Source organism: Bubalus bubalis, chromosome 12 (assembly GCF_019923935.1).
Source record: "Bubalus bubalis isolate 160015118507 breed Murrah chromosome 12, NDDB_SH_1, whole genome shotgun sequence".
In the NCBI taxonomy this organism is placed as follows: Eukaryota; Metazoa; Chordata; class Mammalia; order Artiodactyla; family Bovidae; genus Bubalus; species Bubalus bubalis.
The window spans coordinates 64,570,102-64,642,190 of record NC_059168.1 but is presented as its reverse complement, the minus strand read 5'-3'; the positions used below and the strand labels follow the sequence as shown (position 1 = coordinate 64,642,190).

The window sequence follows — 72,089 nt, the reverse complement described above, 5'->3', positions numbered from 1 at the left end:
TAACGTTTTTGTTTCAAGCACTAAATAGAACAGCTCTAAGCCAATATTAATGTGCCTGATAGATTCAAAAAGCATTTATCAAACCAAGGCTTTGCAGATGACTACTCTGTAAGATTTTCATATTTATGCCATTAAAAAGGTATTCCAAGGGAGTCTGAAAATACGGCAATTGTGGAAGAATAATTGTTAGACCTTTTAGAATCCTTACTTAAAAATTGGCAGACTGATTAGATAGCAAAATCAGAAACATGAACAATATTTAGAGAAAAACATTCCCACAAGTGTCATATAGAGCCCCATACTGAGGAGAAAGTACTAGGAATGGAATCAAATTTGAACTTGTCAGGCATGATAGGGATGAAGAAAAGAAGGTCCAGATAAAAGTGGGAAGGGAGGCCAAGTCAGGAATCTCTGAAAACAAGCCAGAGTACTTTAACAGCCCACAAAAACAACAGAAGATAGAAGATCTATGAAGTTAGAAAGCTGTCTAGATCAAGCCTCTTTATAAAAGTTCAAGAAAACTAATTTCACATCAGAAGGATTCACAGAAATGGACTCTATGCAAAGTTAGCATAGGAGAAAAAGAGAATGAGTAGAATATGATTACTGCAGAATATAAAATCATGCCAGAGAGGCATATTCAAAAAAATAGATCAGAACTGTAGCATTCTACTTCAAAATGAGCTAAAAGACTTTAAGAAAATGATACATGACATGAAAGAATGCACTATCAAAGTAAAAACTCAGAAATGAGGTAATAGATCTCAAGAAAAAAAAGAATTTTTTAATCATGAAAACTAAACTATTTTTAAGATGGCTGATTTCAGAAATGGAGCAGGAAATATAAGATTGAGATCAGAAATTCTTGATATACCAGAAAGCAAAAAAGCTCTCAAAAATTTGCAGACATGTTAAAAGGACTCAGGACACAACTGGAAGAGGCTGTCAGAGCCAAATATGCAACAAGCTGAAGTTCAATATTATCACTATTAAAATCATAATGAATTGAAATCTAGCAAATATATTTTTATGCCTGAGTTCATAAAGATATTTATCTAATAAAAGCATTTCAAGTTACAAAATAGGGGAAAAGCTAAATTAAACAGATTTCTGTGGGACTTTGAGCTAATAACATGTACTGTCAAACTTTAAAGGAGAAGATAAACTAAGTATTATCAAGCCTAAGACTCACTTTTGTTTTTTATTCTTTAATATCTGTGAAATCGGGCTGCATCTTCCCATCAACAGCATCACATAATTTATATTGTAGTGCTTTCTCTTACTTAGTAGAACATAAAATAATGATGCATCTTACACTCAAAGGTCTCTGAGATTTGGTGAAACACAATGGAGTCCTTCTTTTTCATTCATTCTGCCACCAAGACATTTTCCACAGTGCCCAAATATTAACAGTTCTCAAAAATATACTTTGAAGAACACCAACTCAGGAAATGCTGTATTTGAATAAACCACACATTTACCTTCAAAATCTCCCCAAACTCTTCTAACATACACACATTTGTGTATGTTAGAAAAATACACTTTCTCTTTTGGTCATTTATCTCTTGACCGCTCTTCCTACATCACTGGCCCCATTGTGGGCAGTGACCACATCCTATGTATCTTTCATAACTCAACCCAAGCCTAAGCAGTCTTTTAAAAGTGGTCAATTTTGGTTTTGGTTTTGTTTAGGGGTTTTTTTCTTCTTTTGTTTTTTGGCTGTGCCACACAGCTTGTGGGAACTTAGTTCCATGACCATGGATTGAACCTGGACCATGACAGTGAAACCACAGAATCTTAACTGGACTGCCACGGAATTCCCAAAAGTGGTCAGTTTTGAATGGCTGATTGTTATAATTCATTTGCTGTTGAAATTTCCCTTAAAATGGATATGTTGAAAATATGGACTTTATCTCCATTCTTTTCAAAATTTCTTTTATTATGCTATTCTAGGGTCTAAGAGGTCTGGACTCATGAATTCTTGAATGGTACCTGGGTCATCTGATCCAAAATATGTCCCCTATCACAAGGCACCTTGACAATGCTGGAGAAAGCCCATCCTTACAGAGAGGCCACTAAATTCAGATTTTGTGGATGACAAAAGAAAAAGACATTTTCAGTGAGAGACCCAATAAAAACAAAAAATAGAGTACCAAAAACCAAAACAGTAGCTTCTGCACACAGCCCATACTCCTAAAGACACACAAATAGAACACCAAGGAAGCTGACCTCCACCACCTCCCCACCTGCTCACCACACTCGTTAGCTGCTGGCAGTGGCATGGGCACAGGTGCCAGCAACAGGGCCACTGTGGAAACAATTGAAGCTTTTTCTTTCTGAAAGTCACATCTAGAAAGTCATTGAAGAAGAAGGGTTTTTTTCCAAACCACAAGAGCAAGTCAGACAACATGTACCCGGCCTGAAGTATGGCCTCCTGCCACCGGTTTCTGCTCCAGGCACTGGATTAAGAAGGAGGTTATCTTAATTCTAGGTCAGCTCTGGAGGTTATAGGAAGAAAGGATGAAGAAATAGATAGATGATAGATGGGTAGATTAGATAGATAGATAGATAGACAGCCCTCATATCTACATGGATATATGATAGACATAAGAGCGTATTTCTGCCGTTTCTTTTTGTTGTTGTTGTTAAATATTTATTTATTTGGTTGGGCCAGCGTTAGTGCAGTCGCACAAGGTCTTTGTTGAGGCATGCAGGATCCGCAGTTGTGGCATGCAAACTCTTAGTTGTTGCACGTGGGCTCTAGTTCTCTGATCAGGCATCAAACCTGGGCCCTGTGCATTGGGAGCATGGAGTCTTAGCCACTGGACCACCAGGGAATTCCTTCTTTCTGCCTTTTCTGCTCCATCAAACAATTCTACTTCTGTTCCTTGGGGCAGGTACAACCAGCCCCAAAGGAAAGTGTTCTGTCTGCCTGTCTTACTCCTCTTCCCTTGCCCTCTTCTCTTCTCGCCTCTCTGATTCTCTCTAAACTAAAAAAGGAGAAGAAATGGTGTTAAGGGTTTGACAGGAACAGCTGGAGCTGGTGGAAAAACAATTACTTATTTTTCCTACTTCAGTGCCTATTTCAAGAAAAACCTAAAAATTGAATATGGGGAAGTGACCATATCCAGTGAGGAAAGTATAAACAGGGAAAAGGCACTGGGCTGAGGGTCCCAAGTTTGAGTTCTGATTCCAATATTCCATCAGAACTTTGAAGCAGGTTGATATTAAAAAAAAAAAAAAAAAAAAAAAAAGCCCTAAATATGCCCCGGGCAACTCAATACCTTGTTTTATCATGAGTACAGAGTGTGCCTCCATGTGGCCACACAGCACTCATCCAAAAGCATCTTGGGAGCACTGAGCCTAAGGTGGCTTTCTGGACTCATGAGTGTTTGCCCTGCAGATGGAGGACAGTGAGGGGGCCTAAGTGTGCATGGCAGCAGTGAGGTATCCACGCCCAGTCCTGGAGGCCAGGCCAGGGTCATTGACATGGACAATTTCAGATTCCCAAGTACCCAGGTCTAGAAAAGAAGATGTGGGATCTATGTGGCATATCCACTTGGCCCCACATATCCTTGCCCCATGGTCAGGGCATAACAGAGGACAGCCAAGGTGAGGCCCTCTAAAGCCTGGGCCCCAGGGCAGAGCCTGTCCTGTCCTGACTTAAGCAGAACAATTCAACTCTCTAATCTCCCATCTCTTAAACACGTATTCTCTAAAAGTCTCCTGGGCATCACAGACAAAAGCGAATTCTCTCTTTCTTCCCATTCCACTTTGAGATGAATACTGCTGTACAGTGGGAATATGTATGTGTATACCCACCAGGGCTTGCTTGTAGTTTCCCGAATGTAGGAACAATGCCTCGTACCTTTTTATAGCCTTTGCACTACCTAATACAGTCCCAAGCATATTAGCAGGCATAAAAATGCATGTCAATAAATGTTGATTTTAGAACTCCGTTTCAAAATTGTCTAATATACTTTTGCCTACAATATGTAAAAAGTGTGCTGCTGATGCTAAGTCACTTCAGTCATGTCCGACTCTGTGCGACCCCATAGACGGCAGCCCACCAGGCTCCCCCGTCCCTGGGATTCTCCAGGCAAGAACACTGGCGTGGGTTGCCATTTCCTTCTCCAATGCATGAAAGTGAAAAGTGAAAGTGAAGTCGTTCAGTCATGTCCAACCTTCAGCGACCCCATGGACTGCAGCCTACCAGGCTCCTCCGTCCATGGGGTTTTCCAGGCAAGAGTACTGGAGTGGGGTGCCATTGCCTTCTCCACAAAAAGTGTGCTATGTACATGCATATATAGAGACTACAGATATTTTCCATCCCAATTGCACTAGCAGGTTACTAGGCTCACTCTTACTTTCTGGAATCATCTCCTTGCTAGACCCATGCCTAATACACAGTGTAACTCGTTGTCTATTTTTTCTGATCGAATTTCACAGAGTGGTCTGGTCCTTTAAGAGCTTTTGAAATGGAACGATTTCAGTTGTGCAATAGTCCCAAATATCTGAGTTTATGTACCGATAAGAGGAGCTTATGGTTTCTATATCTTCTGGTTTCACAACATAGTATACCTATTTCAATGAGTAATTTTTGGCTTTTACCAAACTGGTCTTTTATTTAAAGCTTCTTTTTATCTAAAACTCTAGAGCACTATATTGTGGGACATGACATGTGCCAGAAAACTCAACCATATAAGTGAAAAAAAAAAATCATGCTAACAGAAAAAGCACATATTTCTAGGTTGAATATCTGACCAGAAAGCAGAAATAAGGTAAAATTGTTCATGGTTAATATCTGCATGTTAGACCCTACCAAGCCAGTTCCCCATCACCAACATTTATTTTTTCTTTTTTTCCTAATAGGTACAGAATATCAAGGCACCAAGTCAATTTTCCCTTTACAAAAGTAGAATTAGCTTTCCACCCTCCTCCTCCTCCATCCCCACATTAACCATCTCCCCAGCGGCTACACACAAGAACCATTTATATTTACATTAAAAATGATTTGGCCTATGTACACTGCATTGTTTGACAGGAAAGATGGATGTTCACTTATAATTAAGTTTCAGCATAAATGACATCATTTTGGAAGATAAGAGTTCCCTTATTCCCTCTCTGCTGGTTTTCTCATAGGATACCAAGGGGTTGGTGGTGGGGGGCATGTACACAGATTTTAATGATTTTTCTAGGCCTTCTCAGCAGCAGACAGTTCTGCAGCATTTCAGTTACCTCTGAAACTCTGAAGGAAATTTTTCCTATCTAATTCAGCAGATATCCATTGGTTCTCTGCTTTTGCACCAAGAAGACAGAGGAGTGTACAGCCTCGCCATTCAGAAGTATGGTCTGTGAAACAGCAACGTAGGCATTACCTGGAAGTTTACTAGAATCGAGGATTTTGTGGTCCCTTGGATCTGTGGAATCAAAATCTGTATTTAAGGAAAAAAAATAAAGATCTCCAGATGATTCTTCTGCAGTGACAGCTTGAGAAATGCTACTGTAAGAGACATGCCTATGTGCAATGCGGAGCTTTACCAATCAGGTGCGTTGTTTGGATTTTTCTCTGCCTTTGCACATCAGAGTTTGAGAGCTAAGTTTTCAGACTTTTGTATATTCATTTCCCTTACAGTAGTAGAACTATAAAATTATTTTTTGCCTTGTCTGGTGGGCTACAGTCCATGGGGTCACAAAAGAGTCAGACACAGGTTAGCGACTAAACAATTCTCACATTACTCTGTGTGGATACCCTAATCTTCCCAATCAAGTTATAAAGCAGAAACCGTACCAAAATAAATTATTTCACCTTTATTATGTGCTGAATACATTTAAAATATTATACCAGATACTAGGAAGATGGTGTTACAGAGATATATAAGGTGTCATTGAAAGTGAAAGTGTATATGTACCACAGCTTTCTTATCCATTCATCTGCTGATGGGCATCTATATACACAATGGAGTATTACTCAGCCATTAAAAAGAATACATTTGAATCAGTTCTAATGAGGTGGATGAAACTGGAGCCTATTATACAGAGTGAAATAAGCCAGAAAGAAAAACACCAATGCCAGTATACTAATGCATATATATGGAATTTAGAAAGATGGTAACAATAGCCCTGTGTACGAGACAGCAAAAGAGACACTGATGTATAGAACAGTCTTATGGACTCTGTTGGAGAGGGAGAGGGTGGGGAGATTTGGGAGAATGGCATTGAAACATGTAAAATATCAGGTATGAAACGAGTTGCCAGTCCAGGTTCAATGCATGATACTGGATGCTTGGGGCTGGTGCACTGGGACAACCCAGAGGGAGGGTATGGGGAGGGAGGAGGGAAGAGGGTTCAGGATGGGGAACACAGGTATACCTGCGGCGGATTCATTTCGATATTTGGCAAAACTAATACAATATTGTAAAGTTTAAAAATAAAATAAAAAAAAAAAAAAGAAAGTGAAAGTGGAAGTCGCTCAGTCGTGTCCAACTCCTTGCCACACTATGGACTGTATAGTCCATGGAATTCTCCAGGCCAGAGTATTGGAGTGGCTAGCTTTTCCCTTCTCCAGGGGATCTTCCCAACCCAGGGATAGAACTCAAGTCTCCTGCATTGCAGGTGGACTCTTTATCAGCTGAACCACAAGGGAAAGGTATCGTTACTGCCAACAATAAGTATTTCTTTGGTTTTTACTTACTTGTTTCTTGTACTTCATCATCACTGGACTGTAAACTCCAACAAGACTGGGATTGTGTTGTTCACTGTTGTTCTTGCAACTCCTTTCACAATGCCTAGCACATATTAAGCCTGGTAGGCTGCAGTCCATGGGGTCGCACAGAGTCGGACACAACTGAAGCGACTTAGCAGCAGCAGCACATATTAAATGCTCAATAAATACGTGTTCAACAGATGGATGATTTTACAACTTGATAGAAAACATACGATGCATATACAAATACCTAAAAGCCTAGCATAGAGAATAAGTGCCATACAACCATATTGTTCAAACTTCTATCCACATCTGTAAAACTGATCTGCCTAAAAAACAGCTGGATCAATCATTCACAAACTCTTAAAAAACAGAAGAGGAGGGAATACTTTATACCTCATTCTATGAAGCCAGTGTTCCTCTGATACCACAACCAGGCAAAGATATCCCAAAAGAGGAAAACTAAAGAGCAATATGCCTTCTAAATATATACACAAAAATCCTCAACATAGTGCAAGCAAACCAAAGCCATCAACATATAGAAAGGATTATAAGGCATGACCAAACCGGATTTAGGGATTCCCTGGTAGCTCAGCGATAAAGAATCCACCTGCAATGCAGGAGACCTGGGTTCGACCCCTGGGTTGGGAAGATCCCCTGGAGAAGGGAATGGCTACCTGCTCCAGTATTCTGGCCTGGAGAATTCCATGGACTGTATAGTCCAAGGAGTTGCAAAGAGTTGGATGCGACTGAGCAACTTTCACTTCACTTCAAACAGGATTTATTCCAAGAATACAAGATTGGTTCAACATATGAAAACTAATTAATGTAATATGCCATAATATTAAATAAAGGGGAAAAAAACACATGATCAACTCAATGTAGTAAAACTAATTGACAAAATACAACATTCTTTTGTGATAAAAAAAAAACATTCAACAAGCTAAGAATAGACGGGAACTTCCTCAACCTAATAAAGGGCATCTACAAAAAACATTCAGCTAATGTCATATTTAATTATAAAAGACAGAAATATTTTCCCCTGAGATCAGGCACAAGCAGTCTTATCATTTCTATTTGTCATTGTAGTAGAAATTCAAGACAGACAATTAAGAGAAAGGAAAGGAAAGGAAGAATGAAAAGGAAAAAGAAAACATCCAGGTTGGAAAGAAAGAAGATTGTATTTATAAATAACATGATCTTATCTATTGAAAATCCTGAGGAATTCACAAAACAACTTATAGGAACCGAAGAACAAGTTCATCAAGATTGCATGGTACAAGATCAATTTATAAAAATAAACTGTGTATCTGTACATGCACAATGAGTAATCTGAAAAAGGAATTAAGAAAACTATTCCATTTAACATAACATCAAAAATAACATACTTAAGGATAAATTCAATAATAAAAATGCAACATTTACACTGAAAACTACAAACATGATGAAAGAAATTAAACAAGACCTAAATAAATGGAAAGACATCCTTTGTTCATGAATTGGAAGACTTAATATTGTTACGATTAAGATGCTTTCCAAATTCACCTAGAGATTCCAACAGTCTTTATCAGATCTCAGCTACTTTTTTTTTTTACAGAAATTGATAAGCTGAAAAATATTCATATATTACTAGAAACACAAGAGAACCGGAGTAATCAAAACAATTGTTAAAAAGGACAAAATTGGGTTTCTTCCCAATTTCAAAACTTCCTATAATGCTACCATAATCAAAATTGTGTGGTAGTGCAATAAGGTTAGACATACATCTAGATCAATGGAACAAAATTGGGTGTGTAGAAATAAACCTATACATTTATAGTCAACTGATTCTTGCTGAGACAATGATGAGGGTGGATCCAAAGCACATATGGTAGGCATAAACTAAAAGAAACAGAAAGGTGTAATGAACATCAATATGCCCAGCATCCACTACTGACAATTATCTTGTTTTACCTGTACTTCCTACCATACACTTTTTGTTGTTCAGTGAATAAAGCTTGTCCAATTCTTTGCGACCCCATAGACTATAGCACAACAGGCTTTCCCGTCCTCCACTGTCTCCTGGAGTTTGCTCAAATTCATGTCCATTGCATCACTGGTGCTATCTAACCATGTCATGCTCTGCTGCCTTCCTCTCTTTTTGCCTTCAAATTTTCCCAGAATCAGAGTCTTTTCCAATGAGTCGGCTCTTCACATCAAGTGGACAAAAGTATTGGAGGTTAAGCTTCAACATCAGTCTTTCCAATGAATGTTCAGAGTTGATTTCCTTTAGGGTTGATTAGTTTCATCTCCTTGTAGTCCAAGGGACTCTCAAGAGTCTTCTTCAGTACCACAGTTTGAAAGCATCAGTTCTTCCGTGCTTAGCCTTCTTTACAGTCCAACTCTCATATCCATACATGACTACTGGAAAAACCACACCTTTGACTACATAGACCTATGTCGGCAAAGTGATGTCTCTGCTTTTAAATATGCTGTCTACATTTGTCATACCTTTTCTTAAAAGGAGAAAGCATCTTTTAATTTCATGGCTGCAATCACCATCCACAGTGATTTTGGAGCCCAAGAAAATAAAATCTGTCACTATTTCCACTGTTACCTCATCTATTTGCCATGAAGTGATGGGACAGGATGCCATGATCTTCGTTTTTTGAATGTTGAGTTTTAACCCAGCTTTTTCACTCTCCTTTCACTTTCATCAAGAGGCTCTTTAGTTCCTCTTCCCTTACTGCCATTAGAGTAGTATCATCTGCATATCTGAGATTGTTGATATTTCTCCCAGCAATACTGATTCTAGCTTGTGATTCAGTCTGGCATTTCACATCATGTACTCTGAATGTAAGTTAAATAAGCAGGATGACAAGATACAGCCTTGTCATACTCCTTTCCCAATTTTGAACCAGCCTGTTGTCCTGTGTTCAGTTCTAACTGTTGCTTCTTTTTTTTTTTTTAATTTTATTTTATTTTTAAACTTTACAAATTGTATTAGTTTTGCCAAATATCAAAACAAATCCGCCACAGGTATACAACTGTTGCTTCTTGTTCTACCTACCGGTTTCTCAGGAGATAGGGAAGGAGGTCTGGTATTCCCATGTCTTGAAGAATTTTCCACATATATCATATGCTTAACTCATTTTTGGTCTTCCCTGGTGGCTCAGACACTAAAGCATCTGCCTACAATGTGGGAGACCCGGGTTCAATCCCTGGGTTGGGAGGATCTCCTGGAGAAGGAAATGGCAACCCACTCTAGTATTCTTGCCTGGAAAATCCCATGGATGAAGAAGCCTGGTAGGCTAAGTCCATGGGGTCACAGAGTCGGACACGACTGAGCGACTTCACTTTCACTTAACTCATTTTTAATGTATTATTTAAATTTTTTAATTGAGTAAGAGACTGTTCCATAGTGCTTTACAAGTTTCAAAAGTTTCACTCACATGATTTCATAATATTCCATAATAACCCTTTTTAATCACCTACCCCTGTGGTACCCCTAAGGTACTCTCCCTTCCCTCTATTCATTCAGTTCAGTTCAGTCACTCAGTCATGTCCGACTCTTTGCGACCCCATGAATCGCAGCACGCCAGGCCTCACTGTCCATCACAAACTCCCAGAGTTCACTCAGACTCAAGTCCATCCAGTCAGTGATGCCATCCAGACATCTCATCCTCTGACGTCCCCTTCTCCTCCTGCCCCCAATCCCTCCCAGCATCAGAGTCTTTTCCAATGAGTCAACTCTTCGCATGAGGTAGCCAAAGTACTGGAGTTTCACTGGAGTTTCAGCTTTAGCATCATTCCTTCCAAAGAAATCCCAGGGCTGATCTCCTTCAGAATGGACTGGTTGGATCTCCTTGCAGTCCAAGGGACTCTCAAGAGTCTTCTCCAACACCACAGTTCAAAAGCATCAATTCTTCGGTGCTCAGCCTTCTTCACAGTCCAACTCTCACATCCATACATGACCACAGGAAAAACCATAGCCTTGACTAGATGGACCTTTGTTGGCAAAGTAGTCTCTGCTTTTGAATATGCTATCTAGGTTGGTCATAACTTTCCTTCCAAGGAGTAAGCGTCTTTTAATTTCATGGCTGCAATCACCATGTGCAGGGATTTTGGAGCTCCAAAAAATAAAGTCTGACACTGTTTCCACTGTTTCCCCATCTATTTCCCATGAAGTGATGGGACCGGATGCCATGATCTTCGTTTTCTGAATGTTGAGCTTTAAGCCAACTTTTTCACTCTCCTCTTTCACTTTCCTCAAGAGGCTTTTTAGTTCCTCTTCACTTTCTGCCATATGGGTGGTGTCATCTGCATATCTGAGGTTATTGGTATTTCTCCCAGCAATCTTGATTCCAGCTTGTGCTTCTTCCAGTCCAGCGTTTCTCATGATGTACTCTGCATATAAGTTAAATAAGCAGGGTGACAATATACAGCCTTGACATACTCCTTTTCCTGTTTGGGACCAGTCTGTTGTTCCATGTCCAGCTCTAACTGTTCTTCCTGAACTGCATACAGATTTCTCAAGAGGCAGGTCAGGTGGTCTGGTATTCCCATCTCTTTCAGAATTTTCCACAGTTTATTGTGATCCACACAGCCAAAGGCTTTGGCATAGTCAATAAAGCAGAAATAGATGTTTTTCTGGAACTCTCTTGCTTTTTCTATGATCCAGCAGATGTTGGCAATTGATCTCTGGTTCCTCTGCCTTTTCTAAAACCAGCTTGAACATCAGGAAGTTCACCCTCTATTCATTGGTAACCACTAATTTGTTCTCCACATCTGTGAGTCTGCTATTTTGTTTATTCATTAATTTGTTGTATATTTTTAGATTCCCCATATAAATGGTATACTGTATTTGTCTTTCTCTGTCTGATATTTCACTTAGCACAATGCCTTCTAAGTCCATCTCTGTTGCGACCAGTGGAAAATTTTCATTCTTTTTTTGTAGTTAAGTAGTATTCCCTTGTAAGTATATACCACATCTTCTTTTTTTATTCATTCATTTTAATTTCCATTGAATTTTGAAGTAAACCCCAGAGATCATGTCACATTATCTACACATATTTCAGTAGGGAATCTCTAAAAGATAAGGGCTCTTTTTAACAAAACCCCAATTATGACAAACTTAAAAGATTTTATTTTTTCTGATCTCTTGAAAAAAGAGATTTTATTTAAAAATCATCTTTCAATTATGTCTTCCTCTGGAATTTCTGAGACTAGCAATGCAATTTAATCAAAGACAGATGCCTTAAAATCTAATCTATATTTACTTATGACCTTCATTTGATTGGGTCTGTTGGTTCTAGGAGGAGAAAAAGACAAAAGACTCAAAAACCCACAACAACAAAATACCAAAAAGCAAAATCCCTCACTTCTTAGACTTCTTGAAAAAGAAGAGATAGATAAAATAAGTCATTGGTCACATTCCCATTTTTCACTGTTAATACTATTTCATGTTTCCCATAGTAGTTTTTTAACAAGTCCCAATATTTTAAAATTATGATCCAAATACTAGGATTTCACATTTTAGACAATAGCAAATTTTTTTGTTAACTACTTGGAATGATTCTTAACCTTCCAACTCAAAATCTATGGAACATGTCTGCATATTTGCGCTCAAAAAATATAATCAAAGTAATCTTTTAATGAATTGTGATGCGTTCTGGGATTATCTGGTGCCTTTGTTGACATACATCTGATTTTTGCTTTCTATACCAAGCCTGAAGCTTCCCTCTGGAGGTACATTCAACTACCTATTAGAGATGAGGGGGTGTGTTTAATCCAAGTTTAGAAACCACTAATGCTCCATAGGTATAGGGTTACAAACCAACTTGAATCTTTCGGTGCTCAACTTTGTTTGTTCTTGGCAAAGCTCGAAAAACTTAACAGCGCTTGAAAGATTTCTTGGACATGGACTTTAAGAAAGAGTATTTTGATGAGTAAAGCATAAATGAACCAGAACCCATATGGATCAAATTTTCCTCAAAATGCACATGGGTTTAATAATTAATGGAAAAAGTGCTTCTAGCATGCATTTGGGGTTTTATCAAACCCCAAATATTCATAAAAAAAAATAGTCTGATAGGTTCAAAGAATCCAAACTCTGATTTGATGCACCCACATTAATATCTCTTGATGTTGAATAAAAATGAGAGCTATTTAGTGTAATGGAAAACAGAGGCAGAACTTGTTCAAAAATTATGTGAATGAAAGAAAATAGCATCAGTGCCACAAAGTTCATCTTTGTTCATATTTGTTTTCTTAAATCCTTCTTTTGGGAATATCCAAGAATCTTTTAACTATATCTTAGCATATTAAGAGTTCTCAAAGAAATTATTGATTGCAGTTGAAAAAGAAAAAAAATACTGAATGAAATCCTTTGAGATACATAATATGTCATGAAATTTTCTAAGTTATTTGCAAATGTTTCTGCCAGTATCAATAAATCCCTAAAATTACAGGATAACTGCATTAATTAAAGAATGGCACTACGTATTTAGAAGTTCCTGGAAGCTGTGTTTTTGAATTCACAGTGGCACTGCTGTGTATCTTAGCAAAATTGAATCTTATCTCTTTACCACTAAGGCAATTAAGTTCAGCTATAGGGACATTTTTTTCTCAGCAGAACCTCAACATTTAAACTTTATGTGCCCTTTATTATACTTATATCTTAATTAACTCCCTTAACTTTGAAGAACATTTTCTAATTTCTAACTTTACATTTTTTCTAAGTTTTTCTCTTGAGCATATGATCCTTCTACAAATCTTAAATCAATCACAAATAAAAATGGCACTGTTTTCTCTTTTATTATTATTAAATGTATTTAAACTAAGAAACAACATAAATAATTTGTCCATTTCTCTCACCCCACATCCTACACCCGCAATCACCCATATATTCTTTGTATCTACAAACTTAGTGTTTTTAATATACAGATATTTTTAGATTTCACATTTAAGAGAGATCATATGGTATTTTTCTTTTCCAGTGTGACTTATCTCACTTAGGATAATGTCTTTGAGGTCCATCCATGTTGTTTAAAATTGCAAGATTTCATTTGGTTTAAGGCTAAATAATGTGTGTGTGTGTGTGTGTGTGTGTGTGTGTGTGTGTGTGTGTGATTATGCCATGATTTCTTTATTCATTCATCCATTTATGGACCCTTGGATTATTTTCATGTCTTGCCTATTGTAAACAATGTTGCAATGAACACAGCAGAGCAGTGTTTTCATGTTCTTTGGCTAAATACCTGGAAGTGAAATTGCTGGATCATCAGTTCAGTTCAGTTCAGTCGCTCAGTCATGTCCGACTCTTTGCAACCCCATGAATCGCAGTACCCCAGGCCTCCCTGTCCATCACCAACTCCTGGAGTTCACTCAAACTCACGTCCATCGAGTCAGTGATGCCATCCAGCCATCTCATCCTCTATCATCCCCTTCTCCTGCCCCCAATCCCTCCCAGCATCAGAGTGTTTTCCAATGAGTCAACTCTTTGCATGAGGTAGCCAAAGTATTGGAGTTTCAGCTTTAGCATCATTCCTTCCAAAGAACACCCAGGGCTGATCTCCTTTAGAATGGACTGGCTGGATCTCCTTGCGGTCCAAGGGACTCTCAAGAGTCTTCTCCAACACCACAGTTCAAAAGCATCAATTCTTCGGCACTCAGCCTTCTTCACAGTCCAACTCTCACATCCATACATGAACACTGGAAAAACCATAGCCTTGACTAGACAGACCTTTGTTAGCAAAGTAATGTCTCTGCTTTTGAATATGCTATCTAGGTTGGTCATAACTTTCCTTCCAAGGAGTAAGCATCTTTTAATTTCATAGCTGCAATCACCATCTGCAGGGATTTTGGAGCCCAAAAAAATAAAGTCTGACACTGTTTCCCCATCTATTTCCCATGAAGTGATGGGACCGGATGCCATGATCTTCGTTTTCTGAATGTTGAGCTTTAAGCCAACTTTTTCACTCTCCTCTTTCACTTTCCTCAAGAGGCTTTTTAGTTCCTCTTCACTTTCTGCCATATGGGTGGTGTCATCTGCATATCTGAGGTTATTGGTATTTCTCCCAGCAATCTTGATTCCAGCTTGTGCTTCTTCCAGTCCAGCATTTCTCATGATGTACTCTGCATATAAGTTAAATAAACAGGGTGACAATATACAGCCTTGACGTACTCCTTTTCCTATTTGGAACCAGTCTGTTGTTCCATGTTCAGTTCTAACTGTTGCTTCCTGACCTGCATATAGGTTTCTCAAGAGGCAGGTCAGGTGGTCTGGTATTCCCATCTCTTTCAGAATTTTCCACAGTTTATTGTGATCCACACAGCCAAAGGCTTTGGCATAGTCAATAAAGCAGAAATAGATGTTTTTCTGGAACTCTCTTGCTTTTTCCATGACCCAACGGATGTTGGCAATTTGATCTCTGGTTCCTCTGCCTTTTCTAAAACCAGCTTGAACATCTGGAAGTTCAAGGTTCACATATTGCTGAAGCCTGGCTTGGAGAATTTTGAGCATTACTTTACTAGTGTGTAAGATGAGGGCAATTGTGCAGTAGTTTGAGCATTCTTTGGCATTGCCTTTCTTTGGGATTGGAATGAAAACTGACCTTTTCCAGTCCTGTGGCCACTGGTGAGTTTTCCAAATTTGCTGGCATATTGAGTGCAGCACTTTCACAGCATCATCTTTCAAGATTTGAAAGTGCTCAACTGGAATTCCATCACCTCCACTAGCTTTGTTCGTGGTGATGCTTTCTAAGGCCCACTTGACTTCACATTCCAGGATGTCTGGCTCTAGGTAAGTGATCATATCATCATGATTATCTTGGTCGTGAAGATCTTTTTTGTACAGTTCTTCTGTGTATTCTTGCCACCTCTTCTTAATATTTTCTGCTTCTGTTAGGTCCATACCATTTCTGTCCTTAATCGAGTCCATCTTTGCATGAAATGTTCCTTGGTATCTCTAATTTTCTTGAAGTGATCTCTTGTCTTTCCCATTCTGATGTTTTCCTCTATTTCTTTGCATTGATCACTGAGGAAGGCTTTCTTATCTCTTCTTGCTATTCTTTGGAACTCTGCATTCAGATGCTTATATCTTTCTTTTTCTCCTTTGCTTTTCACTTCTCTTCTTTTCACATCTATTTGTAAGGCCTCCCCAGACAGCCATTTTGCTTTTTTGCATTTCTTTTCCATGGGGATGGTCTTGATCCCTGATGTCACGAACCTCAGTCCATAGTTCATCAGGCACTCTATCTATCAAATCTAGTCCCTTAAATCTATTTCTGATTTCCACTGTATAATCATAAGGGATTTGATTTAGGCCATACCTGAATGGTCTAGTGGTTTTCCCCACTTTCTTCAATTTAAGTCTGAATTTGGCAATAAGGAGCTCATGATCTGAGCCACAGTCAGCTCCCAGTCTTGTTTTTGCTGACTGTATAGAGCTTCTCCATCTTTGGCTGCAAAGAATACAATCAATCTGATTTTGGTGTTGACCTTCTGGTGATGTCCATGTGTAGAGTCTTCTCTTGTGTCGTTGGAAGAGGGTGTTTGCTATGACCAGTGCATTCTCTTGGCAAAACTCTATTAGTCTTTGCCCTGCTTCATTTCATATTCCAAGGCCAAATTTGCCTGTTACCCCAGGTGTTTCTTGACTTCCTACTTTTGCATTGCAGTCTCCTATAATGAAAAGGAAATCTTTTTTGGGTGTTAGTTCTAAAAGGTCTTGTAGGTCTTCATAGCACCGTTCAACTTCAGCTTCTTCAGCATTACTGGTTGGGGCATAGACGTGGATTACTGAGATATTGAATGGTTTGCCTTGGAAATGAACGGAGATCATTCTGTCATTTTTGAGATTGCATCCAAGTACTGCATTTCGGACTCTTTTGTTGATCATGATGGCTACTCCATTTCTTCTAAGGGATTCCTGCCCGCAGTAGTAGATATAATGGTCATCTGAGTTAAATTCACCCATTCCAGTCCATTTTAGTTCGCTGATTCCTAGAATGTTGACGTTCACTCTTGCCATCTCCTGTTTGACTACTTCTAATTTGCCTTGATTCATGGACCTGACATTCCAGGTTCCTATGCAATATTGCTCTTTACAGCATCAGATCTTGCTTCTATCACCAGTCACATCCACAACTGGGTATTGTTTTTGCTTTGACTCCATCCCTTCATTCTTTCTGGAGTTATTTTTCTACTGATCTCTAGTGGCATATGGGGCACCTACTGACCTGCGGAGTTCCTCTTTCAGTATCCTATCATTTTGCCTTTGCATACTGTTCATGGGGTTCTCAAGGCAAGAATACTGAAGTGGTTTGCCATTCCCTTCTCCAGTGGACCACATTCTGTCAGATCTGTCCACCATGACCCGCCCGTCTTGGGTGGCCCCACGGGCATGGCTTAGTTTCATTGAGTTAGACAAGGCTGTGGTCCTAGTGTGATCAGATTGACTAGTTTTCTGTGATTATGGCTTCAGTGTGTCTGCCCTCTAATGCCCTCTTGCAACACCTACCGTCTTACTTGGGTTTCTCTTACCTTGGACGTGGGGTATCTCTTCACGGCTGCTCCAGCAAAGCACAGCTGCTGCTCCTTACCTTGGACAAGGGGTATCTCCTCACCACCACCCCTGATGACCTTGAACGTGGAGTAGCTCCTCTAGGCCCTCCTGTGCCCACAGGATCATATGCTGGATCATATGGTAGTTCTATTCTTAATCTTTTAAAGAACCTCCATACAGTTTTCCATAGGACTGCCCAATTTACATCCTCGCCAACAGTGTACACATGTTCCCTTTTCTGCAGTTTCTCATCAGCACTTGTTATTTCTAGTCTTTTTGATATAGCCTTTTTAACAGATGTGAGGTGATATCTCATTTTGATTTGCATCTCTCTGATGATTAATGATGTCCATGTACATGTATTAGTGATCTTTGTGTACTTGTTGGCCATCTGTATGTCTTTGGGAAAATATCTATTCAGATCTTCTGCCCATTTTTTTTTCAGATTGTCTGGATTTTTGCTATTGAATTGTATGAGTTCTTAATAAAATCTGAGTATTAGCCTCTTATCAGAGAAAAGATTTATAAATATTTTCTCCCATTGAGTAGCTTACCTTTTCATTCTGTTGGTTTCTTTTGCTATGCAAAAGCTTTTCAGTATGATGTAGTACTTCTTGCTTATTTTTTGCTCTTGTTTTTGGTGTCAAATTCACATCATTAAGATTTATGTCAAGGAGCTTCCTGCCCAAGTATTTTTAATAGGAGTTTTATGACTTCAGGTCTTGCATTTGTGTATAGTGGAAGTAGTGGTAAGTTTCATACCTTGCATGAGGTTGTCCAATATTTCTAACACCACATTAAAAAGTTGCCTTTTCCTCCCTGTACATTCTTTCTCATACATTAATTGGCCATATATGTGTGGGTTTATTTCTGACCTCCCTTTTCTGTCCCATTGATCTATGTGTCTATTTTTATATCAATAGTACACTATTTTCATTACTATAGCTTTGAAATATTGCTTGCAATTAGAGAGTATAATCGCACTGACTTTATTCTTCTTTCTCAAGATTGCTTTGACTATTGGGGATCTTTTGTGATTCCATACAAATTTTAGAACTGTTTGTACTAGTTCTGTGAAAAATGTTGTTGGACTTTTGTTACAGATTGCATCTGTAATTTGCTTTAGGTAGTGTGAACACTCCAGTACTCTTGCCTGGAAAATCCCATGGGTGGAGGAGCCTGGTAGGCAGCAGTCCATGGCGTTGCTAACAGTCGGACATGACTGAATGACTTTACTTTCACTTTTTACTTTCATGCATTGGAGAAGGAAATGGCAACCCACTCCAGTGTTCTTGCCTGGAGAATCCCAGGGACGGGGCAGCCTGGTGGGCTGCCGTCTATGGGGTCGCACAGAGTCGGACACGACTGAAGCGACTTAGCAGCAGCAGTAGTAGTGTGAACATTTTAACAATATCATTAATATTCCTTCTAATTCATGAGCACAGAAGATCTTTCCATTTATTTGTGTTGTCTTCAATTTATTTTATTAAAATCTTATAGTTTCCAATATAGAGATCTTTCACTTCCTTGGTTAAATTTATTTCTAAGTATTTTATTCTTTTTTGATGCAATTACAAATTGGATGGTTTTCTTAACTTATCTTTCTGAGTATTCATTTTTAGTTTATGGAAACAATAGATAATTTGCATATTTTGTATTTGCAACTTTACTGAATTTATTAGTTCTTATAGAGTATTTAGAGCTTTCTACATATTAATACGGAGAAGGCAATGGCACCGCACTCCAGTACTCTTGCCTGGAAAATCCCATGGACGGAGGAGCCTGTTAGGCTGCAGTCCATGGGGTCGCTAAGAGTCGATCTGCACATAGTGACAGTTTTGCTTCTTTCTTTCCAATTGAGATTCCTTTTGTTTCTTTTTCTTGCCTAATTGCTCTGATTAAGACTTCCAATAATACCTCATATGGTGTGTGCTTACTCTTTGTGACCCCATGGACTGTAGCCTGCCAGGCTCCTCTGTCCATGGAATTTTTTAGTCAGGGATATGGAATGGATTGCCGTTTCCTACTCCAGGGGATCTTCCTGACCCAGGGATCAGACCTATGTCACTTGCATCTCCTGCATTGGCAGACAGATTCTTTACCACTAGCTCAACCTGGAAAGCATAGGATTTCCGATACTGTGAAAGTAGACAGGCATTCTTGTTTTGTTTCTGACATTAGAATAGTTTTTCAGCACTGAGTATAATGTTAAGTTGTATTATTGTAATCATCCGATGGACATGAGTTTGAGTAAACTCTGGGAGTTGGCGATGGACAGGGAAGCCTGGAGTGCTGCTGTCCATGGGGTCACAGAGTCGGACACGACTGAGCGACTGAATTGAACTGACTGATAATGTTAAGCGTTGGCTTGTTATATATGGGCTTTATCATGTTGAGGTACATTCCCACTATACCTCCTTGTTGAGAGTTTTCATTATAAATGGATATTAATTTTCTCAGATGTTTTCTATGCATCTATTGAGATGATTGTTTTATTTTTATCATTCATTTTATTAAAATGGTTTATCACATTGACTGATTTTTGAGTGTTAAACTATCCTTGAATCTCTGGGATTCATAAATTCCACTTGCTCAAGGTATATGATCCCTTTAATACATTGTTGAATTTGGTTTGTTAATATTTGTTGAGGATTTTTGCATCTATATTCATCAGAGATATTGGCCTACAACTCTCTTTTTCATAGTGTCTTTATCTGATTTTGGTATCATGGTAATGTTGGTCTTGTAAAATGAGTTTAGAAGATCACCTTCCTCATCTAATTTTTTGGAAGAGTTTGAGAAGAATTGATATTAATTCTTTGAATGCTTGGTAGAATTCACCAGTGAATCCATCTGGTCCTGGATTTTTATTTATTTTGGAGCTTTTGAGTACTGATTCAATCCTCTTAATAGTAATTAATCAGACTTTCTTTTTCATTATGATTGCATCTTGGTAGGTGGTATGTCTTCAGGAATTTAACCATTTATTCTGGATTATCCGGTTTTTTAGCACATAATTGTTCATAGTAGCCTCTTATGACCTTTTATAGTTCTCTGTTGTCTGCTGTAAGTCACTCTCTTTAATTTCTGATTTTATTTGAGTCCTCTCTCATTTTTTCTTGAGAGTCTAGCTAAAAATTTGTCAATTTTATCTTTTCTAAGAACTAGTTCTTAGTTTCATTGATTTTTTTTTCTATTTTATTTTTAGTCTCTATTTCACTTATTTCCACTCTAATCATTGTTATTCCCTTCTTTCTACTAACTTTAGGCTTCGTTAGTTCTTCTTTCTCTAGTTCACTGAGGTGTAAATTTAGATTATTTTTTCTTTTTAATTTATTTTTTTTTATTGAAGGTTAATTGCTTTAAAGAATTTTGTTGTTTTCTGTCTAACCTCAACATGAATCAGCCATAGGTATACATTTATCCCCTCCCTTTTGAAACTCCCTCCCATCTCCCTCCCCATCCCACCCCTCTTGGTTGATAGAGCCCCTGTTTGAGTTTCCTGAGCCATAGAGCAAATTCCCGTTGGCTATCTATTTTACATATGGCAATGTAAGTTTCCATGTTACTCTTTCCATACTCTCACCATCTCCTCCCCTCTTTCCATGTCCGTAAGTCTATTCTCTATGCCTGTTTCTCCATTGCTGCCCTGTAAATAAGTTCTCTGGTACCATTCTTCTAGATTCTATATGTATGTGTTAGAATACAATATTTATCTTTCTCTTTCTTACTCACTTCACTCTGTGTAATAGGTTCTAGGTTCATCCATCTCATCAGAACTGACTCAAATGATTTCCTCTTTATGGCTAAGTAATATTCCCTTGTGTATATGTACCACAACTTCTTTATCCATTCATCTCTTGATGGACATCTAGGTTGCTTCCATGTTCTAGCTATTGTAAATAGTACTGCAATGAACAATGGGATACATGTGTCTTTTTTAATTTTGGTTTTCTCGAGATATACACTGAGGAGTGGGATTGCTGGGTCATATGGTGGCTTTATTCCTCGTTTTGTAAGGAATCTCCATACCATCTTCCATAATGGTTGGATTTACGTTCCCACCAACAGTGCAAGAGCATCCCCTTTTCTCCACACCCTCTCCAGCATTTATTGTTTGTAGACTTTTTGATGATGGTCATTCTGACCAGTGTGAGGTAATATCTCATTGTAGTTTTGATTTGCATTTCTCTAATAATAAGCAATGTTGAGCATCTTTTCATGTGTTTGTTAGCCATCTGTATGTCTTCTTTGGAGAAGTGTCTGTTTAGGCCTTTTCCCCATTATTTGATTGGGTTGTTTGTTTTTCTGGCATTGAGTTGTATGAGCTGCTTGTATATTTTGAAAATTAATCCTTTGTCAGTTGTTTCATTTGCTATTATTTTCTCCCATTCTGAGGGTTGCCTTTCACCTTGCTTATAGTTTCCTTTGCTGTGTGAAAGCTTTTAAGTTTAAACAGGTCCCACTTGTTTACTTGTTTTTATTTCCATTACTCTAGGAGGTGGGTCATAGAGGATCTTGCTTTGATTTATGTCATCAAGCATTCTACCTATGTTTTCCTCTAAGAGTTTTATAGTTTCTCGTCTTACTTTAGGTCTTTAATCCATTTTGAGTTTATTTTTGTGTATGGTGTTAGGATGTTTTCTAATTTCATTCTTTTACATGTAGCTGTTCAGTTTTCCAATGGCACCCCACTCCAGTACTCTTGCCTGGAAAATTCCATGGATGGGGGAGCCTGGTAGGCTGCAGTCCATGGGGTCACCAGGAGTCAGACACGACTGAGCGACTTCACTTTCATGCCTTGGAGAAAAAAATGGCAACCCACTCCAGTGTTCTTGCCTGGAGAATCCCAGGGATAGGGGAGCCTGGTGGGCTTCTGTCTATGGGGTCACACAGAGGCAGACACAACTAAAGTGACTTAGCAGCAGCAGCAGCAGCAGTACAGTTTCCCCAGTACCATTTATTGAATGGTGAATCCCAGGGAAAGGGGAGCCTGGTGGGCTTCTGTCTATGGGGTCACACAGAGTCGGACACAACTAAAGCGACTTAGCAGCAGCAGCAGCAGCAGCAGTACAGTTTCCCCAGTACCATTTATTGAAGATGCTGTCTTTGCCCTATTGTATATTCTTGCCTCCTTTGTCAAAAACAAGGTACCCATAGGTTCATGGGATTATTTCTGGGCTTTCTGTCTTGTTCCATTGGTCTATATTTCTGTTTTTGTGCCAGTACCATATTGTCTTGATGACTGTAGCTTTGTAGTATAATCTGAAGTCAGGAAGGTTGCTTCTTCCAGCTCCATTCTTCTTTCTCAAGATTGCTTTAGCTATTCTAGGTTTTTCGTGTTTCCATATGAATTGTGAAATTTTTTGTTCTACTTCTGTGAAAAATCCTACTAATGCTCCTGGTTTTCCCCCTAGTTCCTTCATCCACTGAGTTTTGGTTGGTTTTATACATTCATTTCCACTGGTCAGGTACTCCTGTCTGCTCTCAGCTGGTGTTCTGCACGCACTTCTGTGTCGAAAGGTGTATTCCTGATGTATCCGTGGAGAGACATATACTCCATGTCAACCTACTCCTCTGCCATCTTGTTCTTCTAAAGTTAAATTTTTTAAAATACTTTTCTTGTTTCTTGACATAGGCATTTATTGCTATATACTGTGTTTTCTTTATGTAGGCTGGAAGATTACTATAGAAAATAATATTTAACATATTTTTAGAAAATGAACATGGAAATTTATATAACTTTCAGCTAACTTTGAGTAGAATACATCAGAACAATAAAATTTAGACAAAAGTATCTCATCCTCTACCTCTTTCCTAAGCAACTGAATTTTTTGAATTATTTTATATTCAGTTTATATTCCACACAAAGAAGTAATGATCTCTTTTTTTATACTTGCACACCTATAAAAATGATATAAAAGGAACAATTTAATATTGCATCAAAGGCACTGAACTGAAAGAACTTTCTTAAGAGACAAAATATTTTCATCATGAAAAATGAAAATATAGATTGTTGCTACTGTTTTTTAAAAAAAATTAAAGAAGTGGGGAAATTTTACCATCTTTCCTAATAGAAGTAAAGCTTGGTATCTTGTGGAGAACTCATCTGGGTATTTCTCTGCTACATTTTTTTGACCTGTGGGTCAGCAAGTCAGCTATCACAACCTTAAGAAGTGAGCCCTCAGAAAGGATTGCCCTAAAGATGGAGGAAGAACTCTGTGAATAGGATAACACTGTTTTGACCAAACACAGTTGCTTGGAACCATTTATGAATGAGCCATAAATGGAATTGAATGCTATCCCCAGTTTAATTTTTTTCCCTCCTCACATTCTTGCACACCAAAAATCCTATCATAAGAGGCAGCCGTGTAAGTTGCCAGAAGCCCAGCAAAGACATATTAACGATATGACCCTTTATGGCGCAAGTTTATTTATATTCAGTGAAGTAGGTTACTGACCATTTGGCCATTAATTTTCTGTTTATAAATCGTATTTTCCTTGTGTAGTCACTTCAAGACTTTGACATTCACAGTCGTGTTGAAAGAAACAAGTTTATTAAAGAAGGCAAAAGAAAAAAAGACTGGTCCTTTAAAGTTCACCAAATTGTACATGTCAGCCACTAAGTAAAATTCTGGTTTTGAAAAACAGCAAAATGCCTAGCATAGTGGAAAGAGAAGGGAACACGCTGTGTGTATTCAACTCACATATTGAAGAGGAATCAGATCAGCAAAGAAAATCTAAGTATTCCACCCCCTAAAGAAACATAATCCGGAGTTTATATCAGATGGTTTATAGGAGTTTATTGGAATATACAACAGGGTTCATGTCGTGTGTCACAAGGTGAAGCCTGTTCACTGGTGATTTACAAGCCGCATGTGCCGGCGTTACTGTAATTTATAGGACGCAGATGGTCCTGGGGTGCCCCGCTGACTTGTAGCTGAATCAGGACCTAAGCCCTGTGTGTCATCTGCTCTGGGTACCTCAGGCTCACTTCCAAAATTACGCACCAACATATTTCTGTTCTGAACTGGAAGATTCCAGAAACCTTTACCTTGTAACAAATGCAGCTTAAAAAAAAAAAAAATGCAGTGGAGGTGGGAAAAGAAGCTAGGAAGGGACTTTTTTTTTCTCCCTCTGCCTGAAGAAAGGTGATTTCAGTCTCTTCCTCTGGGAGTTTTCATCAATAGGTTTGTCACTACCTTATTGTTAACAGGGAAATGAGATGCTGCCTTTCTTTTTGAATGAGTCCAGGAAAGAGGAAGGCTGAGATATTTAAAAGTTTTGCCTATTTCTGAAATGAAGTGGCAAAAAGGTTCTTTCCCTAGCCACCTTCAAAACCCTTATATAATTGTGTCTTTATTACGAATTCTCTTTATCACCCTCAAAGAGTATGGGTCAGAGAGATGGTGTAATAATGTGAAATGGATGTCTCCAGAATATAATGTAAATGTGTTGACCTTTTTCAAAAGATTGTTTTATCAGCACTTTAATTCACAAATTAAGGCACACGTGTTGGTTTTGAACCAGCTTTCAGTACCTCCATTTGAAGTTTCTAGCACTCATTGTTCTGGTGCTAATATATTTAATGTTTTGTTTGAAACTTTGCTGGCCAAGGAGGGGCAGTTAGAAGAAAGGACCCTTGAAGTTCCATTTGTGCTGCTCAGATATCTCCCTTGGTGCCTTTATTGAGAAATTGAGTTGAACAATCTGCCAATCACAAACATGTGCCTTAATAACATGTTCCAGCACCCATGCACACTGCCACCAAGAGCTCCCTTGTCTCCACACCAGCTGGCCCTCGCAGCCCTGGGGATGGTGGAAAAGATAAGAAAAAGTATGTCCAGTCCATCCTTGCCCAGTTCCATGGGGAGCACGGCACTCCAGAACAGTCCTGCCCATGTAAATGTCTGGTGAGCTACATACATCATTCTAAACTCTCTAGTAGCCACGCTCAAAAAAGTAAAAAGCAACAAGTGAAACTAAACAATAAGAGTGTTGCTTAATAATAATATGTTCAGACTACTATAAATAAAATAGATAAACAACAAGGTACTACTGTATAGCACAAGAAACTATATTCAATATCCTATAATAAATTATAATGAAAAGAATAGATATGTATATATGTGTAACTGAATCACTGTGCTGTACACCAGAAACTAACACAACATTATAAACCAACTGCACTTCAATAGAAAAAATAAAACAATATATTTTTATACAAAGCAATACACCCAAAATAATATCATTCAATAAGTAATTTAATGTTAAAAGTATCACTGAGATATTTTACATTTTTCTGTACTACATCTTCAAAATCTGGTGTGTATTTTACATGTACAACGTATCTGAATTCAGACGGATCTCAGTTCAAGAGCCCCATGGTAATATTGGGCTGAAGACTAGAGTACTGCATAGCACCTTTGTGGAATAGTCCTCCCAGGAAGAAATTGATCTAGAAAATCTGAAACAAGTAATAATTTCCATACGGAGTAGCCATTCATACATGTTTTAATGTATTAAAAAAATAGATGGATGCCATGTGGGCATATTTGTTGTTTCCTTATCAAGCAAAAGGGGGAAAAAAAGAGTCCAAGAGGAGAAGCTGGAGAGCTGTAATGGAAATAAAATTGACAGTCTCTCAAAACTCAGGTGGCACTTTCCTTTTCCAGTTAATTACGGTTTTAATTACATGGCTTCTTGCGACTCCTTGATACCTAATAAACCAGACTCTTTGGGGCGGCCAAGTTGGGTTTTGCTTGAATTGCAGGTGTAAGACTCAGCATGAAACATAAATCAACTTCTTAAACATGCTCCCAAGGTGTGTTCAAGCCTTTTCTTCCTGTTTGCTTGTAAAATCACATCTTTTCACCATTGTTGGCACAAAAATGATTGAAGCAGCTAGGAGCTGAATAATGGCTTTGTGTTTTTGTCTCCCTTGGCCTGGCATGAAACATTTTTGCCTCAGATGAAATAGAATAGTAAAATAGAAGATGTGATTTTTTTTCTCTTTCAGTCTTATGAATAATATATACTTCTAAATATTGACCATTTCACTTAAGAAAATAAATACCTGTAAGGGAAAGTAAAAAATGAAGACTCTGGGAATACATTAGGGTTGCCAGTTTGAGTATTTGGAACCCGTGAGATCTCGCAAGATACATTTATTCCAGAGAAGTGCGGCATGAGGTCAATCAAGTTCAAATACGATAGAGTGTGGACCAACGGTGCCCGGGGGCTCTGCTGCCACAGAGAACAGGGAGGAAGAGAAGCTTTCCCGAAGCTCTCATTGGCTGAGAACCGGCAGCATCTGATGGCATTATGAGCAGCTTGCAATTTAGCCTCAGCGGCAGGAAAATCTGCACTTGATCAGCTCTGCCATAACCAGTAAACGTCACCATGGCAGATACGGACTTCACTGGAAGGTTTTGCAGTGCCTAGTGATAATTCTGCCAACTCTCCCTCCTTCCCTCCTCCATCCATAAAGAGAAAGTGCGACATATGGTATTTGCATGTTATCACAAAATATGAGATACTGGGTGACATAAATTACGTGTGAAGGGGGTTTAGCCCATAATTTCTAGTAATTTCAAAAACATGAAAATGGCTTTTGAAGTAGGAGAGAGGGCCTTTCTCCTTGGGGAAAACTTCAAAACACATCACACGCTGTATAAACACAAATGCGTTTACCTTGCCGGGGCCTCCCTTTTTTTCTCCTTGGAATCCTGGCTAATTGTCAACATTGTCTGTGTTCTAACAAGAGGTTTCTTTTTTCAGACCTGAATTACTTGAATTTGAGCTCTGTAACGTGAAATTCTGCTGTGACTAGGGACAGTGGGGAGGGGTTGGGGGTTGGGGGTGGGGGGCGTTTGCCGGGGAAGGAAGTTGCTGCAGATGAATCACAGTCTTTTTATGAAAGAAGATCTCATGCTGGTTCAGGATCTGTGGTTCCTCCAAAATTCTCATCAATAATGCAAAGTTTTAAAATGTCTTCTTGTCTGTAAGGGATTTCTACTTGTTCTGCTTCTCCCATTAATTTTCATTGCCCTCTGTTCCTGCCTGGATATGCCAAGGATCAAACTTAAAGACCCAAGGTACAGGGCATGATGTAAGCCTTAACCCACACGTCTGGTTCCTAACAGCCCCCACCATCACTGTTTTTTGGAAAATATTTCTAGGGTGTGTGTATGGGTATATATGAACTCTAGACAGGTGGACACTTTGACTTTATATTAGCAATGAAGAACTAGAAATGCATTTGTTGCAGGAACGGGGACCCCTGCCAGGGCCTTGAGAGTGGGCTTCTATCAAACACTCAGAAATGAATTGTCCAAGGAGACACACATGCTGACAAAGCAAGAGACTTTATTGGGAAGGGGGCACCTGGGAGGGGGCTGGAAGGTAAGGGAAACCAAGAGAACTGCTCTGCCATGTGGCTCACAGTGTCAGGGTTGATGGTGATGAAGTTAGTTTCCAGGTTGTCTCTGGCCAATCATTCTGGCTCAGGGTCCTTCCTGGTGGCGCACTTATTGCTCAAAGATGGATTCCAACAAGGAGGATTCTGGGAGGCTGGCAGTATATATGGACTGGCATCTCCTTTTGATCATTTCCTAATTCTTCTAAGTTGGTGGTGCCTTATTAGCTCCACATTCCTTACCAGGACCTTCTGTCATAAAATAACTCCCACAAATGGTTACTATGGTTACCTGGCCAGGGTGGGCAGTTACAGTCAGTGTTTCTCCTAATATATTTGTTGGTTTTATTGTAACCGCACTCATAAGAGTTACCTAAGTGTTTATCATCTATTTAAAACAAATGCCAATTTAAAATAAATGCTATATACAATAGTCAACTAACAAATACTTGCTGATCTGTTCTACTGTAACTCCAAGGGACAGGAGAATTCTCCTGATCACCTAGCCCAATGCTTAGTACACAGTCTGTGCTCAGTAACTCCTGGTTGATCAAATAAATGAACTGGCATCAGACCTTTCCATCTTTCCTAGACAGGTGAAAATAAAGTAAGAAGCTTTGAATCCCAATTCCACAGTTGTGCCAGGATACGGAAAAACCAAGTCTGCCATAATTAAAATGCTCATCAAGTTGTGAAAAAAGGCTGATAGACTAATTTAGACCTTCCTTGATTCCTGAATTCCTCCCTCTCTCTTCCTCATCAGTGCTTCCAGTTGGCCAGAAACTCTAAGGAGATTATTTACACTTCAATGCCAAAGACATCCTTCCTGAGGCCATCCTTCCTGGGAGGGGGAGAGGGGGTTAACTTGGGAAGCAAAGAGAAATATCATTGAGAAAATGCTGCAACTTAGTAATTTACTAGCAATTGGGTAGTCCTTGAGAGCTTAGAAAGTGCTTTCATAGACTTTTCTTTTCCAATTCACATAACAATCTTGTATGACAAACATCATCATCTTCATTTCACAGAGGAGACTCAGGGAAATGAAGCGCCTTGCCTAACATCACAATGCTAAGACACAACAGAACCTGAACTGATACCGAAATTCTGAAACCAAGGAGAGGAGTTGTTTTTTGTTAAGTCGTATTTTAAAGTCGAAATATAGTGTATGTGACAACTCTTAAGCATTACCTAGTAATAATGTTTTTGTCTTGATTAGATCCCCAAATTTCCTTCCCCAAGGCAACTACTACCTATAACACCTTCAGTATTCTTAAAAAAATGTAATATATATATATAAACATATGTAGGGCTTCCCAGGTGACTCATTGGTAAAGAACCTGCCTACAATGCAAGACACGCAGGTTCCATCCTTGGATCTGGAAGATCCCCTGGAGGAGGGCATAACGATCTACTCCAGTATTCTTGCCTGAACAATCACCATGGACGGAGGAGCCTGGTGGGCTATAATCCATAGTGTTGCAAAGAGTTGGACATGGCTGAAACCACTTAGCAGGCACACATAAACATATGCACTGTGCACATACACACACATGTGCACATACATACACACACAAGTAGGGACATAATACCGAGTTCTTCTGTTTTGTTTTGTTTAATTTTTTAAAAAATATTTTAATATATTTATTTGGCTGTGCTGAGTCTTAGTCACAGCACACAGGATCTTCAGTCTTCGTTGAGGCATGTAGAATCTTTAATTATGGCATGCAAAATCTCAGTTGCAGTATGTGGGATCTAGTTTCCTGACCAAGGATAGAACCTAGGCCCCTTGCATTGGGAGCTTGGATCTTAGACACTGGACCACCAAGGAATTCCCCACCATGTTCTTCTAATCATAACTTTCTTCACATAACCTATAGTTTGGTGGACATATATGTAAAGTTTCCCAACACATTTAAATCTACATTCATGCATGCTAAATCACTTCAGTCTCAATTAGAAATGAATATGAGGGCATGGCAACCCACTTCAGTATTCTTGCCTAGAGAATCCCAAGGACAGAGGAGCCTGGCAGGCTACAATCCATAGGGTTGCAAAGAGACGGATGTGACTGAGCAACTAACTGTTACACTTTTGACTTTACAAATATAATGCGTTTCCCTTTTGGTGGGCTTTTAAATTGCTTTTAGGAATTTGTCATTGCAAAAATGCTAAAATACAAATTCAGGTTCATGACAACAATCATTGATTTTCTTACAAGAAACTGGGTCCTGGTAACTGGGTTGTCCCCTGGCCTTAGAATGATAGAAAATACTCTGCAGAGACTGAGGAAGGAGTTTCAGTTCTGGGACTGCCTTTCACTAGTCGTGTGACTTTTAAGCCGTCCCTTGAAGTCTCTGACACTCAGTTTTCCCAGATGTAACATTAGAAAGTGACACAGCAGGAAGTTCTAAAGAAATAGAGCCGTATGGTGGGAGGATATTCAGTGTAGTATTAGGAAACCTGGGTTCTGGTCTTAACAAGATCTATGATAACAAACCCTCTCAAAGTAAGACCTCTGAGTCCTCCTATCTCCTCCAGATCAGTCTATAGGGGAAAGAACAACTTCTTGCAGTCACTATGTTTGCTGGCAGTACTTTCAATGTAATGAAGACAGTGTCATCAACACGCGGTTGTGTCGTCATCCATGTCTCCCTTTTTAGATAGCCACATCTCCCCTTCACAATTCCCAGGTATTGGAGAAAGCTGACATCAGATTGGAGCTCAAGACTCAAGCCTAAATTTACTAATATAATCCCTTCCCCAGATCTCAGATCATGATGGACCAAGCTGAATCACAAGGACAGAAAGCTCTGGAAAAAAGAGATTTCTCACTCTTTTAGGAGGCTCCCTGGAGAGGGAAACAGGTAGATCTGAGAAGCATTTGTAGTTATTTTTCAACCACAAAGAGATGCCAGCCTTGAGGTTAAGTTAACACCAGAAAGGAAGGATGGAGAGAAGGAAATGTAAGAGTGCCTTAGTGATATTCCTAAAATCACCCAAAGGCCTGCCTGACTTCGCTTTCCATTTGGATGAGTCAGTAAGTCCCTTTTTGGTTTAAGTCTTTATGGATAAGTTTGAATCAGATTTTTCTCTTATACACATTTGAGGTCAAATTAAACAACACAGAATTAGATATCAATATAAATACTTATATAAACAGTTTATTGATGCTTATTAACTACAGGCTGTATATTACATACTTTATAAACATTATCCCCTTTAACATCATTGCAACCCAAAACAGAGATACTACATCTGGTAGATGAGAAAACAAGCTCAGAGATGGTAAGAAACTGTTCAGGTTACACAGCTAATCAGCAGGGGAGGTGGGACTGCTTGTCTCCAAACCTTGCCTTAAATCTATACACCTCTTCTAGGCATGATGAGTAGATGTGCTTATTCACTTCATCATCATGCTAAGCTACATCATGAAGGGTGAAATTGGTCTCTGGTACCCTGCCCTGTCAGAACCTGTCCCCACAGAGACACTCAGGGTGCCAGGTATCCCAAAACCAAAGGCAAAGGAATTGCTCTCACAGGCAGGCCATGACCCTACCTCTTAAGCTTCCTGTAGCCTGACATTCACTGGATCAGGGTACCATTCTCCTGTTGCTAAGTACCCACTCAAATAAATTACTTATGGATAAATATGTTTTAAATGATATACTCTTCACAAGAGCATAATTGCACTTTACCAGAAACCTTTGTAATCTTCACTCAAAGGGGAGACTAATGGAGAACACTGCGGTACCAGCTACATTAGAAGATGGGAAGATGTGACTTTCAAATAGTTCTCTTTGGGTGATAACGTTTATCACTCACAAGACTACATCAAGCTCACATTTAATTAACTGAAAATTTGTAAGTTCATTCAAATCTGATAAAAATCAAGAAGAAAATAGTTAACCAAAAATAAGAAATAATTACAAAGAAAATTGACAAACTACTGGAAAAAACGAAGGCTTCTTTGAAGTCCTGTGTCTGATTGCTTATAAACTAACAAACATACACACCCACAGTATACAATATCAGCAATCTTTTTTTTTCTGTTTACTGGATTAATTTGTAGAGCTCAAATTAATCATTACTGTCCATTCCTTTGTTTTTATTTTTCTACAGCATATATACTTTGATTAATTTCTTCCATATAACATTGTTCTCCTTATTGTATTTTGTTTATATAAATAGGAAGAAGAAGGAAGGAAGAAAGGAAAGGAAATGATAAAGGGGGGCATCTAGTTAATATCAAAAACAACTGTTTGAACAGACTTTCAGGATTAAAATAAAAACTGATGCTACATTTGTAAATTTTCTTCTGTGCCATAATTTAGACTACAGTGCATATTTTGTTAGGTTGATTACTACAAAGAAATAAGAGAATCTCACCAATAATTAATTAATTGTGCAATTAAAACCACACACCTGAATCTTCCACAAATGTTTAAATAAATCATTTTTAAGAGAATTACTATGTAGTTGCTTTTCCAGATGTTCCAAAGGCAAACAGATGTGTTATTTAGCATACTTTAGGACTTGAACTCTACTTGTCTTTTCTTATAATTTTTCCTTTTATTCTCAACTCTAAATTCCCTGGGTTAAAAAAAGGTGGGAGTGAGCAAAGCCCGTATTGGTACCAACAATTAGAGTCAAAAAAAAAAAAAAAGTCAATACATGTTTTGAGAATCAATAATTAAAATTAAACTATAAATAAGTTAGGGCTTCCCTTGTGGCTCAGCTGGTAAAGAATCCGCCTGCAATGTGGGAGACCTGGGTTTGATCCCTGGGTTGGGAAGATCCTCTTTAGAAAGGAAATGCTACCCACTCCAGTAATCTGGCCTGGAGAATTCCATGGACTATATACAGCAAATTTCACTTCACTTGTCACAAATAGGTTATGTATTATTTGCATGAGTTGGGAAAATCTATCACAGTAAAATTTAGAATACAAACAACATAGAGACCTTTACCAGCTGAGCCACAAGGGAAGCCCAAGAATACTGGAATGGGTATCCTGTCCCTTCTCCAGCAGATCTTCCCTACCAAGGGATCGAACTGGGGTCTCCTGCATTGCAGGGAGATTCTTTACTGACTGAGCTATCAAGGAAGCCCAGAGATATAATAGTAAACATGCCCAAATAGTCCAAAACACTTTCACATTGTATTATCTCAAGTAATCTTCATGACCTCTCAGTGAGAAAAGTGCCTTTTATTATTCCCATTTGCAATTATGGACACTGAGGAGGGGAAATTCCTCAAGTTTTCACAGCTCATGAGTTGCAAAACTAGGTAAAACTGGATCCTAAAACCTCTATAGATCCCATGCATGCTCTTTCCACTGTATAATCCTTTCTTCCAGGAAGTGAAGATTTTGACAAGTTGGAAAAGAGCTGAAGAAAGAGATGTCAAGGCAGACAGCAGGGAACATTGATATAAAGTGGAAAGAGTCTATGAGAAAGAATTTGATGGACCCATGGAAACCCAGTGAACATGTATTTAGAGTCACATGGGAAGGATGAAAAGCTATGAAGCTTTTAAATAAAGATTTATTTTCTGGTGAAACAAAGTGAAACTGCCCCATTTTAACAAAGTGTATTTGGTGGCAGGCTGGGTTGAAGGCCAGTCTGGCAGAAGGAGCTTTGCTGGGAAGGTTGTAAAGAGCACTAATGCTTTGGGGAGGGGGTGGTGGGGGGGAGAAGATGGTAGGAGGCCACTCGCTGAATTACAGCCAGGCAGGAAGGGCTATTTCCCTCCAATATCATTTCTCCAAGAGGAAAAATGGTAACATGGCTGCTATCAGAATTTGCATGACTATTAGTGAGAAAACAATCCACATGAAAGTCCCCTGGCCTCAAATCCATCACTTTACCTTTTTAATTAAGCTCACAGACCCATCCCCAAAACACCTTAAGAAAGAGAAGAAGCACACTCAACCAGAAAAATAAAGCAAGGTGGCTCAGATAATGAAGAATCTGCCTGCAATGCGGGAGACCCAGGTTTGATCCCTGGGTCAGGAAGATCCCTTGGAGAAGGAAATGGCAACCCACTCCAGTATTCTTGCCTGGAGAATTCCGTGGACAGAGGAGCCTGACAGGCTACAGTCCATGGGGTGGCAAAGAGTTGGACACAACTGCGTGACTAACACTTTCACTTTCAGCTCGACATCCTTATACCAGGATTGCAAGACAGTAAGGGAGGGTTAACAGACTAACAATTCACCCACCCGACTTCTCTAGGCTTCAAGAGGACTTCTTTTCCAAGAAGACATGGATCCAAAATCTAACTCTACATTTGCTTACACAGTGAGAAAATACTCAAAGTGTGACCCCTATCTTACAATTCAAAAGAACAAAGAAGTCAGTGAGAAATCCAATAAGATCTAGAGGGGAAAATTCATATTGAAAGGACAAATGCTTTCAAACATATATAGAGACTCTTTTTGCTGCTTTCTCCATCCATGTAACTCGCCTCCCCATGAAGGAAAAACAGTCAGCTATGACAGACATGGTGCTCATCATGAAAACACTGAAATCAATGGTCCAGTGATCTGGCCAAAGTTATGTAGGAATTAATGGTCAAAGCAAATATTAGAGAAACAGACTCAGGCGTTCTGGTTCCTTTACCCAGGACTGCAGCCATCACCACACTCAATCTGCAAGAGGAATTAAGCGCCCACTTACCAAAACGGAAACTCCAGGTGTACCATCCCCACCCTCCCACCCCCAGCCAAGAGCAGCGGTTCACAGAGTTTCACATTTTGTTTTCACTTTCAGTGCATCTGTCAACTTTTCCTGGGAGGGGTCATTCAGAAGTCCTAAACCTGATTTATGAATTATTTTAATTAAACTACCCATTTGCTAATGTCTGTGACCTTCCTTGCCTAGTGGCATGACCCTTGGCAGGAATCATCTATAAAACTGCTTCTCCTTTTGCAGGGTAGGTAACTCTTTGGTTTATAGGCAGCAATTTCCAAATGCTCCCATTTGGGGCCAAGTTCTCACTAGGCCAACTGTGAATTCCAGTCTAGAACATCACACAATAAATGTTTTTGGTATGATCAGAGACTGGTAATGTCACTGAGAGAGGGGACCAATGACAAACTTTTATGGAAGAGATCATGAATAAGTGTCAGGCTTCGTTTAAAAAAAAAATCGTCCTTTAGAACAATTACATAAACACCAATAGAGTGAGCCTTGGAATTCTTTCAGAACAGAAGGATAAAGAAAACCAGATCGCTGTAGCGCTTTCCCTACTATGAATAGCTATAATATTGCTGCTGCAGAGTAAGGGAAGTATTTACAGTAAAGACAAGGAGAGGAAGATCTAAGGCATTTGGCAGACATTGATAACAATGATCTGAAAAAGTGGGGGAAAGCCCTGGAACGTTTAAACAGAATTACAAAGGATTTTGTCAGATTCAGATGGACAGAAAAGTCCATAGTTGGAGATGAAGTTGAGGCTCTGCTCAGAGGGAGCAGAGCAGCTTTGATGCCGAGCCGCGAGGCTGCCTCTCCTCCGACGCCTTGCATCAGGCCTTTGAGGACTCAACGGTGGTCTGATTTACTTGGCGCCAAAATACACATGTTGCTTAGAGATAGTCTCAAATGTGTAGCAAATGCGGAAGGCGGGCGGCAGTTAACCGGGAGATGTGAACGCAGACTTCTAAGAATAAACCTAACTGACTTGGGCCCAATAAGGGAGAGGAGAAAAATTGGTGCTTAACTCTCCTGCAACCTGGGTGGGTTGCACCAAGGTTAGGCTGTACAGTTACAGAGGCCCCCGAGCTCCAAAGGGCCCGGGGCTAGGTTCAAAACTCTACAGTCGCCATCTTGAAATCTGTAATAATTTTCCAGCATAGAGCCTCATATCTTTGTTTCACTCTGAGCCCGGCGAATCACATAGCCCACCCTGCTCTCATAGCAGAACAGGGTATGGTATCTAGGCTGCAGGACCACATACAAAGCTGAGGATTTCTGATTCCTGACCCACCAGCAGGCGCAAAGAAATATGGAGAAAGTCGAAGTTGAGAATTTTTTGGACAAAGTGAGAAATTTGATGAGATGGAATATTTTTTCCTTCTTGGTTGTAGCTTGACCAAGGATTTGTCTTATGTTCTTTACTGGCATTACAGCTTTCTTAAAGTCATGCAGACTGTGGTTCATTAGAGACAGGATTGTAATCCCCAGGCCAAAAAGAGGAAAAATGCCCCCTCAGCTCAGTCCTATTCAATATTCAATAACTACCCTGGATGGGAATCTTTGTTAGGCCCTATTGTGACTGTTTTAGAAGAGGCTGAACTGGTTCGTAGAGTTGGAGAAAGAATAGCACTGAACTGGTTGACTACCAGAGCAGGGTGAGTAGTAAGTATTCAAGGAACTTTTTGAATAAAAGTTGGTCTGGAGACACTGAGGAATAGACCACTGCTGGATTAAAGTAGATCTTATTTCCTCGGGATCCTCCCCTCTGCAACCTTTCTGCAGTGCCCTCACAAAAGAGCATACTGCTACTGTAGCCCAGAAGGGCCATACAAAAATATTACATGTCAATAAATAAGTAATATAATTAAGAGTAATCTTTTCCATATCCCACACTCAGCACGAAAGTTAAACAAGCCGGCCTATATTCCAGAGACAATAACTGAAGGGGAGGGGGCTAAGGAAACAGATGAAAACAATATAAAGACATGCAAAACTGCTATTAGCTTGGAATAGATAAAAGATTTTCTAAATTATAGCTTTTGGTAATGTTTAAGTGGAGAGTCTAGTAATCTGGGTGCAAATTGTACTTGGGGACATTTGTTCTTTGTAAAAGAAAATAGATTAAGGGGGAAAAAACAGAGTTGCTAAGCCCACCACCAGAAAACAAATCTTCAGAGGAGGCCTCCAGAGCTTTGAAACAATGCATAAACTCCATCACCACAAGGCTTCAAAGTTAGGACACCAAGCGTAGGCCTGCCTGGTGATTTTTAGAATTGAAAGGGAACCTAGAAATCATTCAATTTATAAACTTTTTTCCTGGTAGGAGAGGTCTTTGGTGGGTGGGTCTCTTCTACTAAAGTCCTCATTGCACAGAGGAGGTAACAGGAAGAAAGGAAGCCTCTGTGGTCAGCGCCATCTTGAACCCAGAGTGGACATCATCTGACCAATTCTCCTGCAGATGCCCCAAAGAAGATGGGACTTGCCCCAGGTCACACAGCCTAACAGAAGTGGGTCTGGGTCCTCAGCCTGGGCACCCTGAGGCTGTGCTGTGCCAAGGCCCAGTCTGGGCCCTCTCTACTCTGTGGGTCCTAAATGAAGATTTTCCAGGAATTCAGATTAGAAGCTGATGAAGGCAATCCTGAGAAATTATCTCTTCCCTGTTCACTGAGTCATTGCCATTAAGAGTTCAGAAGTCTCTGAACAAGGCCTTTCGTGTTGTCACTCCTACCCCCAAATGCCACACACACACACACACACACACAAATGTGTACACATTGACTGTGTTTTAATGTAACCAGAGCCCTTCTTTACTGAGGAAATACTCCACAAAAATGTAATATTCATCTAATTTTGAAAAAAACCCCAAAATAGACTCATCCAGATTTGTGAGCAGCTGAAGTGCTATACCCAGTAGTTCTCAAACTGGAGTGTGCTTCAGAACCCCCGAAAGTTTTTTCAACAGATTGCTGGGCCCTTTCCCCAGAGATTCTGGGGCGGAGCTTGAGAATGTTCATGTCTGACAAGTTCCCAAGTGATGCCTGATTTGTGAGTCCAGGGACCACACTTGGATACACCATGGCTGAAAAGTCTGTTGGAGGGAATTTTGGCCCCAGGAGGCATGCTACAGGGCTGAACACCCCTTCCAAAGAGATGCCATCTGTAACCTCAGTGCTGTTTTAGAGTCTGCTGGAGTTGTCCTCAATAGGAAACATCAAGGGCAAGGCTGGCTAATACCCTCAGCTTCTTATGATACTTTCTTGCCCTGCAAGATGATCTGACCAAGGGATGGGTGTCAGATCTCTTAAAGGACTCTGGTCTTCACCGAGTGCAAATTTAACCAATGGGGCAGGACAGGTTGGCTGTGTCAACAGTGGCAAAACCTAGAATGTTAACAGGATCATTCAAGGAGAAAAGAGGAGGGCATGGAGCCATGCTCAAGGGAAAGGGGATGAAATTGGCTTGAAATTTCCAGACCAGCTATTTCCATGGTCTCAAATCTCAGGTTCAATCCCATGTTTCTTTGCCAGGTAGGAGGCAGTAAAATGTTCACTGAAGGAGGAAAACTAAAAGCAAAACCTTCTAGAGTTGATAAAGCTGGTGTTCATTAACATTTAAAGAGGCAGTACTTTTTTATATTCCAATAAGTCTTTTATTCTTTTGGATAAAATTAACAGACAGATTTCTCCTTCCAATTATACTTTCTGTGAAAACAATACAATTGAGTTCAGAGAGACGTTATTTCCAAATTAGGTTATTTTCTCATTTGTGTTTTAATTTCTTGCTTAGTTCTCATCAGAAATCCTGTGAGCTATGCATTTTAATTTATAATTAAATAACCAAGTAATAATAGGGCATTACTAATATGCTGGTCATAAAAGGGAGTACTTTAAAAGAAATACATAAGGACAAAGCATGGTGAAGAAAATAAGAAATACAGGTTAATTTTAAGTTGAAATTTGGTTCTTAATTTGCCATTATTACAGTCTCAACTCAACTCCATAATAATTGCCCAGCTATGTGCTAGTAATTTAATAGACATGAGAGAAACTCAAAAATTTTAAAATGTGGGGACAAGTGCATTATAATTATTTAACATAAGATAATGTCACCACCCTTAAAATAGTTTGAAGTACCCCTAGCAGCCAGCCATCTAATTCAATTTTTTCACAACATGAGCGTCTTTTCTGTAGCAACACTGACCAGAGCCAGCATACACTATGTAAACCATTTCAAATGTTCAGGCATCTCAGATAAGCCACGCTGATGGCACACATGGAATAAGCCCAATCCTGTGAGAACCATCTAAAACTTGAATGTGGCTTTCATAGGCATCATGCTAACCTTTCAGCTACAGATTCAACATTACCAGTTGTATTAGCAGGGTTCTCCAGAGAAACAGAACCAGGAGAATACACACACACACACACTCACACATACGTGTACACACACAGACACAAAAGTGAGCAAGAGAGAGAGATTGAGAGAAGGAACAGGTTCATGCAATTGTGGGGACTGGAAAGACTGCAGTCTGTGAGGCAGGCTGCAAGTTCAGGTAAGAGTTGATGTTGCGGTTTTGAGGTGAATTTCTTCTTCTGGTAACTTCAGTCTTTGCTGTTAGGCCTTCAATTGATTAATGAGGCCCACCCATATTCTGGAGCTTAATTGACTTTACTCAGAATTGACATGTACACACTGCTGTATTTAAAATGGATAACCAACAAGGACCTACTGTATAGCACAGGGAACTCTGTTCAATGTTATGTAACAACCTAATTGGGAAAAGAATTTGAAAAAGAATAGATACATCTATACGTATAACTAAATCACTTTGTTGCACAACTGAAACTAGCCCAACATTGTTAATCAACTATATATACTCCAATATAAAATAAAAAGTTAAAAAAATTAAAAATAAATAAATTATAATCACATCTAAAAAATACCTTCACAGCAGCATCTAGATAGGTGTTTGACCAAATAACTGGGCACCACCATCCAGTCAAGGTGACGCATAAAATTAACCATTGCATCCTCTCTCCCTTTGGTTTCATTGATATGTCAGTTAATATTCAAGCCACTGCTAGGGACAGGGACTTCATTCCCTTGTTTTATGCTTGAGATTTAGAGTCACACTGGCTGCCAGCCTGATTGTTGAATCCAGAAGACAGTGAGCGTGCCTGGATGAGTCCACACAGGGCTGGTAGCAGACCCACCTGCCTGCAGAGTCTGACCTTATCCCTGCCTATGTTGAGCTTACCCAGCAGGCTCAGCCCCTTCCAGGCAGGAGCCTGTGGTTCCAGCAGCTACATTTGATCCTTGGGTTGGGGGAACAGGATTTGCATGTCTGTTTAACCATGGTCTGTATGAGGCTGCCCCTTGTTGGGCTTCCCTGTTCGCTTAGACGGTAAAGAATCTGCCTGCATTGCAGGACACGTGGGTTCAATCCCTGGGTCAGGAAGATCCTTTGAAGAAGGGAATGACTACCCACTCCGGTATTCTTGCCCCGAGAGTCCAATGGACAGAGAAGCCTGGAGGGCTACAGGCTACAGACCATAGGGTTGCAGAGTCGGACACAGTTTAGCAGCTAAACACGCATGCATGCCCCTCCTTTACTCCTTTACCTTTAGGGTCACCCCATCAGTGCTGTCTCTTCCAAGCCGTGTGACATCAGTCTCCATTTTGGCTTCAGTCTCCTGGTTCACAAAATGGGGTTAATATTACCTACATCATAGAGATGCTGTGGGGTTTAATAAATGTGGTTATGAATTTAAAGCATCTGATGAAAATATCGGAGAAGGCGATGGCACCCCACTCCAGTCCTCTTGCCTGGAAAATCCTATGGACGGAGGAGCCTGGTGGGCTGCAGTCCATGGGGTTGCAAAGAGTCAGACACGACTGAGCGACTTCACTTTCACTTTTCACTTTCATGCATTGGAGAAGGAAATGGCAACCCACTCCAGTGTTCTTGCCTGGAGAATCCCAGGGACGGTGGAGCCTGGTGGGCTGCCGTCTACGGGGTCGCACAGAGTCAGACACGACTGAAGCGACTTAGCAGCAGCAGATGAAAATATCCAATTGATACTAGGTGCTCAATGCACAATTTCAAAATTTTTGAAAATTTTTAGGCAGTTTCTATCACAGTCTTGGTTCATTTGGGGTCACTTCCAGACAAGTTTTCCTCCCACAGTTTGTATTAGTTTAATGAACTGTTAGCCCAAAAAGCAGAATTTTACACCTCATCAGTTTCAAAGATGAATCATTTGGGTATATTACCTGTTGAAGAAATCATTCTCAGGTTCAATGGCCTCTGCATCTTACTTCCCACCCTTTCTAAGTCTTACAAATCATCACCTTAGGTCTGCCCTCTCCAAATTCTTTGGGAACAGTTTTCCATCAGCTATGCATACCTAATTCTAATCCCCAGGTTTATGGTGTCTCTAATTATTCACAAGGAAGATCTTGTCAAATCCAGGCTTCAAATGTTTAGTGACCTTGTTGCCATGAGCAGACTCTGGGCTGGTGCAGGACTTGCCAAAATGCAAGATCCAGTGCCTGTCTTCAGAAGTTTCCACCAGTGGGCAACAGGAACACCACAACACAAGTATAATGCAGCATGAACAGTGCAGCAGGGGGAAGCACGGAGGATCAGATGGCACAGAGCAGAGACAATCCGTCCCCTTCTGAGATCCAAGAAGGGCCCCAGAGAACACACTGCCTGAGTTTAATGTATAGGAGGAGAAGGATTTAGCCAAGCAGGGAAAGCGAAGAAGCCTGTTAATTTCAGAGGAAAGAATCCATCCAAAGGCAGGGGATGGAGAAGAGATAAGATGGCAAAGGAGGTGTCCAGCTTGTTAGGGCCAGATCCCAGGGTACCCATGGGGCAGTGGACTGCACAGGCCCACATGAAGGATATGAAATGCCACGTACACACTGCTGTATCACACTGCACACCAAGAAGAGCAATTGGAAGAGTTTACACAGGGAAGTAACTGGATCCAAATGGCATTTCGGAAGATGACTAGAGCCTTGCATGGGAGGAGAGTAATATTTCTTTTCAAGAAGATTTTCAGTGCCACAGCTTTAGGCAAAGAAATCCAGAAGAAAATCCATGGCAGATTTCTTTACTCAAGGGCTAGATTTTAAAGATGTTACAATTGGGAGGAGAGGTTACAATGCTCTCACAGTGAAACAAGTAAAAGGAGTCATAGATTTAAGAGCTGGGTGGGACTTACAAGGCCACCTGGACCACGTCCCTGCTTGGATATAGCCATGGCTGTTGGGCTGGCATAATGGTGCCAAGACAGCTAAGGCTTGGGAATTGACGTGACTGGCCCACAGGACAGAATCACAGGTTGAAGGCCAGGATGTTGGTTTGTGCTGTGCCTGGAGACCTCTGTCTACCACAACCTTTGCCATGACAACATGGCAAGTGGAAGAGAAACAGAACTGACAAATGGCTTCTTCCTTCAGATCTGCCAGAAGGGAACAGAGCTGTATTCAGTTTCTTGATGCACAGTCATGTCAGTATGATCCTTACACAGGGAATTTTATTTTTTTGGTTCTCCCTTTTGGAGAGTGATAGCCACGTGGGATACTCCATCATAGGCGCTCTGGGACAGAAATGTTTGAGGAGGTTTATTTTAGGAAGAGAAGCGTTTGCAAAGGTTGCTCTTATTTTCTTATAGATTTCTAAAATTCATCAGGTCTTCTCTACTGCTCTTGCTAATTCTAGAGTGTCAGGAAATTTTTTTAAAAAACACTAATTCCCAGAGGAATCAGCCTTGAGTCATTTTCTGGTGCTAACCTACCCCTATTAAGGGGTCAGTCAAAGTGAGTCAGAGCAAGGGAAGCATTCTCGGAGGGGAGAAGGAAAGGAACCATCTAAGCTAAGAATATGAAAGACTGAAGCTGCAGAGATGGACGAGGGTGTTCTCTTGTCAAAACAAAAGAAGATAAGACCATTCCTAACAATAAGCAGGTGCTTTATTTCACTGTTCAATAATCACAGTTAATATTTATTTAGTTCTTATTCTGTATGCAGTACATGCATTAACTTATGGGAGTCTCACAGAAACTCAAAGAGACAGATACTATTATTGTCCCCATTTTACAGGTGAGAAAAGTGAGTTGTAAAGAGATGGAGCGATCTGTCTACCATCATAAAACAAGAAATTAAACCCAGGGAACTGGGCTTTTAACCTGATACTGAGAAGAGTTGCATTTAGCTGTAGTTCATTCTTATTTTATTAATTTATAATTTATATGTATATTAATATATAATTTATAATTATATAATAGATAATATAATTTATATATAAATAATACAATTTATAACTAATAAATTCATTATTTTATTAATTAAAATATTAATTTTATTAGTAGCAGTTGCAAACAGGATTTTAAGATCATTTGTTCTGAGTTGAAAACCCATGCCTTGGCCTTAATTCACATCTGTGGGAATTTGAATTCTTTGGTTGTGCTTCTTTGTGGCCCATATTATTTTCCAAAGTATAATTGGAAAATATAAAAATAATTATGAATACTGGCTTCTAGATTAAACATCTGTTTAACTTGGGCAAACAGATCAAATTAAGGCTGAATCTCTTTCTTATGAAAATTTTACTTCTTTTATATATAAGAGTTTGTTTTTGTTCTTGTTGAACTTCAGGATTTAGAAGTAGACATATTTATTTCATTTGGCCCAGATCTAGTATGTGTTTCTTGGTCTATTCTTTTTAGTTTATTGTATCTCTTAATCTTCTACACATGCAACCAGAGACCTCAGTGATGAGGGCATTGGAAAAATCTAAACAAACAATAAATTCTGGCTACATGATTCCCTGTAAATGGAGTGCTTAAAAAATAATGATTGGAAACGTGATGTTGGAATGATCAGATCTTTATGAAGTCACCAAATTATAAATTTCCAGTGTTTGCCATAACTGGTAATATTTTTTCTTATTGCCTGAAGTATTTGTGATCAGTATTTTGTACATGATAAAAACAAAATAGTTCCTTGTTTTAAGAAGTAAATGTGATTCAATCTTAGATGGTTCAAATAAACCTAGAGGCCATGATGATTTACTGTGAATTCTGAAGACTCAGTTACAAGCCCCTTCTTCTGGGTTGCCCCACTGGAGTTCAGAAAACTACACCAGTCTCTTTCCTTGGCACTGACTGAATACCTTCACAGGAAGTTTCTCTGAATTTCCACCTGGCGCAGACCTTGGGCACTCAGGTGACATCCGGTGTCTGTTCTCAGTGGCACCTGGTACTGAGAACAGCCCCCCAAATTGTCAGTAGTCTCCTCACCTGGGATAGAACTTTGTTTGAACTGATTTTCCTGCTCCTGGCTCTCCTCTTTTTCTTGTGTAGTCTGAACAATTTAGTCATTCCTCAAGTGATTAGTAAGTACCTACTCTGCTCTAAGGACTGCAGAAAGGATGGTAAGTTAGAAAGACAGCCACTGTCCTCACAGAGCTGATGGTCTGAAAGGGAAAACACAATAGCAAATAAAGCATGAAGACAGAAACACACTATACATTGGAAATGCATAGAGAATATAAATAACAGAATAAGTACACTAAAACAGGGGTCCCCCGGGCTGCACAGCAGATGGTGAATGGTGGGCAAGCAATCACAGCTTTATCTGCATTTACAGTTGCTGTCCATCACTCACATTTCCACCTGAACTCTGCCTCCTTGCAGATCAGCAGCAGCATTAATTTTCATAGGAGGGAACCCTACCATGCTTGAATCTTCTGGAAACCAACCCCACCCCACCCTCGTTCCATGGAAAAATTGTCTTTCACAAAACCCATCCCCAGTGCCAAAAAGACCAAGATGATTTAGAAGGAAGTCAACCAAACTGAAGCAGCATCCAGAACCTTTCCGGATGCTCTGCTGTTGGCATCTGCTTAGTAAGATGGCTTTTTCCAATTTGAAGGTAGAATTTTGTGGTCCTCAGTTCTCTGTAATGCTAAAAGTAAATCAATAATAATTTCCCCAGGTGTTAAATATATTTTCCTAATAATAAAAGTAGTAACACAAGTTTGTTAGAAAGATCTTACATAGTACAGAAAAAGTTTATTGAAGAAAACAAAACCCTCCATAATCCAACTGAGACATGGCAACATTAACTCTTTAAGTCCCTGTAGAGTTGGTTTTATACTGACTGTAGGTTGCAAAAGAGATGCAAAAGAGACAGAAAGAGAAGGGATGCCACAAACAGAGAAGTGAAAGTGAAAGTTGCTCAGATCAGATCAGATCAGTCGCTCAGTCGTGTCCAACTCTTTGCAACCCCATGAATCGAAGCACGCCAGGCCTCCCTGTCCATCACCAACTCCCGGAGTTCACTCAGACTCACGTCCATTGAGTCAGTGATGCCATCCAGCCATCTCATCCTCTGTCTTCCCCTTTTCCTCTTGCCCCCAATCCCTCCCAGCATCAGAGTCTTTTCCAATGAGTCAACTCTTCGCATGAGGTGGCCAAAGTACTGGAATTTCACTGGAGTTTCAGCTTTAGCATCATTCCTTCCAAAGAAATCCCAGGGCTGATCTCCTTCAGAATGGACTGGTTGGATCTCCTTGCAGTCCAAGGGACTCTCAAGAGTCTTCTCCAACACCACAGTTCAAAAGCATCAATTCTTCAGCGCTCAGCCTTCTTCACAGTCCAACTCTCACATCCATACATGACCACAGGAAAAACCATAGCCTTGACTAGACGAACCTTTGTTGGCAAAGTAATATCTCTGCTTTTGAATATGCTACCTAGGTTGGTCATAACTTTCCTTCCAAGGAGTAAGCGTCTTTTAATTTCATGGCTGCAGTCACCATCTGCAGTGATTTTGGAGCCCAGAAAAATAAAGTCTGACACTGTTTCCACTGTTTCCCCATCTATTTCCCATGAAGTGATGGGACCAGATGCCATGATCTTCGTTTTCTGAATGTTGAGCTTTAAGCCAACTTTTTCACCCTCCACTTTCACTTTCATCAAGAGGCTTTTGAGTTCCTCTTCACTTTCTGCCATAAGGGTGGTGTCATCTGCATATCTGAGGTTATTGATATTTCTCCCGGCAATCTTGATTCCAGCTTGTGTTTCTTCCAGTCCAGCGTTTCTCATGATGTACTCTGCATATAAGTTAAATAAGCAGAATGACAATATACAGCCTTGACATACTCCTTTTCCTATTTGGAGCCAGTCTGTTGTTCCATGTCCAGTTCTAACTGTTGCTTCCTGACCTGCATACAGATTTCTCAAGAGGCAGATCAGGTGGTCTGGTATTCCCATCTCTTTCAGAATTTTCCACAGTTTATTGTGATCCACACAGTCAAAGGCTTTGGCATAGTCAATAAAGCAGAAATAGATGTTTTTCTGGAACTCTCTTGCTTTTTCCATGATCCAGAGGAAGTTGGAAATTTGATCTCTGGTTCCTCTGCCTTTTCTAAAACCAGCTTGAATATCAGGAAGTTCACGGTTCACATATTGCTGAAGCCTGGCTTGGAGAATTTTGAGCATTACTTTACTAGCGTGTGAGATGAGTGCAATTGAAAGTTGCTCAGTAGTGTCCAACTCTTTAGGAGAGAATTCTCCAGGCAAGAATACTGGAATGGGTAGCCTTTCCTTTATTTGGGGAATCTTCCAGATCCAGGAATTGAACCAGGGTCTCCTGCATTGCAGGCAGATTTTTTACCAATTGAGTTATCAAGGAATCCCAAACAGAAGCAAGTTTTTTGTTACCTGTTTCATCAGTTTGACTTCGCTGGTGGTTCAGTGATAAAGAATTCACCTGCCAGTGCGGGAGAGGCAATTTCAATCCCTGGGTTGAGAAGATCCCCTTGAGAAGGATTCCCTGTATTGTTACCTGGGAAATCTCATAGATGGAAGGAGCCTGGCTGGCTACAGTCCATGGGGTCATAAAGAGTCAGACACGACTTAGCGACTAAACAACAGCAACAATCACTTTTACAGTATTCTGTTGGCCATTACAGGAGGACCCCATGAGAGTAAGAATACAAAAAGAAGGAAGTGATTTGGATTTTACATTGAAACCATAAAATCTTGCAGACTGTCTACGACAGAGTAATTTTTATGAAGATCCAAAATACATTTGTAAAAATCATCTATCAGAAAATCCTTCATGAGCTGCTACTTAGAAGAGAGTTTACCACATCTAGTAAATTTGAATGGGCTTCCCTGGTAGCTCAGCTGATAAAGAATCTGCCTGCAACACAGGAAACCCTGGTTCAATCCCTGGGTTGGGAAGATCCCCTGGAGGAAGGCATGGCAACCCACTACAGCATTCTTGCCTGGAGAATCCTCATGGACAGAAGAGTCTGGTGGGCTACAGTCCATGCTGTCACAAAGAGTTTGACATGACAGCGACTAAGCACAGCACAGTAAATTTGAATATTCACATGTCCTACAATTTCATCCCTGAGTTTAATTCCCTAAACAAAGTCTTTCAGTCGTTCACATGTGCACCAAAGCACATGGAATGAGAGTGTTCCACACAGCAGTGTTTGCAATAGAAATCAGTCAGTTACAGTCTAGATGCCCATCAATATAAAAAATAATAAAATTAATTGTGAGGTGCTGGTATAATAAAATGCTGATAGCAGTGAACCTGATGGAATGAGAGCTACACACATCCGTCCAGTTGCATCCATTGAATGAAAAATGCAGGGCACAGGTTTGATATATTTCATAGTAAATTTAAGAAGCACATCATATACTAAAACATTATGGTACTTTCAACAAGAAAACAGGGATTAACAGATCTGAAGCTCTCACTATGCAACAAGCCCTATAATAAGCATGTCAAGTTGTTTTCATTTAATTATTACAACAGGTAAAGTGTTAAAATTAGGCTTTTTTCCCCCTCATTTGCCAGATGAGAAGGCTTGAACTTAGGACATATGGCTACCTATGGCTGATGTTGTTGTATGGCAAAAGCCACCACAATACTGAAGTAATTATCTTTCAACTTAAAATTAAAAAAAAAGAAAACATTCTCCCAAGGTTACATGACCAGCATGTCATAGAGCTAGGATTTTAACCCAGGCAGAACAATTCTGGAGCCAACTGCCCTAACTGCTAAATTAAAGTTTGTTTTCCTCTAGATTTAGCTTTATGTGTCATAGGATAAAATGAAATGCTAAATTGCTGGAGTGTTGGAACAATGTCTGAATGGATAACTAGTCCTGGCACAGGTGAATGGGTCAGCTCATCATCTCCCCAAGCTCTCTGAACTGTGCTCTGGTGATAAAATCACCCTCATTTTTCTACCAGAATTTTAGGCACCTCTCCTATAAACACCAACTGGGTAACATATTTAACATTTTTATTGAGCATGTATTGTAAGTCAGGCATTTATCTAAGTATGTGGAAGCACTAACTCATTGGATATTCATAATACCTTCTGTGGTTGATGTTACTATGATACCCACTTTCCAGATAAGAGGACAGGCCCTGGGAAAACTGCTTCCAGCAATTAGAAAACTTGTAAGTGGCAGCACCAGGATTTAAATCCAGGCCTCCAGCTCCCAAGCCTATGGCTGTGTCCTTATCCATACACTGCCTGCCATAAAATATTATGCCTGGAGTAAGGGCAGATAAGCAAAAACTGGCTAGTGAGCTATATCAAACATAGAGACCTCACTGATATTCTAAAGAATTTCCATTCTCTTAAGGTGCCAGAAAAATGTACTATTTAACATGTGTACTCAGAGAAAGCAATGGCACCCCACTCCAGTCCTCTTGCCTGGAAAATCCATGGGCGGAGGAGCCTGGTGGGCTGCAGTCCATTGGGTCACAAAGAGTCTGACACGACTGAGCGACTTCACTTTCACTTTTCACTTTCATGCATTGGAGAAGGAAATGGCAACCCACTCCAGTGTTCTTGCCTGGAGAATCCCAGGGACGGGGGAGCCTGGTGGGCTGCCGTCTATGGGGTCGCACAGTCAGACACGACTGAAGTGACTTATCAGCAGCAGCAGCAACATGTGTACTAGGAAAAACCAGGATGGCTTCATCTTGGAGACTGTAAGAACAATACAGTTGCACTAGAGTTTTTTATTGAAGTATAGTTGATTTATAATGTGTTAGTTTCAGATTTATAATGAAGTGGTTCAGTTATATGTATATACATATATATGTAGACTTTTCAGATTCTTTTTCCCTTATAGGTTATTATAAGATATTGAATATACTCCCCTGTGCTACACAGTAGGTCCTTGTCATTTATCTGTTTTATATATCACAGTTTGTATCTGTTAATCCCAAGCTCCTAAATTCTCTTGAGTTTTTAATTTAATTTTGTCACAAGTTCACTGTGTCATCCAAGCTAACAAGACTTTTCAATTAACAGCATTGCAGGCATTTGATTCACATTTACTTTAAGTCATTTTTAGGGTGAGGAATGCCATTTTATAAATTAATCAAAATTTGGGGGAGGAGTCCCACTATATGTGAGACTCTAGAACAAAAGATACAGGGTTGAAAAATATACTGTCTCTGCCCACAGGCATTCACAGCCAAATGGTACAGCGTCATGATGACAGGGCCTGTCATTCAACTATTCAACAACTATTCTGAAACAGAACAAATACACTCTACATGTGACTAACTCAATGTGTGATGCCCTAAAACATAGGTGACTTTTGAACTGAGACATACAAGATCAGTGCCCATCACTAGGCATAAATGGAAAGGAAGGGCATCGCTGGTAGTGGGGCACAACATGGTCAGAAGTCTGGAGGCTCAAGAGCATATCATATGGATAATTTTTTGTCACCAGAGTGCAGATTGCTTAGGGGGACATGATGGAAATGATCCTGGAAAGGCTAGTTGGCAGGAGATTACCAAGACTTTGCCTGACTCCATAGTTAGGCTTGAAGGCAACAGAGAGGCAAAGACTTTTACGCAGGAGGGTATCATTATAGGTATTATTTTATAATACTAACTCTGATGGAAGTGAGAAGGCTGGATGACAAGGAGAGAAACCAGCCTGAAGGCTGTTGTAACAGTTAGGTGAAGCAATACCAGGGGTCTGAAACTAGACTACTTTATGAAATAAGTAGTATTTGGGGACCCATTTTACAGATGAGAAGATCAAGGCACAGAGGAGTAAAGTACTTTGTGCAATGCTGTGTGCATGCATGTTAAGTCACTTAAGTCGTGTCTAACTCTGTGCAACCCCATGGACTGTATAGCCCACCAGGCTCCTCTATCCATGGAATTTCCCAGCAAGAATACTGGAGTGGGTTGCCATTTCCCTCTCCAGTGCAATGCTGCACTACTGGTAAATAGAGGAGCCAGATGCAGACCCAGGGAGTGAGACAGTAATGCCCCCTGCACTTGTCACAGCTCTGCCAGGCCAGCTGATGATCATGGCAGGTGAGAAGGGAAGGAGCTGAGGCAGCGAGAGAGAGCCTTGAGCCTGAACTACAGAGTGGAGCAGACAGTGGTGCTCCCAGGAAATATCACATCGATCACAAAGAAGCAGGTTGGGTGAGAAATCAATGAATTCAGTCTTAGATATGGACTGCAGGAGTTCTGTGATAGCCAGGCCATGACACCAGAGGACTGTTGAAAAGGTCAAGCCTAGGCTTCAGGAGAGGTGTGGACAGAGAAAATCAACCCAGATACAGAATACCCTGTTAAATCAACACTGTTCCACCTAAGACCCACATCCTGAAGAGGAGAACCTGAGTCCATAAGAGGCAGTTCAGAACCGAGGACTGTGGGGTCACACTCATGTTTGAATTCTAAGCTTAATCTTTGTTCTAGGAGATATGTCTTCACTTTTCCAATCAGAGTTTTTCATTCATAAATGGAGATTTTAACACTTCATTTGCCATGTTATTATAAGGGTTATCCTCCAATTAAAAATAAAAATTAAAAAAAAAAACTACCCATCAAGAATGAAAAAAAAAAAGATTAATATATATCTAAAGTACCTGACAGGTTGCTTTCCAAAAGTAAGTGCTCAATTAGTGGTGATCATTATTATGGTTGTTTCCATGTAAGGATTTGTCTAAGGCAAGGCTAGAATGTAGCGAACAGTCTGGGCAGCCAGCCCAGTTACTCTCTTGGCAGTTTTTCCCATAAAATTCTCTTACCTACATGGAATTGTCACTAACATTTCAACCCAAGAAGGTCCTTTTGAGGAATATGAATTGGGCTTAAAAAAAAAAAATCAGTTCTTCATTTGCCAAAAAAATAACCTAGAGAAATGAGATAAAAATTCTATATATGAAAAAAAATTTTAATTCTATGTACATGATAAAATTTAAAATATTGACTGAAAACAAAGCAAGTGCCACATTTCCCAGATTCTTCTTTTTTTTATTTTTTAATTTTTAGGAAAACAGCTTTACAACGTTGGTTTCTGCCTTACCACAACGCGAATCAGTCATAATTATACATGTATCCCCTCCCTCGCAGTCCCTCCCTCCTCTCCCCATCCCACCCCTCTAGGTCATCATACATGTCCTAGATTCTTAAGTGACTGAGGTAAGTGCGGGGTGTGGCTCATGACCTCTGAAGCAGAATCAGGTCAGATGAATAGTAGAAAGAATGTTTTCAGCCATAGTCACCCTGTTCAAGACTTTCCATTATGACAGTATATTTGTCCACAGGGGACACATGTCCCAAGAAGGATAGTCTTTCTGGAATCATAGGAAACTTTGAGATTTGAAAATTCAACAGAAAAGACGAACTTGGTAATAAAGTAGAAACGTTAAAGATTGAAGGCCAGTAAGCATTTACTTATCACTTTGTCATTCCCAACTCCTTCAGACATATTTTATTTGAGGATTCAATGTGGTGACTAACAGCATGGTTATTTAGGAAGAGACCTTTAGGTCTGAAAAATTACAGTAGAATAGAATTTCTGGGAAAAGGACTCATTCACCGCACACACGCGCGCGCACACACACACACACACAGCATACATACACAAAGTTCAAAACACAAACCAATACACTTAAGAAGGAAGAAAGACATCGGAAATAAATAAATGAAATTTATTGTTTAATTTGATTGCCTTGAAGATAATATGTTCAGTAAGGATATGAGTATAACCAATATGGAAAAAGTTAGAAAAAATAATTAAAAGAGGAAGCCTTGCCAAACTCATCCTTTAGAAATAAGGAAAGATGTTTCGAGACAAAAATCTTTTCCTCTCCACACTGAACTTTCTTGGCCTGTTCAGTTCTCGTCTCAAGAGCATGGCTGCAGAACATCAGATTCACTAGTTCTTGTTCCTTCCAAGCGCCCGCCCCCCCACCCATGCTTATCTGAATATATAAGCCTGCCCTTTGCTCAGATTTATGGGTCGGGCCAGAGCTGTGTGTATTTACAGCGTTCTGACCTGAAGACCCTGGGCTGAAGGAGAAGAGGAGGAAACCAGGCCCATTCCATAAACAGAGACAGATATGAGGGGGAGGTAGAAGGCCTTGCTAGCACTTAACATTTTTAACTATTTGGCCAAGCTTAAGAATTAGTGATTAGATTAGAGCAAAAGTAGAACGAGAGACCGGAGTGCAGGCTTGGCGGGGGGAGTAAACTGTATTTTTGCTGGTTACTGGGAGGGCCTAGGTTGGGGGATGGGAGTGGGGTTAAATGTAATGTGGAAGGTCTGAGAGAAAATTGATAACTCAGATGCAGAGGGAGCTATAAAATGCTTTGGGAAGGCAGAGGGTGTACAAAGAGGAGGATAGAAACTGCCTTCAATAAGTTAGAAAATTTCTCCAACCACAACTTGCATTTCTTGTGTGAAGCAGGACTGCTTGCATTCTTTAAACTGTAAAGGGTCATCGAAGAAAAATCTCCTGCTCCATGCTTAAATGAGAACACATTGCCATAGATTACCAAAACCTAATCAATTGTGAGTTGAAATATTTTTCTCAGGGTCTGGTGGCCACTTGAAAGCAATTCCATTTTCAAACAGGAGTGCTTGGTAAAGGGACCACCCCCATGCAGAGCTCTGGTCCACGCCCCAGTTCAAATGGGAAAGAGCATGCAATGGACCCTTAAGCAGTGCTTGGCACCCAAAAACTGAACCCCACACCTCCAGGGCGGCATCTTTACCCATGAACCAAATGTGAAAGTACAACTTCTGTCTGGGCCATTCTCAAATAATCTACTTGCTGGAAAAACTTGAGTGCATGCAGAAAAACTGGCCTACTGACTGACTAAATTAGAAATAATCTCGCATCCATAAGTAAAGGCTACAATATTCACTGGAGACCTCCAAAGCAAAGCAACTGGGACAACACAGTGACTCATCCACAAATCAATTTACATTGCAACAGAGCAGAGAGCTGCAGTGGACGTGATTTAACCCATGATTGGAGAATTTGTGAAATACCATGGAATGGTTTCCTTTTGCTCATTTTAATATCGAGCAATCTGGTTCATATGATGTTCCCTGTTAAAGCATCTGCTAGAATGATATTGCTTGACTGGACTATTTTCCTTTCTAAGGTATGCTCTGGATCCTGAAGAGTATTCTTACTATTCTAAATGGGTTTGTGCGACTTGGATTAAACTAGCGCTAACAATTGCATGAGAACACGTGTGTGCTTAGCTCTGGTTGTGGCGCTTCATAAATGTTCATTTGTTTATGAGGATTACATTATTATTAAAGTCATGAGTTGGAAATAAAAAGGAAAATTGACTCTACAACCGAACTTTGAAAAATTGTATGATCCAAAAATACGCTGAAATGTATATTTTCTATTTATGTTTGGCATTTTCTGTTCAAAATTAAAATTCAAAGCAGTAGAGCTAAAGAAGGCATTTGAATTATTCTGTCGGTGCAAACTGAGTACACAACAGTGAAAACTTGGGCCAAAGGTGATGAATGGGAAGCAGCTATACTAACCAGGTTGCATTTCTAAAGTCAAATGAAATATGTGATATTCTAGAAAACTAACTTTTTATGACTATCATTTTTTAACTTTCCCCTAAAATAACACAACTTCTGCTTTGTCAATAATGCATGTTCAAAACAGATGCAAGCGCATGATGAGGATTTGGGAGGAATTTGGGGACTATTCCATTGCAGCTAAAATGCTTTTCTGTGTCATTTCTGTTGAGATCCATTTGCCGGCAAAATCATTTTTTTCTCTAATATGGTGTGGATCACAGCAACAGTTCAGATGTAACCATTTAGGAGCAGAGGCCTAACTCAGTATGCCAGGAAAAAAAAAAAAAAAAACATGCACCACAAAGAGCATTGAGATGAATGGCTCTATTTTATGAGCCATAAAAGTTTTATTCATCTTGACACTGAAACAGGTTTAGGCAGTGAGTTGACACGCCTTAAATAAATAAGTGGAATTAATTCCCCAGCCCTTGAAACAATAGCAGCATGCATGGAGCACGGAGAAATGCCCCATTGTTTCCTGTGGCTGCCTGATATTGATATTATTTGTGTTTTCTGTGCTGCTGCCTCAGGGGCCTGGTTGATCCACTTCAGATTCATCCCCTGTTTTATTAGAGGTTGAAAAAGGTTCAAGACCTGTTTGTACCACAGCTCCCACCGACAGCTAAGGAACCAGTTTGGCGTCTGGTTTGTCTGTTGTTTTACTGCTGACCTTCAAATCAACTTTAACCCCTGACCTCCAGAGGCATCTATCATGACAAGAGGCTGTTTAACACAAATGGTGCCCATTTATAGGGGAAGAGACTCAGAAGATTTCCTTTTTATGAAGAATTTAGTTTTTCACCCCTCTTTTCTCAGTCACCACAGGTGAAATCTCTCTCAGCAGCTGGCTTATGAAATAATGGGAAGGGAGGCCTTAATGAGCAGAAAGCACCCTCAGCTGGAGATAAATATATGCAAATGAGATGCACAAACAAAGGAGCCTGGACAGAGAAATATCTGCAATTCCAGCAAAATGCTGCCTGCAGCTCGAAGATGAACAGCTTTGATAAAATGGTAACAAAAAGCACCTTTTTATTCTCCAGCGTGTTTTACATTGCAATAGGCCATTGTCATTGCAAGCCAGTGGAGCATGCAGGGGTTTTCTGCACTGTTTCAGAAAACTGTTTAAACATTTGTTTTAAGGCATTCATGAAATATAATCAATGGACTGCTTCTGTGTTGTTGTCATGATTTTTTTTTCCTGAGTGTGTTTTAGACGTGACTGTCCTTCTTTTACCTGTTGGCCCTTTCATAGTCTCATAGGCCTGTCTCTTTTGGTGACTGTTTCTTCCACAGACCAGAATTTTTTTTTTTTTTTTCAATGAAAAGAGATTTCAAGTTAATAACTAGTAGGAATCCGCTTTGAGCCACCACAGAGCAACACCAAACAACTAGTGTTAATGATGGCAATCAAGTGTGTAGAGCTAATTCAGAGACAGGCATGTAACATGCTGATTTTAATAAGCTTTAAAAAGGCAATCTCTAACTTTTAAAAGTCTTTTAATTCAACCATCCTTGGCTCATATGATACCAAAACAAACACAACCATTAAAATATGTTTTCAATATATAGCCACAGTGTTATTTGATGGTATTTTCAATTAGCATTGTGTTGGGAAAATATTGATTTGATGAGCTTTAAAAATGGAAAAGCTAAATTCATTAACCTATTTGTGGGGGGGCGGCGAGGAGGGGGCGGGAATAGAAACTTTTTTTTTCTCTTCAAAGGAATTAAGCCCCAATCCCAGTCTCTTGCCGGAAGACAGGCTGGACCCAGGACAGAGAAATTGCTGCACGTGAACATATGTATGATATTTAGGTTAATAATCCAAGCAGTTAAGGTGAGAGATGTAACACCAGACACTTCACATGCATCAAAATACCATCACTCTAAAAGCTCTGCAATATTTGGTTTTCATTTATAATCCAATCTTCACATTCTGAGTAAAGATGTACAGTCCTTTACTTAAATTATTTCATCTTGGTTGCCTGGATTGGAGCAGAGACATTTCTTCTGAGTACTGTGGAGCTTTCACATTTTATGTGCATTTCATCAGGCAAATGTCAAATTTGCTAATAACAAGAAAATCTCCTCATTTTTAATCATGCCACTCCTGTTGCATGGGTTGGGGGTGGGGGGAGGAGGGAGTGGAGGAGGAAATATAAAGCATTGAGCAGTCTGACCAAAGAGCAGAAGGAGAAAATGTTTCTTTGGGTTTGGAAACGACACATGCTTGGTTATCTCCATGCCTGCATCAGCACATCATTAAATTCAGAAATTCAGGAGTTAATAGAAACTTGGTTCTATTAGAGATGCTTTTGCCAGCCCAGGTTTGAGGCAGCATAATTATGCTCAACTGCTGTTGTTTGGAAAGGGCAAACAGCATCTTAGGCACAGAACAATGAAATTACAGCTGAGATTTAGGTTAGCAAAAGCCGTCTTCTCTAGGCTTTTATGATTCATTATTTCCCATTAAATACAGTATTAGAAGTGTACACTAGATAGCTCATGGTTGCTGCTCTCGGAGCACATTATCTATATTACACAGGTCTGGGGAGCAGAATTAGAAAACTTTGGGGGAATGAGCAATATGTGTTTGCTGATAGAAGTACCATATGGCTCATCTTCTTCAATTGCTTTCATTGCGACTCTGATGCTGGAGAAATTAAAGTTTTATTTGATGTGGCACAGCTTAATGAACTGTCTTCTGTTAGGAAAATTGAATATGTTTCCTGTTATTTGAGCACAGAGCCTCCATGGTTTGGCTGATGAGGGATGCATTATGTATTGTTTATTTAGCATTTGGAAAACAAAAGCAAGATATTGAAGGTAAAATTGATTACTGCTGGATTGCATTATATAATCAAGTTTTATCCCTTTAAATTTCCCTTTACAATCCTTTGTTAATGTTTTAATATGAGATTGTTCCAGGTTTTTGTCCTTCTGAAGTACAAAGAGCTTGTTTTTTTTTCCCCCCTCAAGATACCTTTATTTGTAAGCAAGTCACATGAAACTTGAAACCTAGTATTGCTATATTTATAGAGTTTGAAGAACAATATTTGGGAAAGATGAATATAATTCAATTTGTGTGACTCTAATGGCAAAACTTCCAAGCGAGTCCCCCATCAGCTTTGAGAGAATCTAACATTTGCTAGCTGAAAGTGGAATGTCATTTTCTTTTGTTTGAAATAGACCACTTAAGAACATGCCTTATGAGAAGGAAGAAATTTTTGATATTTGGAAATACAAACCTCAAATTATCAAATTTTAGATTTTCAAGTTAGTTGTCAGTGAATGAAAAGTTGGACTCAACCTGTGAATTTTTTAAAAATGAAGTGTACATTCCGTGAATTTGATATTTTACTAAATATGATTAGAGAAAACATGACCAAAAATATACTTACATGATGGGAAAACTGAGATGTCATCCATGTGAATGTTCTCTACTCCCTTGAACAATCTGCAAAGATATACATAGAGCATTTTGTTTAATTTCCCCTTTTTTGTTCTGGATCTGATTGTGTTTTAGACATGAAATCTGAATGATCTCTAAAAAGACTGAAACTAAGATCATCTAATCACTGTGTTTCTTTCATTTTTTCAGTGAGAAATATTCCTCGCATGGGCTGGTGACTCAGATACAGATCTGCAACAAGCAACTAGGATAAAAAATAGTTAAAATGAATCAACATTTATCTGGAATATACAGTCCTGACCTTAAAAAAAAGTCATTTATCTTCTGTGTCCTGTAATGTTTTGAGGATTCTGGCAAATATGGCAGTTAAACAAACTTCTCTCATAATCTAAATACTGTCTGTTCAAGAGAGGCTTCCAATGTTTATAGCCCATAAGTAAAGAAAAAAAAAAAAAATCCTGGTATTTAACCAAGAATAGTGCTCTTGAAAATGTCTTCGAACAAAGTGTTTAAGCAAAACTTTGGCCACGGATATTTTCAGTTCCTCATTCTTCTTCTGATTCCTTTTTTCAATGAGCTGTTTTCATATGCCATCATTTCTCTCCTTTCCTTGAAATTAACGAATTCATTTCAAAAAATGAATGCCTAACTAGTGACCTGGTCATACAAACTTCCTTGAGAAACAGTTGAGAAGAAAACATCACATTTTTATGAACCCCATCTCCTGCCAGGGGCCTCGGAGGAGGAACACCATTATGCATTGTTATCAGCGTGGTGTAATTTGACTGTTGACAAAGTATCCGTGGCAGTGAGAATGAGCGCAGTTAGAAGTGTGGCGGATTGTAATCAAGAAGATGCTTAGCTGTGCAACACTGCATCTTGAGCAGATTTGAATCAACATTGCCTTAAGGGGACACACACACATACCAAAAGGAAAAAAAAAATCCATTAATTTTTAGAGGGAAAATTAGAGTGGCACTTGATGAAGTGAAATTTGACATGCGTTAATTGCTCTGCAGCTCCCCTAATTAGAGATTTTCAAATTCTTTTACTGCTGTCACCATGATGGCACATTGTCTTGCAGGACAAATAGTGAAACTGCAAATTTGTTTGATCAGGAAGTTTTACAGAGGAAGATGGGACTGTATCCTTGAGCCCACTTCCAAAAGGAGGACAGCTGGAGAGCAAGGAGGCGTTCTCAGCCCTACCTGGAGCACAGATAAAAATATGCTTATTACAATAATTTCAGTCTGAGACTTAATGTAAAGGAAGCAGGTGCTGATGCGATTTCCTTAAACAGATGGAAATGTTACTCTGGTACTCATGCCTCTGTTTCCAATGAAATATTTCAGGTGGAACAAAAAGTCAGCAAGATGCTACATTACATACACATTCTCATATTTCTACTTATATTCCTCAGAAATTGGAGACAGGAAGATTTTGAAAGGCTGTGTCATGCTTTTCTCAGGTCTGAAGTCAGAGGCAAACAGCACTTTTGATCCCCTTCTTAATCTTAAAGTAATTATACTGCTGTTTGGCCCCCAGCATGGCATCAAATATGATACCATAATAATTTTGGTTTCCCTTTTCAACCCCTCTTGTCTAGCCCTTGAACCTCTCTTAATTCATTAACATATTGAATTTTTTTCAATTTTCCATTTTCTTGCAATAACAATATTAATGCTGGGGTGAAAGCTTGATTGGAGCTAAATTACTTGTTACCTGCTGGCATTTATTTATATGGCATTGAATTATAAAGCTTTGCTATTGTCATGCCTTGGGCGAATTGTTTATGACACCAGTAATAGGAGTAATTGTTATTGTTGAAATTACCTGTCAGCTACCCATAGCAGTGGCCCTTGTCCCACTGACAAATAGTGACAAGGGAGAGGTATCCTCCATGCGTCCCCCTGATGGCTTCTCCTCTGATAATAAGAAGTGCAGGGCCTCTGATAATTTGCCTGTCACTGTTGAGTGCAGCTCAGAGAGAGTTGGCCAAATTGTTGTCATTCACTTTGACAAAGACAGCAAAATGCCCCTGTGCAGGAGGAGGATTATCAAAATAAATGAAATCGCTTACACCCCCTTTGTTTGTTTGGCTCAAGAATTGCCTGGCTTTGTATGCGGTTGTGAAATTAGGGTCCAGTTCTTCTGGGTATACTGCTGTTCATTCTAAGACGAGGATCCCGGGCAAGAGAGGCATTTTATAAGACCCACTGCTTTGCAATTTACATAGGTCATGAAAAAATTATATTCTGATATAGAGTCAGTAACGTTGTAACAAGAAGTCTAAACGTGAGGTTGAATACCTTAGTTTAAAGTATATGTAACATTCACATCTTTTTCTCTTCTGCCTTCCTTTAATCCTTCTTTTTTTTTTCTTTTTTGACCCACTCAGGCATTCAAATTCAATAGACTTTCAAAAAATGCACACATTTCCTGGTTGTAATCAGGTTTCCTTTAAAAGTGTGGAAATCTGCATCTCTGACTCTTAAAGCCTTAAAAGATTACCCAGTCAAATTTAGGATTATTATTTCAAATGGCTGCTTCCTCTCCATAAGTTATCTTTTATTTATATAATATCTTCATGTGTAAAGAGAGAAATGAAACGTAGTTCCAGGTATGAAGCATCAATTATCACAGGCTAACAGAGGAAGCAAACTGACTCTGTTATTGCCAGAGCTCAAGTATAAATATTTGCATTTTAAAACCCCTTGGTTGCGGCCTGTGAACCTGTCATAGAGGAGAGAAGGGGACTAGAGAAGGGGGGATGATGTCCAGGGGTCTCCACATCTGAAAGAAATGGGCTTTAAAGTAATCAAACCTCTGCTCTTGTAAAAACCAAAATCATTCTCACCATTTCACAAAAGGCATCATTTCACGCTAGGAAAATTCTAATTTTTAAGGGGCCTGTGAGGTTACCGCTCATAGGTCTTCTTGACAAATGCTTGTCGTTATGAGAAGTTGCAAAGAGAAGAAAAAATAACTAGGATAAATGTAAAATATTGGCTCCTTATAGGATAGTAATCAGCTGTTTATTGGTCTCTACCAGACAAGTAATGACCAAGCTCAGTGTTAAGTGCCAGCAACATCGCCCTGGGCCCTTCCCTCCTAACACCGGCCATTATCTGATTAAAGAACCTCCAAAGAAGTCACTATTGCATAATTTTATGGGCCTTAACAGCATGCAGGTTGGCTGGCAGGAAAACTACCTAGGAGGGTTGATAAACCAACAGTGAAACATGATTTTATTTACTCCACTCACACCTTGCTCTCTGAAAGGGTTTCTGAGTATCTCAGACATTGGTGACCACAGAAGACAACTAAAATTGTTCAAATAGGAATTGTGTGAGAGGTGAAGGAGCCAGACAGGGAGAGGCAAGAAAAGTAAAATTATCTATCCCTTAAAATTTTTCATGAGCTGCACAGTCTGAAGTAATTAACAGCAGCATTACAGGCAACTAGACCTTGTCTTTGGTGTTTGGTATTTCAAGCAGGTAAGTTTCTAGCAGTGCTAAAATCATACATGCAATGATATGATGATAGGAATAAAGTGTTTCTAGTCCTTAAAAAATACTGTAGTCTTCTAAAGGCAACCATTCTCTGGTTAACCATGCTGAATGTCTCTGATTAACAAGTGGAAGGCAGCGACATAATTAAGAGGTTATCTGTAGTCATAAAAATGCTCAAACCTGTCTTGGAATGTGATCCCTTTAACAGATAATTTTTAAGAATGTAGCATGTCCTTGCTTTCTCTGTCGAGACCCACGTTAGTGATCCCAGGAGGGAAAATAAACATACGTTTTTAAATGAAGATATTTAAAATGTACCCCATATTTCAGTGTGTGGCTGTAACCTGGTCTTTTTTATGTTCTTCCTATAAAACCTAAATTAAGCCTCTTAGGAGTGGTTTTGCTGTAGGTTTCATCTAAAAACACAATACGTTTCAAATGATTCCAGTACTTGAGTACACGTTAACATGCAATCTCTAATGTGTGTTCTCTCCCGTCCTCTTCCAGACAGCAGCTCTTCTAAAGGAATGAGGCTTCTTTAAAATTTAGCTTCATTTGAAATGGAAACTTTTAACAAATAGTAATTGCTCCTGTAGCTCTATTGATGAAGTGACTGGCAGCAAATCTTTTCTCCTCTCTCTCCCTCTCTCTCTCTCTCCTGTAACATTTTGAAACACCCATCAGTGTCAAAGGAAACTGCACACATCTCCTTTGCTGCTCTAAATAAGGCTCAGCAATGTTAAGAAAAATGTCAGAAAAAGCTCAGTGGATTAAAGTAACATTTCTGCACCATGTCATGGAGAATGGCAGGGCAGACTGGTCTGCATAATTCTGAAAGATATTTTGTGTAAAATGCTTACTCTATAAACGGAATGAAATTTTATTTGGAATGATTTAAGGTTGTATTTGATCACCTACAACATTCAGTTGTTTTTCCAAATCTCCTTAATACACCTTCGATATATATTTCTAAAATTAGAACAATAATACACTCTTCTCTTTGTAGAATGTTTCTCCACCCGTGTACAGCGTTAAAACATACTGTGGACTCTTCAATGCATTTTTCTTTTCTTTTCTTTCTAACATTCCTAGGATGTTCATTCAGTGAAAGCAGTAAAAACACTGGGCTCTTACACATGTAAATTCATTGAACTAATCAGCCAGATTTCCCCCTAAATAAAATTTGTGTATAACTTTGGAGATTTTCAGCACAGTTCATTTAGTAATACATTTTTTAAAAAGAGCATTTACGTTTCATTCATGTACTGAAAATACATGACTGGTTGGAGGATTTTAGTTTGTTTTGTTCTCTTTTTCTAAAGAACAGTCAAGAATCCAGTGGTAGTAAAACACCCAACAGTACAATAAGTACATAATTAAAACTCAGCAGTTAAAAAAGGAAAATACCTTACAAATCCAATACCAGATACCATTATACCATTAGACATGACAAGATTCGTTTCACAAAAACAAGGTAAATCTCTGCTGATTTTAAATACAAACTTTTTTCAAAACAGGTTAAAAATGAATTTAGACAAATTTGTCTCTTAACCTTTAAAGATTTCCTGCCCATTTCTGTATGTCCTTTATTACATTAATTTTTTATTTAAATTACACCATTAACTGGATATGAATTTATCAAGAATACATGTATTGATTTATAAAACAGTACCATTAATTATTATAATAGCTAGATGTAGCTGATATTACAAAGCCATTTAAAGGTTTTTAATATAACTTGGACATACATAGATAGATAGGCATTATGGACAAGACTACAATTCAAACTGGCTACCAGCAGTTAATGAAATCCTTGATTTATATTCTAGTTTAGAGATTGATTATATTGTTGCTTTGTAAAACTATTTATATTATGCCATTTTTCAAAGGATGTCTCAATAAAAAAGCTAAATAAAATATTCAGTCAATTCCCAAAGCAGATTTTGTTTTCTATATTTTAAATGCTAGTGAAAATAATTGATTGTGTGTGTTCCAAGCTTTGTCATTTCCATTCCAGAGGTGGCTTTCCTGATGGGAGACTCGTTTGCAATGCACACTTTCACACACTCTTGGATTCTTGCAGAAACAACCCCCTTCTCTTTATTTCATTAGCCGCCCTCCTCCTCAACAAACCCATGTATATTTCACAAAACCCACACATCAGGACACATAAGTCTTTTTGGCATCTTTTATGTTATGCATTTTTTTTTTTCTTAAGGTTGTGGAAAACTGGGACTTACCCCAAAGCCGCAAAACAGGCAATCACGAAGAGAATTTGGGTAAGAATGCAATCTGAAGAGGAAAAAAAAAAATAATAATGAGGAAGAATATAAGCAAATAACAGTAACACTTTCAAATTACTTTTCAAATGGTAATTAGCCAACGAATAGATTGAAAGTTAAATTCTTTTCACATTGTACTTGATTTGGGTCTCCTACTCTCTTTATTTATATCACTTTTCCTTGCCTGGCAACATATGTTACCGATTTATTATAGTATTTTTACTGTTAGCAGACAAATCTAAAGGCTAGCTGAGAAGGCTAGCTTCATCTGATGACTTTAACAACAACTGCAGGGCATCCTTGAGGGTGAGCCAATAGGCTCTTTTGAAGCTATAATACTATTAACCATTTTGATGCCAAAATATTTCTTATAGCTAAAGTTGGTTCTGTCTTTGTGGGCATTCCAGGTTTGACATACACAAAAGTTAAATGTAAATGATTTGTTTTGTAAACATCTCAATGGCTTTCTAAGCACTTTCTTCCATGTGTCTTAAGTTTCCTAAAAGCCATATGAATGTTGTGGTTTCTTTATTTCCCGCTTTCTTTTACAGGACATTGAACTCTGGGCACACAATGGTAAGTAAACAGCTATCAAGCATCAAGTTAAATTGTCACTTCACCCTCCCCCATGCCATTAATTTTCTGCTCTGCTATTAAAAGAAACAAATATCCTTTACAGTTTCAGTGATCACATCTCTCTGACATATGTACAGTACTGAAAAGTTGAGTTCAAATGAGATTCTTTTTTGGCTAAGAATCTGAAATTCCTTTCCAAATTAGAGATGCCATATATTATGGCCATTTTAATGGATATGTAATAGTAGCCAAAAGTTTATGCCTTTTAATATGTACACATGAAAATGTCTGTTTCAGAGCTGTATTTGTTGACGGAAAGTATTCAGTTTAAAGTTGCCAAATAGCAAACTTCCAATTTTGATCATCTGTAATTTACTTCACTCCAGATTGTTTAGTCATTTTAACTTAAAATTTTTATAAATGACCTCTTTTTCCACTCAAATGTCTCACTCAGAGTTTACTTACAATTTCAGATACATTTTATAGAAATTCTCTCACACATGCATGACTTGAAACTTTTGAAATTAAATCTTAAATATTAGAGGTCAGTATTACTTATCTGCAAGGTATGGCTCAGTAACTAAAATTTCACATCATCTTGATCCTAGAATTAAACCAATAAAACCAAGATACTCATGATAGCATTAGGGGTCTGACTGTGAAAAAGTGAATTTTGAGGTCTTGTACCCCTAGGATCCAAAACACGCTAAGACATATTGTCTGCATAAACATATCTAGAGTAAGAGATTCTGCCTGAAAATCATAGCAGTGCCTCTGCTCTCCAACATATGTAAGAACACATGATCATACCTGGTTTTAAGACAAAATTGCAAACTTTGCCATCACAACAGGTGATGAAACAACCACCATCTAAGTAACCATTCATCTGATTCCAAAATTTTTATTCAGTAAAAATATTTGTATTTATTTCATCACTTTTACTTTCATATATTTTCCAAATTTTTAGTATTAGCTATAACAACCCCATCAAAATAAGAAGAAAAAATTATATTTTTACATATAAAAGTTACACAGTTTCATCCTAGTCTAATTTAGGATAATGTCTAAGTGGACTTGTTATTCATATCTATTATCAGATATTTACTATATTTATATCTTTGTCCCCAAGAGGCATCTTATGGTGATGGTGGGTAATTTTAGGTCAGAAGCAGTTATGATCAAAAGGTTTTCGGCTTCAGAGAATGAGACCAACTTTTCAAAGGCATAAATGCACAGCAATTCCAAAAATGACCATGTATGTCACTGGGGGCCACTCGCTGCCAGTCCTGTCGTTCCATGAATGAACCATTCCATAAAAGTGCCTATTAGTTCATTTTTATGTATTAATTGTCTTTGAAAAATAAAGGGAGACAATGTTGTTGGTGGCCCTAGGGTTTTCTTCTTCTAAAAAACTTACATTCTTGAATCAAAATTGAATCTCCAGCACAGTTTCATCCCTATATTTGGAAGCACGCCAGTTGTGTACATGGGACTCCAAGCTTCATGTTGTTTGATGCTGAACTTGACGCCTTTCTCCCCTGTGACACAGTGCCTCTGACAGATGGGATGGACTGGGCTGTCCCTTAGTCTAGCCCCTTCCACCCATATCTACCACATTCTCTCTCTCCTCCACCTCAAAGCAGGTGCCTTTGAAAGGCTTGAATCCAAAGATATGGGTCCCTCTGGCTTCCAGGCTCAGGCTGTTATTATCTTTCTGTAATATATCTAAGTGGCCCCTTCCAGCGGCTGGTGCACACCTAAGCTGGGATCCCCCTTTCCTGTCATTCCCTCACCTCTACCCCGACCTCCAAAGGCCACCCCCCTGCTTTCTGTTTTGTCCATCACCTCGGTTTCTTTTCCCCTGTTTCTGACCTGCACTTTTTCTGGATCAGACGCAGGCAGGTTGAGAGGTAATGAGAACCAGATGGACAGAGCGCAGAAATTGCCCAAATGGGTATGAGAATGTGGGAGCTGTCAGGCATGGAGAGAAGCTGGAATTTTTCAGCAATAAAATGGGATTTATCGCCACTCTACCACAGTCATTGCCGACAACCGTTTACCTTGACAGAAACCCCATTCCAATAGGCCATGCCGATGCAGATTCTTTTTTCCCAAAGAGTGATGATTGGTATTTGTTCTAAGGCTCAAATGGCCTGCACTAAAGGTGAAGCATTAGGCCAAAGTCCTGTATTCCCCACTGAGGCAAATGAACCTGCTAAAATAAGTTCCTTCCACAATGGCTGTGTAATTGAAACCAGAAAGTGAGAGAATTTGATAAATTGCTTGACCCTGAAGGAATGTTAAGGTCATAAATTTTCATTGCATTTTTTCCTCTCTCTTTTTTTTAATTTTTATATATTGATTATATTTAGTATTTGCTTCAAAACTCAACAAGCTTACAGATCATCAGTTGTGGCCTCAGGGGAGAGCACGGTAAATCATCAACTAAGAGGGTAGGGGGCATTCTCCCCTCATCTTCCAAAGAGGAATGTCAGCTCCTCAGTATTCCAAGGACAGTCATGGAGGTGTCTTCCATCTCAGAATTATTCCAACTTAGCACGCAATTTGTCCTGGCATGGACAAAGAAAAATCCACAGGAAAGATTTTTCTCAGAAGGGTGCTGCTACACTTCTATCATTCAAGAATGATGAACTGTTAAGAGGCTGGCAATCCGTTTGCAGCCGTCACACCCACGCCACCCCCCAACCTAAAATTAATAACAATTGGATTTTAGCTAAAAAACCATGATCCTCTTGTTTAGGTAAATTGAAAGTGTGCCTGTGTACGTGTGGTTGAAAGCACCCATATTTCTGAGTGCTGGTTTTGGCAAGTCCATTTTGAAATTTTTCAAACTTACTTTTTTAAAAATCTGGGTTATCTTCATGTGGAAATAAAACATAGGTCATAAAAACAGTCCAAGTCACATGTTACATAATATAAAATGGACTAAAGTACTCAAGTATCACGTAGTAGCAAATTTCTACACATCTTGCTTTAAGGTTTTACTTGTTTTTCTAAAAAGTGAATGAACAAAGCTTGCCAGCATTTTAATTTTATCTGTATTTTCTACCGATTGTTTATAGTGATACAATATGAAGATATATACTCTCTCAACCTGAAGGTTAAGTAATTTATTGATAGCCAAAACTTCTCGTCCTTGAAAATTTTAAAGCACAATCTATCTCCGGGGTATTTGTAAGCTTGGCTTGTTCTCACTGTTAAATAAGTAAAATCAGAAGTATTTGACCACTCATGTATAAATTTTATGTTCAGAATTTTCAAGATTCAGGAGACCCCCAGATGGGATCCAGTGCAGAATTTCTGATTAACTATTGGGACAATTTCCCTAATTTAGGAAAAATGGAGTCGTGCTTATTTATTTTCAATTATTAATTATCAGCTTACAGGCAGAAACCATTGCTACCTTAGGATGTATTAGAATTAAAAAAGCACATGCATTTTTTTTCAGGATAATCTAAACTATATAAGGTAATTTATGCTTCCTTCTATAAAGTATTATCAGTAAGGGGTAAAGCTAAATAATCTCTAGTCCCATATCCTACTTTCTTTTGTTCAAAAGTAGTATCACCAACATTTATTAAGAGTACATATTTCTATGTCAAAAAAAATTTTTTTGGTCAAGTAAAGAAATGGGAAAGAGGATCCACAAAAGAGATGAATTTCAAATCTTTATTCCAAAAATCAGATAATTTATGATTGATGGAAAATAGGAAGTAGTGCCACAGTTCTCAAAAAATTGGAAACTGCCACCAAAGTACAGGGGAGATGAGAATTTTCATATGTTATCGCTTAGATGCATATGCATATTTCAATAAGAATTCAGCAACAATATGTTTTCATCTTTTAGAGAAGGGATCATGATGTACACATGATCTACTTTAAATCTTGTGGCTTTGTCAGTGTTAAAAATGAAACTTCCTTCCCCACACTTAAAAATTTGTCACAAGGCTGTTTCAAAAAATAAATAAATATATGCATATGTATACATATATAAGCATAAATAAAATATGAACAGAAAATGGCTTCAATCACTAATATTTTTGCAAACTAATGTTCAGCTGATGCAACTCAATTTTATTTTGCATCACATTAGTGTCATAATGGTAATGACTAGCCTTTATTCACTAACAGTTTGAGTCAGCACTTTGAGACATTTTCAAATTAGGTCATACAGCACATTTGTGGCTGATACAAAGGTTGATTAAGAGAGCCGCACAATTTTAAAGTGATGCGGTGTGAGTTGAATTAAGTTCTCTCTGATACTTACGGGAAATGTGAGCCACCATAACTAAGCAGAAATAATGTACGGGCTATGGGGGGAGAATATATTTCCACAGAGTGCTTGAAGTCGTACTCATTTACAATTTCACAAAGTCCTCTGTCTGTTGTGGAAGAATTCTATCATGGGGCCTAGAAACAAGCAATGAATTACAATAAGGAAACTGGAGGCTTGGTCCCCAGCCCTGTTTCAGTGAAAGTCAGTTTCTGCCTTCATGTCCCTTTTGATCTTCTCCATAAAGACCTTTTTTTTTTCCTTCTAGACACTGTCTACTGCTTTTCTGAAGTCAGAATGATCCCATGTCACAACCAAACCATCTACCCATAATGTAAGGAGGCCAGGCTCAATTGCTCTATGCAAGCTAGACGTGGAGGCAGGGGAGGAGGCCTATTTAAAGTGATATTGTCACGGAAAATCCATAATCTCATCAAAAATTTGAAGGAATAGGATTTTATTCAGTTGCCCAGCACGTCAAAGAAATTTAAAAAAAAAATAGCCCCTACAGATAGCTTTTAATTAGGTTTAAGTAATATAAAAATAAGAGCTGAAACTCCTAAATTGTTGGTTTGTCCAAAAGGGCAAAAATGCCATTATTATTAACACTGGACTCACTCCATATTGCCTTCTCCACATCATAAAGTAGCCACAGAAGATTTTATATATATATATATATATATATATATATATATATATATATTATTGTGCAAGTGGTCTTAAAAGCCAAGAAACCTGGAAAGAAACCCTAACAGTGGATGTCACTGAACTGAAAGAAAGTCTCCTGGGTTTGGCAAGCTGTGGTCCCAGGATGCAAAAAAAGTTAACTATAGTTTCTCTTTGCACATACACCTTGCTTGCTTTGCATTAGCATTCTGAAGCATAATGCAATCAAACCACATTTCACTTCATGTGTTTGGTGAGTGTTTTCCAATTCTAGCCTCCCATTCAGACCCTTCTGTATTCCTGGAGTCAGTCCTTGCCCAGAGGCTGGGACAGCATGTACCATCCTGCCCCTCCGGACCTGATCCCTCCAGTGCATTCTTAGTTTCTTTCCATCTGCGTTTTCACAGAAATCTGGACTAAACTTGTTTTCTTGGGCAAGACCACCTAAGCAAAGTAAGAGAAAGCGTTCTACCAAAGAAAAGGTGTACATGCTGATTGTTTTTTAAATAAATGCGCCTAAGTAGGAACATGAAGTCTGAACAACCATAGTCATTCTCAATGTTTATAAATGTATTCATAGTCCCGTCTCCTGAAGATTTTCATGATGAGAGAAAAACAGCTATCAAATCTTAGAAGGAATATAAACAAGAACTCTTGGAAAGAAAGAAGGAGTGGGGAGGGAAGGGAAAAGAGACAGAGGGAGGGAAGAGAGAGGACGAAAGATTGACTGCAGCCCCTTTCCCTGTATTCCAACAAAGAGCTGCTCGTTGGCCACCAACCCCTTCACAGATTTCTGTGCTTGAGTTGTGAAAGATCACAGTCCAGGACAGGAATACACAAACACTCTCTTCAACTTTGCTGATGACTTGTGACACCACATAACCAATATTTTTAATGTCATAACTTGAATTTGAATTCAAGCTGGGCATGACTGATAGTGCCTTACCTATTGATTTGCCATTAGGGTATTTTGATCTGTTCTATTTTTGTCATTTAATATAGTTGTATTCTAGAGCTTTCATTTTTCATTTCAATCTCACTTCTAGAGCACTCAGTTCCAAATAGTTAGCTTGTCTCTTCAGAACACTGAGTAATTCTTATTTTAAAGTACCGTTTTGAATTGTCTGTCTTCCTTAGTTACTGTATGACCATCTATGCCATCTTCTGCCTGGTTATTACCAATACTCACCATACATCCTCTTATTTGTGCTAATAAACCTACTCTACTTTTTTTAGTACCTTCTTCTGCCAGGATCATTTTGTCAAGTTATAAGTTCCATGTGTTTATTTTTCAGGGCTTACCCAGAGAATAGTAACTATATATGTAAATATTATAAACAGACATAATTATTAGAAGAAATAAACTAGACAATATGAATGCTCCCCTACTTATTAAAAAATCAACTTCTAAAAAAATTTGAAAAACCCCTTGTTCTTGCTAAACTCCAGAGGTTGCTCTGCCCGACTCCAATTATTTATCACAAAAACAAGAGTCATGAGTATCTTCAAGTGGAATTTCCTGTGACTCCGATGAAAACATGAAAACTGGATTCAGTCTGCCAATTAATACTTGAAGCGGTGGTGGCAGTATGTCTCCAACACGTACATTTTCATTTTCAACACACCCCTGGTGTGTGCAATCACTTAATTTACATTTTCAAAAGGTCACTTGTGGTGCTAGCTGGGATGGATTGTATATTTTACTTATTTGGAAGTAGGCTAATTTGCCCAGCCAGGGAGACGCACTTTTTCCAGCCACTAGGATGACATACATCTGAATCAGCCATCATATCACAACGAATAGGTAAAAGTAGTTTTGCCATTTTGTTAAGCAATTATGGGAATACTTGAGTTCCTCCAACAGTTTAATTTAGTACATGCGAATAGCATCTAGTGAGGCATATTTATTAATAGTGAGGGTTTTTTTATTATTATTTTGCAGGATGGATGCAGCAACATTACTGGAGTTCAATATGACTTTTGATGATCTGGCATGCAGAGATTAAATAAGGTTAATCCTCATTTTATATGCTAATAGGATATTTATAATCTCTACAGCATATCCAATATAACGATTTTATTCTCTGTTGTTCAGACAGTATTTCTTATTAGTGAAAGAGAATACTCTTACATTTACCACAGACACTAGTTTAATTGGGCTTGAGTGCATTGTGTATAATTAGTCCACTTCTCTAATATTTCATCTATAATTACACAATGAACAATGTGCTTAAATTTCATAAAATTGGTGGGTTCAAAGAAAGCCTTCCCCAAAATGAGCAGTCTGTTTTCAAGCTTTCCCAAGCCTTACTAAGAGCCTGATGAAAATATGTTGCAAAGCAGTGTGAATTTCTTAAACTCTGAATGGATGCCGAAAGCCTCTGAGGCTAAAAGCAAGAAGAATGTCCCCTCCAGCTGCACTCATGCCACCCAATGACAATGTTAGTGGCAGACCAGCCTGGTCTGGGCCCATCTGCCACTGGAGAAACAGAATCAAAGTCCCCACATACCATGTTCCCAAGGTCTCTGTAAATGTCAGCCTTCAAGATGGTATTTTAAATGGCAAAGCTATTTGGTTTGGAGTTTGGATATTTAGAACTCTTTGGGGCAAACTCACATCAAGACAACAGCCCATGAAGTTTTATCATGGAAACCAACTTTTAGTTTTCTTGGGGAACGGGATCACATAGGGAAGGAAGGTGGGGAAAAAAGAGAGAGAAAGAAACTGATTCATGATTTTGGGAGTTCCTCCACCAGGACCCTGGTGGGCTTCAGTCCATAGTATTGCAAAGAGTCAGACATGACTGAAGTGGCTTAGCTCGCTACTGATCAAAGTTAGTTTGGGCCTCTGAGTGTGCATGTCTGAATTGCTCATCTTAGTTCAAACAAGGCTATTTTTACACTATCTTGATACTTACTTGCAAAATTTTAAAAAATAAAAAGACTTCAAGGACAAAAGAAAAATGGATTATAGGGTTTTAGGAGTGTTTTTTCAAGGGACATAAGAAGCCTCCATTTTCAGTGCTATCCAGCTAAGGGGAGTCAGCCAAAGTCAACAGTGTGTCCACATGGCCCATCAATGTGCCTTCTCTTATATCCTTAAAATATACATCCTATAAGGCCCCTCCATGGTTCTTACTTCCTCACTTTGCCTTTGAACATGTTTGTTTCATGTCTACCAAAGAGAGTGCCAGTTGCCAAAACGACTACTGTGAGCCAGCAGCCTACCAATGGCCAAAAAGAGCCTGAAGACTTCAAACAGAATCTCTTACCTTTTGAACCAATAGCCTACAAATGAATCCATTGGCTGCTCTATCTGTTAAGGCAGAAAAACAGAATCATCATCGGGTACTTCAACAAAAGGATTTAAACTGGGACCTACTTCCAAAAGTGCTGGAAGAACTGAAAGGCCAAATGGAGACCACAAGAGTTGGCAATAACAGGAAGCCACTGCCATCCTTAGACCAAAGGGACAAAGGGAAGAGGGCAGGTTCTGGAACTTCAGAGGAGATGCTGTCATTGCCAGTGAAAGTGTTAGTCGCTCTGCCGTGTCCAACCCTTTGCAAATCCATGGACTATAGCCTGTCAGGCTCCTCTGCCCATGGAATTCTCCAGCCAAGAATACTGGAATAGGTAGCCATTCCCTTCTCCAGGGGATCTTCCCGATCCAGGGATTGAACCCAGGTCTCCTGCATGGCAGGCAGATTCTTTACTGTCAGAGCCACCTCCAAACCAGGTGGGAGGTTGAGGTGCTGGGGTATCCCAGTCTCCTCTCCTCCTTGCTCAGTCTCCATTTGTGGAAGCCAGATGGCAATGTATCAATACTTTGAGTTGGCAAAGAATCCACCTGCAGTGCAGGAGGCCCCAGTTTGATTCCTGTGTCAGGAAGATCCGATGGAGCAGGGATAGGCTACCCACTCCTGTGTTCTTGGGCTTCCCTTGTAGTTCAGCTGGTAAAGAATCTGCCTACAGTATGGGAGACCTGGGTTTGATCCCCGGGTTGGGAAGATCCCCTGGAGAAGGGAAAGGCTACCCACTCCTGTTTT

At 39.2% G+C, this 72,089-nt stretch overlaps 2 long non-coding RNA genes across 2 annotated transcripts; one reads left to right on the top strand and one right to left on the bottom strand.

Moving 5' to 3' along the window:
• The first annotated feature begins 54,177 nt into the window (after positions 1 to 54,177).
• LOC123328554 lies at positions 54,178 to 57,716 on the top strand. Its single transcript, XR_006543447.1, has 3 exons — positions 54,178 to 54,312; positions 55,026 to 55,138; positions 56,903 to 57,716. It is a non-coding gene; the product is annotated as an uncharacterized LOC123328554 (long non-coding RNA).
• Positions 56,319 to 62,702, bottom strand: LOC102398702. Its single transcript, XR_003102324.2, has 2 exons — positions 62,466 to 62,702; positions 56,319 to 56,758 (listed from the first exon to the last, which is right to left on the bottom strand). It is a non-coding gene; the product is annotated as an uncharacterized LOC102398702 (long non-coding RNA).
• Between the last annotated feature and the right edge of the window lie 9,387 nt (positions 62,703 to 72,089).